Source organism: Amphiura filiformis, chromosome 2 (genome assembly GCF_039555335.1).
Source record: "Amphiura filiformis chromosome 2, Afil_fr2py, whole genome shotgun sequence".
In the NCBI taxonomy this organism is placed as follows: Eukaryota; Metazoa; Echinodermata; class Ophiuroidea; order Amphilepidida; family Amphiuridae; genus Amphiura; species Amphiura filiformis.
In genome coordinates, this window is record NC_092629.1 from 351,562 (window position 1) to 423,650 (window position 72,089).

Genomic DNA, 72,089 nt, shown 5'->3' on the forward strand with positions numbered 1-72,089 from the left:
ACATGAAGGACATCAGCCATACCGTAGTCCAACAGCTTAAAGAACACACCCAGAAAGTGCCTGATTCAGTACCTCTACGCTTAAAGGAAGACATGAAGGACATCAGCCATACCGTAGTCCAACAGCTTAAAGAACACACCCAGAAAGTGCCTGATTCAGTATCTCTACGCTTAAAGGAAGACATGAAGGACATCAGCCATACCGTAGTCCAACAGCTTAAAGAACACACCCAGAAAGTGTCTGATTCAGTACCTCTACGCTTAAAGGAAGACATGAAGGACATCAGCCATACCGTAAACCAACAGCTCAGAGAACACACCCAGAAAGTGTCTGATTCAGTATCTCTACGCGGAAAGGAAGACATGAAGGACATCAGCCATGCCGTAGTCCAACAGTTTAAAGGACGCACCCAGAAAGTGCCTGATTCAGTACCTCTACGCTTAAAGGAAGACATGAAGGACATCAACCATGCCGTAGTCCAACAGTTTAAAGAACACACCCAGAAAGTGTCTGATTCAGTATCTCTACGCTTAAAGGAAGACATGAAGGACATCAGCCATACCGTAGTCCAACAGCTTAAAGAACACACCCAGAAAGTGCCTGATTCAGTATCTCTACGCTTAAAGGAAGACATGAAGGACATCAGCCATGAAGACATGAAGGACATCAGCCATACTGTAGACCAACAGCTTAAAGAACACACCCAGAAAGTGTCTGATTCAGTACCTCTACGCATAAAGGAAGACATGAAGGACATCAGCCATACCGTAGTCCAACAGCTTAAAGAACACACCCAGAAAGTGCCTGATTCAGTATCTCTACGCTTAAAGGAAGACATGAAGGACATCAGCCATACCGTAGTCCAACAGCTTAAAGAACACACCCAGAAAGTGTCTGATTCAGTACCTCTACGCTTAAAGGAAGACATGAAGGACATCAGCCATACCGTAAACCAACAGCTCAGAGAACACACCCAGAAAGTGTCTGATTCAGTATCTCTACGCGGAAAGGAAGACATGAAGGACATCAGCCATGCCGTAGTCCAACAGTTTAAAGGACGCACCCAGAAAGTGCCTGATTCAGTACCTCTACGCTTAAAGGAAGACATGAAGGACATCAACCATGCCGTAGTCCAACAGTTTAAAGAACACACCCAGAAAGTGTCTGATTCAGTATCTCTACGCTTAAAGGAAGACATGAAGGACATCAGCCATACCGTAGTCCAACAGCTTAAAGAACACACCCAGAAAGTGCCTGATTCAGTATCTCTACGCTTAAAGGAAGACATGAAGGACATCAGCCATACCGTAGTCCAACAGCTTAAAGAACACACCCAGAAAGTGCCTGATTCAGTACCTCTACGCTTAAAGGAAGACATGAAGGACATCAGCCATACCGTAGACCAACAGTTTAAAGAACGCACCCAGAAAGTGTCTGATTCAGTACCTCTACGCTTAAAGGAAGACATGAAGGACATCAACCATACTGTAGACCAACAGCTTAAAGAACGCACCCAGAAAGTGCCTGATTCAGTATCTCTACACGTAAAGGAAGACATGAAGGACATCAGCCATACTGTAGACCAACAGCTTAAAGAACACACCCAGAAAGTGTCTGATTCAGTACCTCTACGCATAAAGGAAGACATGAAGGACATCAGCCATACCGTAGACCAACAGCTTAAAGAACACACCCAGAAAGTGTCTGATTCAGTAGCTCTACACGTAAAGGAAGACATGAAGGACATCAGCCATACCGTAAACCAACAGCTTAAAGAACACACCCAGAAAGTGTCTGATTCAGTATCTCTACGCTTAAAGGAAGACATGAAGGACATCAGCCATACCGTAAACCAACAGCTTAAAGAACGCACCCAGAAAGTGTCTGATTCAGTACCTCTACGCTTAAAGGAAGACATGAAGGACATCAGCCATACCGTACACCAACAGCTTAAAGAACACACCCAGAAAGTGTCTGATTCAGTACCTCTACGCTTAAAGGAAGACACGAAGGACATCAACCATACTGTAGACCAACAGCTTAAAGAACACACCCAGAAAGTGCCTGATTCAATATCTCTACACGTAAAGGAAGACATGAAGGACATCAGCCATACTGTAGACCAACAGCTTAAAGAACACACCCAGAAAGTGTCTGATTCAGTACCTCTACGCTTAAAGGAAGACATGAAGGACATCAGCCATACCGTAAACCAACAGCTTAAAGAACACACCCAGAAAGTGTCTGATTCAGTACCTCTACGCTTAAAGGAAGACATGAAGGACATCAGCCATACCGTAAACCAACAGCTTAAAGAACACACCCAGAAAGTGTCTGATTCAGTATCTCTACGCTTAAAGGAAGACATGAAGGACATCAGCCATACCGTAAACCAACAGCTTAAAGAACGCACCCAGAAAGTGTCTGATTCAGTACCTCTACGCTTAAAGGAAGACATGAAGGACATCAGCCATACCGTAGACCAACAGCTTAAAGAACACACCCAGAAAGTGTCTGATTCAGTACCTCTACGCTTAAAGGAAGACATGAAGGACATCAGCCATACCGTAGACCAACAGTTTAAAGAACGCACCCAGAAAGTGCCTGATTCAGTATCTCTACACGTAAAGGAAGACATGAAGGACATCAGCCATACTGTAGACCAACAGCTTAAAGAACGCACCCAGAAAGTGCCTGATTCAGTACCTCTACACGTAAAGGAAGACACGAAGGACATCAACCATACTGTAGACCAACAGCTTAAAGAACGCACCCAGAAAGTGCCTGATTCAATATCTCTACACGTAAAGGAAGACATGAAGGACATCAGCCATACTGTAGACCAACAGCTTAAAGAACGCACCCAGAAAGTGCCTGATTCAGTACCTCTACACGTAAAGGAAGACACGAAGGACATCAACCATACTGTAGACCAACAGCTTAAAGAACGCACCCAGAAAGTGCCTGATTCAATATCTCTACACGTAAAGGAAGACCTGAAGGACATCAGCCATACTGTAGACCAACAGTTTAAAGAACGCACCCAGAAAGTGTCTGATTCAGTACCTCTACGCTTAAAGGAAGACACGAAGGACATCAGCCATACTGTAGACCAACAGCTTAAAGAACACACCCAGAAAGTGCCTGATTCAGTATCTCTACGCGTAAAGGAAGACATGAAGGACATCAGCCATACCGTAGTCCAACAGCTTAAAGAACACACCCAGAAAGTGCCTGATTCAGTACCTCTACGCTTAAAGGAAGACATGAAGGACATCAGCCATACCGTAGTCCAACAGCTTAAAGAACACACCCAGAAAGTGCCTGATTCAGTATCTCTACGCTTAAAGGAAGACATGAAGGACATCAGCCATACCGTAGTCCAACAGCTTAAAAAACACACCCAGAAAGTGTCTGATTCAGTACCTCTACGCTTAAAGGAAGACATGAAGGACATCAGCCATACCGTAAACCAACAGCTCAGAGAACACACCCAGAAAGTGTCTGATTCAGTATCTCTACGCGGAAAGGAAGACATGAAGGACATCAGCCATGCCGTAGTCCAACAGTTTAAAGGACGCACCCAGAAAGTGCCTGATTCAGTACCTCTACGCTTAAAGGAAGACATGAAGGACATCAACCATGCCGTAGTCCAACAGTTTAAAGAACACACCCAGAAAGTGTCTGATTCAGTATCTCTACGCTTAAAGGAAGACATGAAGGACATCAGCCATACCGTAGTCCAACAGCTTAAAGAACACACCCAGAAAGTGCCTGATTCAGTATCTCTACGCTTAAAGGAAGACATGAAGGACATCAGCCATACCGTAGTCCAACAGCTTAAAGAACACACCCAGAAAGTGCCTGATTCAGTACCTCTACGCTTAAAGGAAGACATGAAGGACATCAGCCATACCGTAGACCAACAGTTTAAAGAACGCACCCAGAAAGTGTCTGATTCAGTACCTCTACGCTTAAAGGAAGACATGAAGGACATCAACCATACTGTAGACCAACAGCTTAAAGAACGCACCCAGAAAGTGCCTGATTCAGTATCTCTACACGTAAAGGAAGACATGAAGGACATCAGCCATACTGTAGACCAACAGCTTAAAGAACACACCCAGAAAGTGTCTGATTCAGTACCTCTACGCATAAAGGAAGACATGAAGGACATCAGCCATACCGTAGACCAACAGCTTAAAGAACACACCCAGAAAGTGTCTGATTCAGTAGCTCTACACGTAAAGGAAGACATGAAGGACATCAGCCATACCGTAAACCAACAGCTTAAAGAACACACCCAGAAAGTGTCTGATTCAGTATCTCTACGCTTAAAGGAAGACATGAAGGACATCAGCCATACCGTAAACCAACAGCTTAAAGAACGCACCCAGAAAGTGTCTGATTCAGTACCTCTACGCTTAAAGGAAGACATGAAGGACATCAGCCATACCGTACACCAACAGCTTAAAGAACACACCCAGAAAGTGTCTGATTCAGTACCTCTACGCTTAAAGGAAGACACGAAGGACATCAACCATACTGTAGACCAACAGCTTAAAGAACACACCCAGAAAGTGCCTGATTCAATATCTCTACACGTAAAGGAAGACATGAAGGACATCAGCCATACTGTAGACCAACAGCTTAAAGAACACACCCAGAAAGTGTCTGATTCAGTACCTCTACGCTTAAAGGAAGACATGAAGGACATCAGCCATACCGTAAACCAACAGCTTAAAGAACACACCCAGAAAGTGTCTGATTCAGTACCTCTACGCTTAAAGGAAGACATGAAGGACATCAGCCATACCGTAAACCAACAGCTTAAAGAACACACCCAGAAAGTGTCTGATTCAGTATCTCTACGCTTAAAGGAAGACATGAAGGACATCAGCCATACCGTAAACCAACAGCTTAAAGAACGCACCCAGAAAGTGTCTGATTCAGTACCTCTACGCTTAAAGGAAGACATGAAGGACATCAGCCATACCGTAGACCAACAGCTTAAAGAACACACCCAGAAAGTGTCTGATTCAGTACCTCTACGCTTAAAGGAAGACATGAAGGACATCAGCCATACCGTAGACCAACAGTTTAAAGAACGCACCCAGAAAGTGCCTGATTCAGTATCTCTACACGTAAAGGAAGACATGAAGGACATCAGCCATACTGTAGACCAACAGCTTAAAGAACGCACCCAGAAAGTGCCTGATTCAGTACCTCTACACGTAAAGGAAGACACGAAGGACATCAACCATACTGTAGACCAACAGCTTAAAGAACGCACCCAGAAAGTGCCTGATTCAATATCTCTACACGTAAAGGAAGACATGAAGGACATCAGCCATACTGTAGACCAACAGCTTAAAGAACGCACCCAGAAAGTGCCTGATTCAGTACCTCTACACGTAAAGGAAGACACGAAGGACATCAACCATACTGTAGACCAACAGCTTAAAGAACGCACCCAGAAAGTGCCTGATTCAATATCTCTACACGTAAAGGAAGACATGAAGGACATCAGCCATACTGTAGACCAACAGTTTAAAGAACGCACCCAGAAAGTGTCTGATTCAGTACCTCTACGCTTAAAGGAAGACACGAAGGACATCAGCCATACTGTAGACCAACAGCTTAAAGAACACACCCAGAAAGTGCCTGATTCAGTATCTCTACGCGTAAAGGAAGACATGAAGGACATCAGCCATACCGTAGTCCAACAGCTTAAAGAACACACCCAGAAAGTGCCTGATTCAGTATCTCTACGCTTAAAGGAAGACATGAAGGACATCAGCCATACCGTAGTCCAACAGCTTAAAGAACACACCCAGAAAGTGCCTGATTCAGTACCTCTACGCTTAAAGGAAGACATGAAGGACATCAGCCATACCGTAGACCAACAGTTTAAAGAACGCACCCAGAAAGTGTCTGATTCAGTACCTCTACGCTTAAAGGAAGACATGAAGGACATCAGCCATACCGTACACCAACAGCTTAAAGAACACACCCAGAAAGTGTCTGATTCAGTACCTCTACGCTTAAAGGAAGACAAGAAGGACATCAACCATACTGTAGACCAACAGCTTAAAGAACACACCCAGAAAGTGTCTGATTCAGTACCTCTACGCTTAAAGGAAGACATGAAGGACATCAGCCATACCGTAGACCAACAGTTTAAAGAACGCACCCAGAAAGTGCCTGATTCAGTATCTCTACACGTAAAGGAAGACATGAAGGACATCAGCCATACTGTAGACCAACAGCTTAAAGAACGCACCCAGAAAGTGCCTGATTCAGTACCTCTACACGTAAAGGAAGACACGAAGGACATCAACCATACTGTAGACCAACAGCTTAAAGAACGCACCCAGAAAGTGCCTGATTCAATATCTCTACACGTAAAGGAAGACATGAAGGACATCAGCCATACTGTAGACCAACAGTTTAAAGAACGCACCCAGAAAGTGTCTGATTCAGTACCTCTACGCTTAAAGGAAGACACGAAGGACATCAGCCATACTGTAGACCAACAGCTTAAAGAACACACCCAGAAAGTGCCTGATTCAGTACCTCTACACGTAAAGGAAGACATGAAGGACATCAGCCATGCCGTAGACCAACAGCTTAAAGAACACACCCAGAAAGTGTCTGATTCAGTACCTCTACGCTTAAAGGAAGACATGAAGGTCATCAGCCATACCGTAGTCCAACAGCTTAAAGAACGCACCCAGAAAGTGCCTGATTCAGTATCTCTACGCGGAAAGGAAGACATGAAGGACATCAGCCATACCGTAGTCCAACAGTTTAAAGAACACACCCAGAAAGTGTCTGATTCAGTATCTCTACGCGGAAAGGAAGACATGAAGGACATCAGCCATACCGTAGTCCAACAGCTTAAAGAACGCACCCAGAAAGTTCCCGATTCAGTACCTCTACGCTTAAAGGAAGACATGAAGGACATCAGCCATACCGTAAACCAACAGCTCAGAGAACACACCCAGAAAGTGTCTGATTCAGTATCTCTACGCGGAAAGGAAGACATGAAGGACATCAGCCATGCCGTAGTCCAACAGTTTAAAGGACGCACCCAGAAAGTGCCTGATTCAGTACCTCTACGCTTAAAGGAAGACATGAAGGACATCAGCCATACCGTAAACCAACAGCTTAAAGAACGCACCCAGAAAGTGTCTGATTCAGTATCTCTACGCGGAAAGGAAGACATGAAGGACATCAGCCATGCCGTAGACCAACAGCTTAAAGAACGCACCCAGAAAGTGTCTGATTCAGTACCTCTACGCTTAAAGGAAGACATGAAGGACATCAGCCATACCGTAAACCAACAGCTTAAAGAACGCACCCAGAAAGTGTCTGATTCAGTATCTCTACGCGGAAAGGAAGACATGAAGGACATCAGCCATGCCGTAGACCAACAGCTTAAAGAACGCACCCAGAAAGTGTCTGATTCAGTATCTCTACGCGGAAAGGAAGATACGAAGGACATCAGCCATACCGTAGACCAACAGCTTAAAGAACACACCCAGAAAGTGTCTGATTCAGTACCTCTACGCATAAAGGAAGACATGAAGGACATCAGCCATACCGTAAACCAACAGCTTAAAGAACACACCCAGAAAGTGTCTGATTCAGTATCTCTACGCATAAAGGAAGACATGAAGGACATCAGCCATACCGTAGACCAACAGCTTAAAGAACACACCCAGAAAGTGCCTGATTCAGTATCTCTACACGTAAAGGAAGACATGAAGGACATCAGCCATACCGTACACCAACAGCTTAAAGAACACACCCAGAAAGTGCCTGATTCAGTACCTCTACGCTTAAAGGGAGACATGAAGGACATCAGCCATACCGTAGACCAATAGCTTAAAGAACACACCCAGAAAGTGCCTGATTCAGTACCTCTACGCTTAAAGGAAGACACGAAGGACATCAACCATACCGTAAACCAACAGCTCAGAGAACACACCCAGAAAGTGCCTGATTCAGTATCTCTACACGTAAAGGAAGACATGAAGGACATCAGCCATACTGTAGACCAACAGCTTAAAGAACGCACCCAGAAAGTGTCTGATTCAGTACCTCTACGCTTAAAGGAAGACACGAAGGACATCAACCATACTGTAGACCAACAGCTTAAAGAACGCACCCAGAAAGTGCCTGATTCAGTATCTCTACACGTAAAGAAAGACATGAAGGACATCAGCCATACTGTAGACCAACAGCTTAAAGAACGCACCCAGAAAGTGCCTGATTCAATATCTCTACACGTAAAGGAAGACATGAAGGACATCAGCCATGCCGTAGTCCAACAGCTTAAAGAACACACCCAGAAAGTGCCTGATTCAGTACCTCTACGCTTAAAGGAAGACATGAAGGACATCAACCATACTGTAGACCAACAGCTTAAAGAACGCACCCAGAAAGTGTCTGATTCAGTACCTCTACGCTTAAAGAAAGACATGAAGGACATCAGCCATACCGTAGACCAACAGCTCAAAGAACACACCCAGAAAGTGCCTGATTCAATATCTCTACACGTAAAGGAAGACATGAAGGACATCAGCCATACCGTAGACCAACAGCTTAAAGAACGCACCCAGAAAGTGTCTGATTCAGTACCTCTACGCTTAAAGGAAGACACGAAGGACATCAACCATACTGTAGACCAACAGCTTAAAGAACGCACCCAGAAAGTGCCTGATTCAGTATCTCTACACGTAAAGGAAGACATGAAGGACATCAGCCATACTGTAGACCAACAGCTTAAAGAACGCACCCAGAAAGTGCCTGATTCAATATCTCTACACGTAAAGGAAGACATGAAGGACATCAGCCATGTCGTAGACCAATAGTTTAAAGAACACACCCAGAAAGTGCCCGATTCAGTATCTCTACACGTAAAGGAAGACATGAAGGACATCAGCCATACCGTAGACCAACAGCTCAGAGAACACACCCAGAAAGTGCCTTGTTCAGTAGCTCTATGCATAAAAGACACGAAGGACATCAGCCATGTCGTAGACCAATAGTTTAAAGAACACACCCAAAAAGTGTCTGATTCAGTATCTCTTAATGTAAAATTTGTGTTCTAGTGATTGCAATGATCTTGCAGAACACAATGTTCTCGAGTTGAAAAGAATATTAAATGCTATTGTTGTTGTAATATTAAACATGTTGAAGAAAAACAAAAACGCTTGCTTGTGTCATCATTTAGTGTTGTCAATGCGTGTAAATTAAAATTATTATTAATATAAATATGGGTCCCCTCACGTAATAATAACGTTCAACGATTCCAAAAACGTCATGCAGCAATCCCACGTTTCACGCTAAATTTAGACAAGGATTGCCTATATATAAAGATTGATTAGTGTTTTGTTAGGTGACAAAAATAGCAAGTGGGATTTCTTTCACTTTACCTTGTTATTGCAGCTTAAACCGGACAGAACCCTTCCCTAACAGTTATTACTAAATATTTCATCATTTTGGGTAAAAAAATAAGGAACATAGTGACGGAAATCGTACATTATGGCTTTAACCGATCAAATGCGGCAGTGGTTCTCAGGGGACGGGTTGATAAAATCATGATCACTTTTCAAATAAACAATAACCATGTTATGTCTAAGTGAATACATGTACATACAATTCCACTCCTGAACCATAAGACTATATAATAAAGGTCAAAATAAGGCAAACATTTCTTCAATTTGTTCTTTTTATTTCTATAAAACCATCAAAGTTGTGCAATATATAACCAGACTAATTGTTACGTTTAATCAACTCGCAATCGGCGGGAATTGTTAGGCTTTTACCACTACACCCACACTAAGAGTGCCATATGTAGCTGACTTGTCTGGTCTATATTTTTTGTGTTAAAGAAAGTAGACAATAGCATTAAGCCACTTGCAGTTCATACATTATGCACTATATGCGGGGAGAGCCTCGAACTGGCAGCATACATGAAAGGAAGAATTACGTAACCTTACACAGAATGTTTATGACTGGTTCAATTCCCATTCATGTATGCTGCCAGTTCGAGGCTCTCCCCGCACATAGTGCATAATGGCGGAACCGTGCAAGTGGCGAATAGGACTCAAATCAACAATTTGTGATGTTTCTTGCGAGATGTCACAAACAATTTTTGCAATAAAATATATTGATATTATAATCCGCAATGTTGTAAGGCTTGCCGATTACGAGTTGATCTAACTATAGTGCTTTTGAGTCTCATTCCAACCAAAAATAACAAAACTAAACTTTTAAGTGTGTCTGATAGAACCAAATAGCCCGAGGAAAGGAAGTTAAAACTTCTTGTCCTCGATATCTTCAAATCTGTTTCTCACTTCTCTTTCCATCAGAATCAAGCATCCCACTCCCAGTAAACACAAAAATGGTACAAAATATTTTAATACTGTTTTAATTGTCAGGTTATATATATAGGTCAGGAAAAAAACATTTTTAACACGTTTTACATGAACAAACACTACAAGAACATTTTTTTAAATGTTGCTGAAATGTTAGTGTAAAATATGTTAGTGTAAAATACGTTGGGGTAAACATTTTTGCCAAAATAATTTTAGCACTTAATAACATTATGAGAGAATGTATTACACCACCTTTTCTGAATGTTATTAAAACATTTTATACATATATTTTTATGTACCCTTTATATAACCCGACGATTTTCTGTAAAATGTTTTGTGTTTCCTGGTATGTTTACATACTTCTTTTGCCTGCTTGAGCATTTTGTTTGAATCGTGAACAAGTAATTGTTCAAAATTCAATTATTGTGTTCCCAAGTGGGTATTTTTTTCATTTTGGGATTCAGATATAAATACATGACCAATTTGGATTCACACACATTTACACCCATAATATACAATTTCAACGCATGTAAACTGGATAACGCCAAAGCTTAAAATAGGCACTGGTTTACAGGAAACAATTATGAAGACAGTAGTACCCATGGGGTTAAAAGCCAAATCAATATGTGATCAAAATTGGTCCAATTCTTATCACCTAATTTTTTGGTTTTGGTGCCATCTTTTCTTTATATTTTCATTAGCATTCAAAAGGAGATGATCCCTCATACTATCAAAGCTCATGCACATGTTCACCTGTATGTCATCTTGCGGGCTTGCAGGGCCCATGTAATTTTGCCACAAGGTCAGTATGATGGCCTCAATGTCCTGGCTCAATGTTCACTTAAGCACCAATTCATGGCACACTTGTTTTGTTGGATTGTAAAGTCCAATCCCGACTCCACTTCGCAGAGCGATGCAATGCTGTGATGCTTTTCAAACATCGCAGCATCGCGCGAAGAAATTAAAATTAAAATGTACATTTTAATTTCATCAGGCGATATTGCGATGTTTGAAAAGCATGCGAGGTCTGCATCTCCTTTTAAGGTCATTCTACCGACCTTGATTTCCAGCAGTCAATCACAAGCGTGCACGGCTGCGACATCGCAGCGCGATGCGAAAAAGTTGAACATTTTCCAATTCCATCTCGAACAAAATTTCCAACGCGCGATGAAACCACAGTTAAATCCAAAAATTTAAAATTTAAGTTTGAACCCGTGAAAATTGATGAGGGCTGGACGATTTCACAACCCGACACTTGAATATTTTGCAAAATGGTTTTGATCATAATGTTGATGGCTTTGATTTAAAACAATTGTGGTGCATTTTGATTGGTTACTCAGATGATTACATCATGTCATTAGCCAATCAGTGCCACTATAAGAAAAGGCAATAGTGCTTTAGTAATTGGCAATAAATTTTGATCAACATTTTAACTCAGTTTGCTTGGTCGCTTGACATAAAATAAAATGACCATTAAGCGACAAAAACCAACCCTGTTCTACGGGCGGACTGACGTTTCAAGTGGAGTCAGACTGTCAGGGTTTGTTTTTACATTTTTTTACATGCATACAGCAAGTTTTTTTTTAAATACAGTCTGAAAAATGTAAAATCTGGGTCGGTCAGGCCCGTAGAAGAGGATAATTTTTTGTCACCTTAAACCCCAAAACAGAACCTATTGCACAAACTAAAATGTTACATACTACAAGGGTTTGGTTACAAAAGATTATAATACTTAACCCCATGAGAACTACCTGCCGATTGGCCAGAAAGAAATTCTCATTATCAATTGGACCAATCAGCAACATTGTTAGAATAATTTCACCAGAGAAAAAATTGGGGTGAATTATTTGCAAAGCTCCATTCTGATTGGTGATTAAAGTGAAGATATCATGTAGTTGACCAACCAGAGGCAATGTTAAATCGGCAGGTAGTGCTCAGGGGCTTGAAATTTAGTTTCAAATAGGTATATCTTAAGCATTACATAGCACTTTACAAAAGATAAAATATCTCTTATTTAAATTAAATGATATCTATATAATATACAATAAAGTACAGAATACTGTTTTCAGCAAAGAGGTAAGATCCAAGGAGTGACAACTTCAAATTGCCATGTGACTAACAGAAATGTAAATGGTCTATTCCATGTAAAATCCACACTCCCACTGTGGAAGGTTTTGGAAATATCTTCAGTTTCAGTTTTATTTCATCCATTCAAATATAAACATAATACAGAAAAATAATTTCCACAAGGAGAGTATGAATTTCTCATGGAATGAACACATTAGGCAGCTCATTTGCATTTCACACACCCTTTGAGAAAGATTCAACCTGGATCATTCACTGAGGGAGGGTGAGTTTCAAATGGAGCTGCCTAATGTGTTAATTCCATTTGAAATTCATACTCCCTATGTGGAAGATATTTCCAAAATCTTCCACAGGGATAGTGTGGAGTTTTATTTTTAAAAAAGCGCAGTGATTTATAGTGTGCTGGGCACAGGCACAACGCCTAGACGATGATCCACAAGCCTCAGCACACTTTACAGGTTGTCGCTGACCACTACGGCCCCACATCATACCATAAACCATTAAACAACAATTCAGGGACTTTGTTGCTTCAAGAGCGCACACCCTAGACATTCCACAAATAACCTTCGCAACCAGGATCAGCTCCCCAGGTTTCGTACGGGTTACAACGAGACAAATTAGCAGTAAATTCCTTGTCCAGGGGAATTTCAAGCTAACTCAATTTTTTCACATGAGCATACTGGGCACCACCAGGGTTCGAACTCGCAACCTCTCACACCATAGTCGAATGCCTTAAAGATTGAGCAAACTTGACCGCTTTAAATGGAATAGCCCAATCCACCATTTTGGTTTGGCAATTTTGTTTTAAACATGTTCAGGGGCCACAAGCACAGAGGAGGTTTTCCTGCCCAACGACAATGTGTTATCAGCACAACATAAACAAGCACAGAGTTTAAATCAAAGTTGATAGTACTAAAATAATCCGGACAGGAGGTACAGTAAAAGTGGAAATTTTCGCGATACATTAATTTTCGCACACAACACAGATACAGTGAAAATAATCATGCGAATATGTTCTTTTAATGTATAGGTCTTTGTTAGAAAACTCGAAATCACAAAATTATAGTAGGTTCAGTCTAGATAAACATACTCTTATATTTGCCTTATCAATAGAGGTGAGAATCCGGTTGTGAATGCCCAACCACAAATCCACAAGCACCCCCCCCCCTGGAGGCTCTTGCCAATTAACAGTTCCCATTTGACATACAAGGCAATAGTTAACTGTGCAGAGCATACCTGCCTTCCCATGCAAAGAGCTAGCAATCGCTAGTCCTAGCAACTACTCTAGAGGGGGGCGTCTCACTTGTCATGAGACAGAGTTGGTTTTCTTTGGATCTTATCTCTTTGGTTTTCCCAAGATATCAGTGGATATTATTTTGTTAAAAGAAATACAATAAATGCAATTAGTTATATTTTGGTATTGAATGTTTCCTACTTCAAAATAATATACGTACAAGCCAATTCAGAATGAATGAGGACAGTGGCAGCGGAAGTATCACAATTTAGGAGGGACAAGCATATTTTGATCCACTTTCACTGCCAATTTGCATGCAAAGTATGAGAAACGTTTAAATTTCAGGCTATTTTAGCCCAAAATGATCATGGACTTTGGTATTTAATGGCCTAGTGTGTGTGAAGCGCAACAAATTTTGCAATTTACCATACTTTGGCCCCAAACACAGCACTTATTACTTTATTTTTTCTTCTCGTATGGTTTTTAGGGGAAAAAAGTCCCTACATGGATACATTAAGGGGGGTGTGTCCCCCATCCCTACACCGCTTCCGCCACCAATGAATATTAAAAACTTAAACAGACCATCACAATAAAAAATCGGCGGGATGCTCACCCTACCCAAGCATCCCGCCAAAAACTGCTTTTGTTGCAAAACCCCCAAATATCAGTACTTTTTTTGATGATTTTTTTATATTTTCTCAAAATTGCTCAAGTGGATGTAAGGGGTTTTGCAACAAAGCTCTTCGTATGTAGAATAATATGTGCTTGATGGTGTGACAAATATTACTGCATGTCAACCCATTACAATTTTCATAATTAATGCAGAAACTTAATGATATGGAAGGACTTAAAGGATAAATAAGTATAATATGGATGGATAATTATATATTCAGCTGCTAAAATAAAGTAACCTACAAGGGTTTTCTTTAACACACAAATACCATGTATGTATGCGTTCACGCCTATGCGTACCCCTTGAAATCCAGAGTGCAAAGTCCAACATACAAAATCTTGAAGCCGTAGGCGCATTCAAATACACATCCTTGAAATCATACGCATTCAAATTTTCCATAAGTTGAAATTAATACCCGATATTTTCATTTGGGTGATGTGGGTCTACATTTGCCTTGAAGCATTGAATCATTTGAATGTCGCGAAAAAGACAAATTGCTAGAGTGGGGATATAAACATCTACCAAAATATCATTTCCCCCATTTATTATGTGATAATACATGTAACTCAAAATCTATGCATTTGTTTTGCAAATTTTGATGCCTCATTTGTGTTAATGAAAAAGACCCCCATTCAAAAGTTGCACCTAAACCCATTGAAAATGTTGCTTTTGTTGCTAGAATTCCTAGTCATCACTGGTCACCACATGTCATCCTTGACCAGTCATGTAGAGTATGTAATGGTACACTGACTTGAGAAGCTTTTCAGTGTAACTTTTTAAAATGCATCTTTTTCATTCAAAGAGTCACCATGGCTACAAACTTTGAGTTATCCAGACATTAACCTGGGTTTATTTTTGCTATTTCTGTTTTTTGATGCAAAGATTTCAAGTTTCACATTGTAACAAAGTGGGGTAATTACTTTTTTGGTTAAGTTACTAATAATAGTAGTTACTAATAATTTTTTGATGAAGAAAATTTGCGGTCTCTGGAGTGCCCTGGCAAAAGAAAAGCAACAATGTAGTGAAATTGAGACACACAATTGTAAAAAATTACCCACTAGGCTATTTTTCATACTCTTTCAGAGGAAAAATTTACAATTGAAAGGGTACTAAAATTGAATATACCTCTTCAGCAAAATGCTTAAAGAAAACCCTGTTACCTACAACAATAAAAAAATATATATTGTGAACAAAAGGGACAAACCAAAAGTTTGATGACAACCTATCAACAAAAGTGCTTTCATTGTCTCCTTCCTCCTCCTTACCTGTTCAGGTTTACGAGAATCAAAATCCATCATAGTCACTGCACTTACTGTATGATACAATGAGAGAAGTTGATTCTCGCAACCGAATCTTACGAGAATCATTACAAGAATCTGTGATTCTCATCAAAATCTAGGCCCTCCTTGTAACATAAGTGTGAAGTATTCCAACCCAAAAAGGTCAACTGCACGATCAGAATTTTGGCGAGAATCCGAGAATCGATTATAGCAAAGATTCTCATAAACAGATTTGCATGAATCAAAGTTGATTCTTGCAAACTTTTGTATTGTACACAAAAGTTGATTTGCAAGAATCAAATGATTCCTGCTAATTTATTTTGCAGGAATCAAGACTGACTCTTGCACTGCAAAACAAAATTCTGACCCTGAACTTCCCAGCAACCACAAAATGCTTTACACAAAATGTTTTAAAGTCTGGTCATATAAAGGCTATAAAACATTTTAATAACATTCAGAAAAGTATTCCAACACCAAAAGGTCAACTTCACGATCAGAATTTTGGCGAAAATCCGAGAATCGATTCTAGCAAAGATTCTCAAACAGATTTGCATGAATCAAAGTTGATTCTAGCAAACTTTTGTATTGTACACAGAAGTTGATTTGCAAGAATCAAATGATTCCCGTAAATTTATTTTGCAAGAATCAAGATTGACTCTCGCACTGCAAAACCAAATTCTAAACCTGAACTTCCCAGCAACCACAAAATGTTTCACAGAAAATGTTTAAAAGTCGGGTCATAGGCCTATGAAGGGTATAAAACGTTTAAATAATATTCGGAAAATATTTTTGAAAACTTTCTGCAAAACATTCCAACTTATGTTTTTAAATGTTGACAAAATATTTGCAAATATGCTTGCCAAAATATATATTTTATAAAATCATTTTGACATTTTAAAAATGTTATTGTGTTTTTCATATAAAACGTTTTTAATGTTTTATTCATGACCTTTATTAACCTGTCATTTAAATGTTATTAAAACATTTTGACTGAAACCAAAACATGTTTATGACCTGGTTATAACATTTTGACCAAAACCAAAACATTTTGACCAAAACCAAAACATGTTTATAACCTGGTTATAACATTTTGACCAAAACCAAAACATGTTTATAACCTGGTTATAACATTTTGACCAAAACCAAAACATGTTTATAACCTGGTTATAACATTTTGACCAAAACCAAAACATGTTTATAACCTGGTTATAACATTTTGACCAAAACCAAAACATGTTTTTAACCTGGTTATAACATTTTGACCAAAACCAAAACATGTTTATAACCTGGTTATTCGCCCTTTGCACCGCCATCTTGCTCTCCAAAATGAGGTTCTCCCTGCAAACGCATGCACAAAATGTGCCTTTTTGTTTATCACACTTTTCAACAATAGGCTTTTGCAAGGCGTATGGGGTAATTAAAGCATGTGCTTGACAGGCGCAGGCCGCAGGCACACTCTTTGCAGGTTGAACCTCATTTTGAGATAACCGTGCGATCGGTGAATAACGTTTCAGAAACATTTTTATGTTTGCTGGGTTTGACAGATATTTTTCCTAGTTTCTTCACAAATGTATTATCAGATTTTGGACACCCCCCCCCCCACAAAAGGACCTTCGTTGATAGGATATCAATGAACTTTTGGTTTGAAAAGTGGACAGTTAAAATATTCACAACATGGAAGCACAATTTTGCAGAAAATCTTTGGAATCAAAAAAGATACCGTACCCTCCTTTAGTTTATTGTAAACTAAGGAATCAAAAAAGATACCGTACCCTCCTTTAGTTTATTGTAAACTAAGGAATAAAAAAAGATACCGTACCCTCCTTTAGTTTATTGTAAACTAAAAAGATACCGTGCCTCCTTTAGTTTATTGTAAACTAAGGAATAAAAAAGATACCGTGCCCTCCTTTAGTTTATTGTAAACTAAAAAGATACCGTGCCTCCTTTAGTTTATTGTAAACTAAAAAGATACCGTACCCTCCTTTAGTTTATTGTAAACTAAAAAGATACCGTGCCCTCCTTTAGTTTATTGTAAACTAAAAAGATACCGTACCCTCCTTTAGTTTATTGTAAACTAAAAAGATACCGTGCCTCTCCTTTAGTTTATTGTAAACTAAAAAGATACCGTACTCTCCTTTAGTTTATTGTAAACTAAAAAGATACCGTACCCTCCTTTAGTTTATTGTAAACTAAAAAAGATACCGTACCCTCCTTTAGTTTATTGTAAACTAAAAAAGATACCGTACCCTCCTTTAGTTTATTGTAAACTAAAAAAGATACCGTACCCTCCTTTAGTTTATTGTAAACTAAGGAAGTTTATTGTAAACTAAAAAAGATACCGTACCCTCCTTTAGTTTATTGTAAACTAAGGAATCAAAAAAGATACCGTACCCTCCTTTAGTTTATTGTAAACTAAAAAGATACCGTGCATTCTCCTTTAGTTTATTGTAAACTAAAAAAGATACCGTATTCCCTCCTTTAGTTTATTGTAAACTAAAAAGATACCGTACCTCCTTTAGTTTATTGTAAACTAAAAAGATACCGTACCCTCCTTTAGTTTATTGTAAACTAAAAAGATACCGTGCCCTCCTTTAGTTTATTGTAAACTAAAAAAGATACCGCACCCTCCTTTAGTTTATTGTAAACTAAAAAAGATACTGCACCCTCCTTTAGTTTATTGTAAACTAAAAAGATACCGTGCATCTCCTTTAGTTTATTGTAAACTAAAAAAGAAACTAAAAAGATACTGCACCTCCTTTAGTTTATTGTAAACTAAAAAGATACCGTACCCTCCTTTAGTTTATTGTAAACTAAGGAAACGTATACATTTCATATGACAATAATGTGATTATTACAGACACAAATATTGCCATGACAAATGCCCATATCTATGTACTCCTCCAGTCACCTTTGACCTCATTCCAGTCACCTTTGACCTGTCATCAACTGCTCTGTGAATTTTTCTCGCCACCATTCTGTGCTCCTTGAGGCTTTGGTTGTTTCTTCTCTACAAAGGTATAATAGGAGTAGAATAAACTACCAACCACACTGAAAGAAAATGAACAACAGATTAGCAGTTAGTGTAGGTGTTATCGACACATGATTTCTATTTCAACACTTTGTGGGGGAAAATGTGACAATTAACATGTGTCGACACTCGTAATGAGACCTAATAAATGCTGAAAAAATGAAAGATAAGCTTAAAATCATGCTGATATGAGTTACGATCACTGACTTCCGGTGTAAACATACTTCCTGGTTCATTCTACTTCCAGGATGCGTTCAACTTCAGGAGGTAATTTTCGATTTTCCGGCAAAAACATGATTGTATGGTAAGCTTATTTGGACAAAATAGCATGGAAATTTCGTTTTCTCTTTTGATATGTGTCGTAAAGTGTCGAAAAGGGAGTTTAATTTGACATGTCGGATTTAGGGTCATGTCAACGATAATACGACACATACGACATTTGATAACACCCTTAGCAGTTGGCCACAGAATTAAAACCAAAGAACCAGGACTAGACCGTTATCTTGATACATGCATGGGGCAAAAATTGGGGGTATTCGGTTTAGCTTGGAATATGGTCGAGACAATCATTGTCATATGAGATGCAATTCACCCGGTACAACCTGCACACGCCATACCTAAACACTTCAGATGAGACGCATTATTGTTTTCACCCGTTTACGCCCACCATCGGCAAGGACCTGAATACCCCCATTTTTTTCCACATAGCTGACGGAGCTTATGTGGTTGTATAGGGAGTCCGGGTTCTCTGGTTTTAATTCTGTGCAGTCAGCCCAAGTCCAGTTATTCCTTTAATTTTACACGAAATTAGTGTTAGGTTTAGGGTTAGGATTAGGGCTAGGATTAGCTTAACCATTGGTTTCTATGAGAGTGAACTACCAAAAGTCGCAGGATTATGTGTGTGAGGAAACTACCGATAATCGCAGGAGCCAATGTTGAAAAGTTGCCCATTAAAATACAATCAGCATGTTAATTTAGCCCATCCCTGTTTGCAAATTCTGACAGTGAGCATGTACTCCCATCTTCAGAGCGGCAATGTCGTCTACATCACATACTGTCAGATCTCAAAAGACAGCCGTTTGTGGTTTTTATTATCATTGTTGTATTTTCATATCATTTTATATTTCAGCATACCTCTTTTATTAATGGACATGAGACTGCAATACTGTGATACATCAAAATTAATATATATAATCTTTATTTTACAGTGTAGTGTACCACATCACAATAAGCCAAATCGGCATTAGAAGTTTGCAATGCATTGTGGGACAGTTTTTGCATTTTTAGGACACTTTGTCCTTTGACCTATCGCGAAAATTCAGAAATATTTGTTTTTGTGCATACACAAATTATTTTAAAAAGTTTTACTAGAATAAAAACAAATCCAAAAAATATATTTGTTATATAAATTAATTATTTAAATATTTTTAATGATAACATTTTTACAATAATAGATAAATAAATAATAATTAGAGCAATTTCCCCGAAATGTCAGAGGTCAAAGTGTCCTAAAAGTGCTCTCAAAAACCGGAAGTCACAATGGCGACAATAACAACAAAAAATCACACAAGGCAGCCTTTTGAGATACAGCAGTAAGAGATGCAGAAAATAATGTGGCATACCTTATATTTAATCCAATAAAGTTTGTCCAGGAGAATATATAATCACCTCCAAACACCATGCCTACATAGGTTGTGAGTAGATTCTGTAGGAGAAAGAAATACATGCAGAAATAAATAAGAAATAAATTTTGAATTTATATACTGCAAAAGTGGATATTTTCGCACTCAATGCAGCTATCGTGAAAATAAAAACACACAAATATGTTCTTTTTATGTATAGGTCTATGTAAGAAAACTCACAATCACAAATTTAAAAATAAGTGAAATGGTTAAAAATCGACAAAGCACGAAAATTTACACACAAAAAAATAACCACTTTTACGGATGATTCAAACCGCTCTAATTTTGCCGCAACTGGCAAATCATCAGAATCAGATCGCATCAACTAGGCTGATTGCAGCTGAACACGGCCCACACCTATCCGCACTTAGATTGTAATATCCACCAATTATCTGTGCAGCTCCCAAAATTCCATTGGGTGGAGGAAGTTTTTGATAACGAAACAACTAATCACCGGACTTTGAAAGCAGGAGGAAAAACCGGAGATCCCGGAGTTAAAACACTTCATGGGAATTTCAACACATATAGATAGGTCACACCTGTTATGTATTATTGCCTACCACATCACTCATGTACTGAACCACACACATTTAAACATCACCCATGCTATATGATTCAGTATAGGGACATCTATTACGTTCCTTTGGCAGTGGTGTGTGTCTAAACACACAGCTGAAACATGAAAGTCCACTTATAACAAAAAGCCTGAATAAGCCTGAAAAATAGTGTGAAAATGACCAGAATGGCCCTAAAACAGGCTGATAATAAAAGAAATTTCATAAAGCTGGACTACGCAAAAGCCTGAATTCAGGCAAAAGCATGAAAACTTGCAACCCTGGTCTCACCTTTTGAAAATCAAAAACCAATTTGCTCAGATGTAAATGTTTGAGAAAATCATCATTAGAATCATCTGTGCATCATTAGTGTAACCACATCACACCCTTACTGATGAACCACTAATAGAAACACCAGCCATTCTGTATGTCAAATTTGATTCAGTATATTGTCGTTGGGCAGGAAAAACCTCATGTGTGTGTTTGTGGCCCCTGAACATGTTTGAAACAAAACTGCCAGCCAGTTACATAAAAGGTTTTGCTTTAAGCATGTTCAGAGGCCAATGACACACATGAGATTTTCCTGCCCAATGACAACAATGTGGGCAATAAAAAACTCTGATGACACTTATCTTACCTTTAGACAGCCGACAATTGTTGTAGTTAGCGCTGAGTTATAAGCTGTACATAACATAATTGAATACATCAATATAAACCTGCAAGAGAAAAATAATCATGTTATGAACTGAGAAAAGATGAACATGAAAATACTAGAAATAGTTGCATACAACATCACTACATGATTCCTATTGGGGCTGCCTGCACAGGTACACCGTTCCCAAGGTGTGTCGACTGGTACACACAGAGTACCTACGTCACAGTACCAATGCTGCTACTGCACAGGACCCACCAGCAGTGGTATTGCAGTGGTACTGATACTTCCCTGCTATTGTACAGTACCATTCAAGTACCTTGGCCACATTGTACCTGTATGCAGGCTGCCCCAATAGGAATGTTGTAGAGATACTAGGGAAATGAGAATTGATTTGATTTTAATGACTTGTCTGGCTGCATCACTCTTTTGCTCTGCACTTTGAATCCTCCGGTAAAGACGCATTATAAGTGTCAGGTATTTTTTTATCGTTGTTGGGCAGGAAAATCCTCCTATGAGTCATTGGCCCCTTAAAGCAAAACTACCTATGTAACCTGTACTGCAGTTAAACATGTTCAGGGGCCATAAGCACATAGGAGATTTTTCCTGCCCAACAACGTTATCTATTTTACAAATGGATTTAAGGAAACCATTTGCAGCTTGGGGATTAGAGGATGCGGGGTAGAACAGTCAATCATGACATAGCTACACTTATCATTAAAAAGAATTGTGAAACCTGGGGACATCAGGGTTAATCATCCCCATTATATGCTCAAAACATAAGAAAGTTTGGCCACAAAAACACAACTGAATGTATGCACAAGGTTTATGTGCCATTTAGCCCCAGTGCAATGATCCCAAAGGTATGTCATGGTTGGGGAGCTGCCATCCCTTTAAATCTAATGACTTTCAGCAGTTCAAGATGGTTACAAATGGATTCATAGAAACCATTTGCTGTTTTGCAGCTTCAGAAAGTTTGCCGATTAGGGATGGGGGGTAGAGCAGTCAATCATGATATAGCTATACTTCTCATCACACAATTATATATCCAAAGCCCACTGCTTAAAAAGAACCATGCAAAATGGGGAGATCACCACCATGATATGCTCAAAGATTGACAAAGAGGAGTTTGGCCACAAAACACCACTATGGGCCATTTTTTTTATGTCGAGCATATCTAGGCATTTAAGTGGATAGGCTTTCACGACGGGATTCCATAACAATTGATTTTTATTCGGATATCACATTACCGGTGCAGCCGGTCAATGTGTGAAAACTACAGGTGCAGCCAGTCACTGTGTGAAGTTGGTCAAGCTTTCGTCAGATGTGGCTCTGACTTCACGTTAATAGTATAAAACTTAATACTCACCCCATAATACATGCCAGTATAAATTGCACAAGGAATGCTGGATTACCCCATCCATCATACTCTATGGCTAAATCCAAGTCCCCTGTCATATAGGTGATAGCCATAGCCAGTAGCACCATGAATAAAGCATTATAATACTCACCCCATAATACATGCCAGTATAAATTGCACAAGGAATGCTGGATTACCCCATCCATCATACTCTATGGCTAAATCCAAGTCACCTGTCATATAGGTGATAGCCATAGCTGGTAGCACCATGAATAAAGCATTATAATACTCACCCCATAATACATGCCAGTATAAATTGCACAAGGAATGCTGGATTACCCCATCCATCATACTCTATGGCTAAATCCAAGTCCCCTGTCATATAGGTGATAGCCATAGCCAGTAGCACCATGAATAAAGCATTATAATACTCACCCCATAATACATGCCAGTATAAATTGCACAAGGAATGCTGGATTACCCCAGCCATCATACTCTATGGCTAAATCCAAGTCCCCTGTCATATAGGTGATAGCCATAGCCAGTAGCACCATGAATAAAGCATTATAATACTCACCCCATAATACATGCCAGTATAAATTGCACAAGGAATGCTGGATTACCCCAGCCATCATACTCTATGGCTAAATCCAAGTCACCCATCATATAGGTGATAGCCATAGCCTGTAGCACCATGAATAAAGCATTATAATACTCACCCCATAATACATGCCAGTATAAATTGCACAAGGAATGCTGGATTACCCCAGCCATCATACTCTATGGCTAAATCCAAGCCACCCGTCATATAGGTGATAGCCATAGCTGGTAGCACCATGAATAAAGCATTATAATACTCACCCCATAATACATGCCAGTATAAATTGCACAAGGAATGCTGGATTACCCCAGCCATCATACTCTATGGCTAAATCCAAGTCACCCGTCATATAGGTGATAGCCATAGCCAGTAGCACCATGAATAAAGTATTATAATACTCACCCCATAATACATGCCAGTATAAATTGCACAAGGAATGCTGGATTACCCCAGCCATCATACTCTATGGCTAAATCCAAGTCACCCGTCATATAGGTGATAGCCATAGCTGGTAGCACCATGAATAAAGCATTATAATACTCACCCCATAATACATGCCAGTATAAATTGCACAAGGAATGCTGGATTACCCCAGCCATCATACTCTATGGCTAAATCCAAGTCACCTGTCATATAGGTGATAGCCATAGCCAGTAGCACCATGAATAAAGCATTATAATACTCACCCCATAATACATGCCAGTATAAATTGCACAAGGAATGCTGGATTACCCCAGCCATCATACTCTATGGCTAAATCCAAGTCACCCGTCATATAGGTGATAGCCATAGCCAGTAGCACCATGAATAAAGCATTATAATACTCACCCCATAATACATGCCAGTATAAATTGCACAAGGAATGCTGGATTACCCCAGCCATCATACTCTATGGCTAAATCCAAGTCCCCTGTCATATAGGTGATAGCCATAGCTGGTAGCACCATGAATAAAGCATTATAATACTCACCCCATAATACATGCCAGTATAAATTGCACAAGGAATGCTGGATTACCCCAGCCATCATACTCTATGGCTAAATCCAAGCCACACCTAATATAGGTGATAGCCATAGCCAGTAGCACCATGAATAAAGCATTATAATACTCACCCCATAATACATGCCAGTATAAATTGCACAAGGAATGCTGGATTACCCCAGCCATCATACTCTATGGCTAAATTCAAGTCACCTGTCATATAGGTGATAGCCATAGCCAGTAGCACCATGAATAAAGCATTATAATACTCACCCCATAACACATGCCAGTATAAATTGCACAAGGAATGCTGGATTACCCCAGCCATCATACTCTATGGCTAAATCCAAGTCACCCGTCATATAGGTGATAGCCATAGCTGGTAGCACCATGAATAAAGCATTATAATACTCACCCCATAATACATGCCAGTATAAATTGCACAAGGAATGCTGGATTACCCCAGCCATCATACTCTATGGCTAAATCCAAGTCACCCGTCATATAGGTGATAGCCATAGCTGGTAGCACCATGAATAAAGCATTATAATACTCACCCCATAATACATGCCAGTATAAATTGCACAAGGAATGCTGGATTACCCCAGCCATCATACTCTATGGCTAAATCCAAGTCACCCATCATATAGGTGATAGCCATAGCCAGTAGCACCATGAATAAAGCATTATAATACTCACCCCATAATACATGCCAGTATAAATTGCACAAGGAATGCTGGATTACCCCAGCCATCATACTCTATGGCTAAATCCAAGTCACCCGTCATATAGGTGATAGCCATAGCCGGTAGCACCATGAATAAAGCATTATAATACTCACCCCATAATACATGCCAGTATAAATTGCACAAGGAATGCTGGATTACCCCAGCCATCATACTCTATGGCTAAATCCAAGTCACCCGTCATATAGGTGATAGCCATAGCCAGTAGCACCATGAATAAAGCATTATAATACTCACCCCATAATACATGCCAGTATAAATTGCACAAGGAATGCTGGATTACCCCATCCATCATACTCTATGGCTAAATCCAAGTCCCCTGTCATATAGGTGATAGCCATAGCCAGTAGCACCATGAATAAAGCATTATAATACTCACCCCATAATACATGCCAGTATAAATTGCACAAGGAATGCTGGATTACCCCAGCCATCATACTCTATGGCTAAATCCAAGTCACCCGTCATATAGGTGATAGCCATAGCTGGTAGCACCATGAATAAAGCATTATAATACTCACCCCATAATACATGCCAGTATAAATTGCACAAGGAATGCTGGATTACCCCAGCCATCATACTCTATGGCTAAATCCAAGTCCCCTGTCATATAGGTGATAGCCATAGCCAGTAGCACCATGAATAAAGCATTATAATACTCACCCCATAATACATGCCAGTATAAATTGCACAAGGAATGCTGGATTACCCCAGCCATCATACTCTATGGCTAAATCCAAGTCCCCTGTCATATAGGTGATAGCCATAGCCAGTAGCACCATGAATAAAGCATTATAATACTCACCCCATAATACATGCCAGTATAAATTGCACAAGGAATGCTGGATTACCCCAGCCATCATACTCTATGGCTAAATCCAAGTCACCCGTCATATAGGTGATAGCCATAGCCAGTAGCACCATGAATAAAGCATTATAATACTCACCCCATAATACATGCCAGTATAAATTGCACAAGGAATGCTGGATTACCCCAGCCATCATACTCTATGGCTAAATCCAAGTCCCCTGTCATATAGGTGATAGCCATAGCTGGTAGCACCATGAATAAAGCATTATAAAATAGCAGACCCCATTTACCTAGATCCTGGGGGAAAAAGAGAGCAAAATTATAAAATGTTGGAGGGAAAGAATATCACAATGTGTGATAAAATGTCACAGAATTAGAGACGGAGAACCGGGACTCCCTATACCGCCACGTTCAACCGCGATGTCAGCTATGGGAAGGAAATTGGGGGTATTCAGTTGCGGAGATGAACGAAAACAATTATGCGTCTCATCTGAAGCGCGCCTTGGTACTCGTGTGCAGGTCGCAACATGTGCGTCTCTCAAATGTGGCCATCATCAATGTCATGCTTAGGCTACATGACAACGAATGCCTTACGCGGATTCCGAGGAAAACTGAATACCCCCAATTCGTGCTCCATGCCTGTATCAAGATGGCAGTCGAGTCCCGGTTCTCCTTCTGTGGGCAATGTAAAGCTGACAAAACAATTGAAAAGAAAGGAAACCCAACAGACTCTTGCTCATGGGTGTAGTTTAGAATAAATACATCACTTGTCTGCACTGAGCATGTACTTGTGTTATGGTTCAGTGGACTTACAAACACATTCTTATGTGACTTTGGTTGTGCGCCATAGCGCGACTGACTAGCGGCACCTGTGTACCATGCCGTTGTGAGAAGATAACACTCTTAAAACAACACACTCGGTCAAAATTAAAAGGTCAATTTGACAACTGCACATACTCTATGCCATAAGAATCCTGTTGCAAAGTCTGCCACTTTTCCTGCAAATTTGTATCAGTTGAGATATACGGTTTAGATTGTAAGCACTAAATTTCATTACAGCTCAAAATGTCATCTACGAGGCAATAAGATGACATGTACAGTGGCCACTTCATTGCAGAACATGCTTGTTGAGGCGCTCGTACGTAGCTTGTTGTAGATGTATACCAAGTCTTCCAATTATTTTTTTTACCTTGAGGCACACTTTTGCACCCTATTTTGAAAGTTGTGGTGCAATTTCATCTGACGCAGAGCAATTTGAAGTGCAGTCTCAGACAATCAACACAAAGTCAGTACAATGTGGCACCACACTTTTAAAGTTGTATCGTAACTGGCAAATTTTGGGGGGCAAATGCCCTGTGATAGGGCTTATTTCGAACACTGCGTATACCTAGTGTGTACCATGCGCACACCTTCACAACACATGCAACTGAAGTGCAAAACAACTTTCCCTCATTTTTCCCAGATGGTAACATAATTGAAATAATATTTAAGAATGAAATGTGCATCGGCATGCATTACTCATGGACCTGCCTATCCTCTATGACATGATTAATAGATGATATTAAAAGCAAAAATTGCTATCACTTATTCTCTAATAAATGAACATTTTGCTGGAAGTGCATTTCAATTTAGGAATAGCTCACTAGGATCATTAGTCCAAAAAGGGTTAAAGACCCATTCAGTGATCCCAGTGTACAACAAAAAATTGTTTATAAATTGCCTAAATGTGAAGGATTTGTCATTCACATAATCATTAAAGCCATATTATAACATTAGCTGAGGAGGACGCCCTCACTGAATTTTTCAAATTCTTATTTTTACACGATTAATTGTACTTTATTAAACCAATATACCCTGCAAAAATCAAGACTCTAGGTGCTGTAGTTTTGTCAAAATCTGAGATTTTGAATAAAACGACGGAACCAGCGCTTTATTATTATGATGGAATTATTAGTCGAATGCATAAACGATGTTCATAACACACAGTACGTACACGGTGTGCGGGACGGCGATATACACAACAAAGGGTTGTACCATAACATGACCGAAGGAGTGGTACGTATTGGCGACATGTGCGCTGGTAGTAAATTCCAATTTTCTTTGCTTTACCGGGCCGTAGTTGTTCGGCTCAAAAATAAAAGGGGATATATCTGACAGTAAAAGCTAACATTTTATGGCAAAGAAATGCTAATCTATTTTGTTTGAAAATGTTATAATATGGCTTTAAGTGTTTATGAAATGAATAATTTGGCAAATTTGAACCAAACAGAGAACCAATCAGAAAATCTGGTGAGAACAGTCAGTAGGGCTAAATGGACTTAAGCTTAAAAGTGCTAAAAATAAGAGATCTATAAGGTTCATTTTGATTGGTTACTCAGATGATTTTTTTCATGTCATTAACCAATCAGGGGTACTGTAAGACAGGCATGATCCATCTATTAACATACCTTAGAATCCAGTTTTTTCTTGGTAAAGACACCATTGATAGCAGTACAAAAGTTATTCATCATAATAAAAAAATACCCTGATACATCAAATGCCAAATCACCCCTGCAAATAAAAAGGAAAGTTAAACAAAAAAAGACAAGTTTTTATTATATTTTCTCAAAATATCAAGGCTTGTTTGTACTAATTTTAATGCATTTTTCATGCTGATTCCAAATATGGTCATGACAATTTACAATTTTAAAATTTCTGAACTTATTTTTTGTAACTTGTCGTGTGCACTTACAATTTTTATAACAAAATATGCAAATAAGGTCATCAAATAATTGTGACCCCTCGGCACAACTGAGCCCTGAAGTCGCCAATCATCATTTTTGAGATATTCAACCAAAATATTCTGCTTAAAATTAGCTTTAAAATGATGTATATCATGTCTATAGTACTTGACATTTAAGTAGTGAAAAATCAATAAAACAGTCAATAAATCCTTTGTTTCCTATTGTTTATTGTTAAGTTCGATGGAGCATATCTCAATAGTGGCACTGGCGACATCCGGGCTCAGTTGTGCCGAGGGGTCACAATTGATGTCACTACAAAAAATAGTATGCCTATCCCAAGGGAAATAGATACATACACTCCATCCCCCACCAACACCCAACCTCCCCCATCCCACCCCAAGGCCACCGGCCCGACTGATGGCCACACAAAGCCAAAGGATACAGCTAAAAGGTTCATATCAAACTGTTGACCCAAGTTTGCTTCTTTAGACTTTAAACATGACTTGATATTAGAATATAGGCCCATAACATCAGTCCAGCATCATCTCAAATATCATCGTTCATTAAAACACATTACATACTTCTTACTATGCTAATATTCATTGAGGAAAAAGAGATGAGTTTTTCAATGCAAAACCGACACGATCAGTATAACATGCTGGTCCGATAACGGACCAAAATTCATCAATTTTGGGCATGAAAAGGTGTTCTCAATAATATAAAAGATTTGACCACATGCATGTTATTATATGAGTACCATTATCTAGCAGAGTCATCCAGCCAGGGTTCTAAGGAATTTTCATTTTAAAATTGGAAATATATGAGTCCAGACAGAGTTAAGGGAACTGGAATGAGCGTTTTGAGCGTTTCGACAGCATTTTTTGTGCCACATGAGAGCACATCATCAGACCTATCGAATTGCATTCTGAATACGAAGAATGTCTTTCTGATATCAAATAATTTTCATTTTATGAAATTCATGATATAATACAAATTTTATGACAAATTATTAAAATTTGATATTTTTCACATTTTGGAGATATAACAGTCCTCGAAGTAAATTTTATAAATTTAATGATATAGTCTTAAAGTGTATGTAGCTGGGAGGAAAAGCCGACATTCAATTGAAAATTTTGACCTTTCATATTGAAGATATGGATTTTTTTCTCAAAAAGACCTTATTTTTTTTGGTGTTTTTTGTGAAAAAATCCATATCTTCAATACGAAAAGGTTAAAATTTTCAATTGATCATCGGCTTTTCATCCCACCTACATACACTTTAGGTAGAAATCATCAGATTTATAAAGTTTACTTCGAGTACTGTTAAATATCAAAAATATAAATTTTTAATGATTTGCCATAAATGAGTATTACATTGCAAATTTCAAAAAATCAAAATTATTTGATATCAGAATGCCATTCTTCGTATTCAGAATGCAATTGATATGTCTGATGTGCTCTAATGTCCCACAATAAAAACTGTCCAAACGTTCATACCCCTTCCCTTAATGTGTATATACAGCCTACATAAAATGAAAAATATATAGGCCTACATGTACACAACAGATTTATTTCTGAACTTGTTTTCTTACTTATTTGTAAAATAAATTGTTATTGTTTCAGCACATTTTTTCTTCAAGGACTTTCCATAAATTTTAAGGACTTTTCAACAAAATTCCAGGACTTTCAAGGCCTTGTAAAGGCAATTTGATTTTCAAGTACTTTCAAGCACTTTTTTGGCTTTTCAAGGTTCTGCACGCACCCTGTATTTAACATGAACAGGCCCATAGCCAGGATTTTTTGTGGCAGGGTGCTGATTTTCAAAAGAGGACTTTTTTCTAAGGGGGGCAATTTTGTTACTTTCTCTTTTAAAATCTGATTTTTTGGCTTGCTACACTCGCAAATTCTTAAATTTTGGGACCCTCTGGTAACGGCTCTGAACATGAAACCTGTTAGTCTGTGTAGAAAATTTGAAATTACCAATATTACAATCAAGCATTTTGTTTTCTGGAAATTGCAGCATGAAAAATTGATGGAATCAATTCTACCACGTCTACTGTAAAAGTTGAAATTTTGCGGTACATTAATTTTTGCACTTTTCACAGTGCAACACAGCTACAAACAATAACAAAAAAAATATGTGTACATCCATATCAAAAGCGATGCACTTGTCGAAACTGCTACATGTGTCTCATTTCACGTAATAGCTAGGAAGAAATACCAGCCTTATCTCAAGCGGAGGTAGCTTCAAATCATCCCAAATCACATGGTTTAGGAATACAGAGAACATTCCCTAACCCAATGACTTGCGGATATTTGGAAGTTACCTCCACTTGAGATGAGTCTGGTATTTATTCCTAGCTATTACGTGAAATGAGACACATGTAGCAGCCGACAAGTGCATTGTTTTGATATGGATGTACACATATGTTCTTTTAATGTATAGGTCTATGTAAGAAAACTCAAAAAGAAATGTAGTTCAAAATTGGCAAACCCCAAAAAAATTACACCCTTGAAGACCACTGGTATTACTTCCATTTCCAGAAAAAACTACTAATTTATCTAAATCAAAAAAACAATCTACTCTTTTGCTAAATGAGACACCTGCCTTCTGTTTAATTAATAAAATTTTTCATAAAAAATATATTTATATTTGATATTTTCAGAATGTTGTAACTCGTTGTTGCTTGAATGGATAATAATGAGGATTTGACTGATTGATTGATTGATTGATTGATTGATTGATTGATTGATTGATTTATCGATCTAACTGGGGATAAAAGTCAAATTCTAATATTGATCAAATTGTGGCAAAGAAGGAGCAAAAATCCTTATTTTGCATCTTTTCTTTGCAATAAAATCAAACATTCCACACAGACTCTTGGTTTTAAGTCCAAACATCCGAAATTTGGCTTTTATTTATAACCTCAAGAATAGATGCCACGTGTGTTTAATCCAGTCACAGAGAATAAATATTAAATATGCGGTCACAAATTACAGGTTATTGAAAAAGTATAATGACCGCGTCTCCTGACGTAGCTAAAAGTACGCTTTTTAGTTACAATAACCGTGCTGCATGACGTGTTATGCATTCAAACAATTTACGCGGGTGCTGGTCACCGTATTTGGACATCACATGATTGCAGTGGCGGCGCCAGAAAAAAATTTGTGGGGGGATGCATTGAGGGGGCAAAGTGAATTTCAGGGGGCAAAATCACCAAATTTTGTGCAAAATTGCAGCAAAAAGTAGAAATGTTCGTAATTTTGGGTTTTTACTACAACGGGAGAAAGTGTTCTGACTGGGGGGAATTTGCCCCTCATGCCCCCTGTGGTGCCGCCACTGCATGATTGCGTGATTGGTTGCTATACCATTTCATTGTGCGCAGCCTCAAAGTGCTAGCGTTCGTTCAAAGCACTGGTGTACACATGCACACACTTAAAGACGGCGGATAGATGCGCCTGTGAAACAGCTGCCTCAACGAGTTGATGTCACTGACACATCAGTGTGAAAAGTGGTATAGCTGTATTTCCCTAATCGGATATTTGATTTTTTTATAGGGAAAACGATAGTTAAAATTGTATTTTGTTTTTAAATTTAAAAGAAACTGTGACGTAAATTGAATTAAAAAAATGAAAGGTGACGATTATGAATGAGGTTAACCCCCTGAGCACTACCTGCCGATCTAACATTGCCACTGATTGGTCAATTACATGATATCTTCACTTTAATCACCAATCAGAATTCAGCTTTGCAAATAATTCACCCCAATTTTTTTTGTGTGGTGAAATTATTCTAACAATGTTGCTGATTGGTCCAATTGATAATGAAAACTTCTTTTGGCCAATCGGCAGGTAGTTCTCATGTGGTTAAGGACTTTAATTTGCTTTACTTATTTTTCGTGTATTGTGAAGTACCTAAACATTGTGTTTTGGATCCAGAATATCCCTCGGCTGTGCTCCTTGGGATATTCCTCGGTTCCAAAGCACGGCCAGCACTGATGCCAGTATTAAGCTTACTTGCATGATAAATAAATATAAAATAAATATAACATGGACATTTTTTCATATCGGTCACCTTTTCATTGAAAGATCACAAGAGGCGTAAATTAATTGGGAGCACAATATTGCAGACAATACGGTATTACTTACAGTAAATTAATTGGGAGCACAATATTGCAGACAATACGGTATTACTTACAGTAAATTAATTGGGAGCACAATATTGCAGACAATACGGTATTACTTACAGTAAATTAATTGGGAGCACAATATTGCAGACAATACGGTATTACTTACAGTAAATTAATTGGGAGCACAATATTGCAGACAATACGGTATTACTTACAGTAAATTAATTGGGAGCACAATATTGCAGACAATACGGTATTACTTACAGTAAATTAATTGGGAGCACAATATTGCAGACAATACGGTATTACTTACAGTAAATTAATTGGGAGCACAGTAAATTAATTGGGGGAGCACAATATTGCAGACAATACGGTATTACTTACAGTAAATTAATTGGGAGCACAATATTGCAGACAATACGGTATTACTTACAGTAAATTAATTGGGAGCACAATATTGCAGACAATACGGTATTACTTACAGTAAATTAATTGGGAGCACAATATTGCAGACAATACGGTATTACTTACAGTAAATTAATTGGGAGCACAATATTGCAGACAATACGGTATTACTTACAGTAAATTAATTGGGAGCACAATATTGCAGACAATACGGTATTACTTACAGTAAATTAATTGGGAGCACAATATTGCAGACAATACGGTATTACTTACAGTAAATTAATTGGGAGCACAATATTGCAGACAATACGGTATTACTTACAGTAAATTAATTGGGAGCACAATATTGCAGACAATACGGTATTACTTACAGTAAATTAATTGGGAGCACAATATTGCAGACAATACTTACAGTAAATTATTGGGAGCACTTAGACAGTAAAAATTAATTGGGAGCACAATATTGCAGACAATACGGTATTACTTACAGTAAATTAATTGGGAGCACAATATTGCAGACAATACGGTATTACTTACAGTAAATTAATTGGGAGCACAATATTGCAGACAATACGGTATTACTTACAGTAAATTAATTGGGAGCACAATATTGCAGACAATACGGTATTACTTACAGTAAATTAATTGGGAGCACAATATTGCAGACAATACTGTATTACTTACAATGCAGCAACAACAGCACCAAATACCATTGACATCACTACTACTTGTATTCTTAAGGAAGCTTTATGTCTGTGGGTGGGAATAGAGATGGAAAAACATTTCAATTATACACACACAAATCAATCTATAAACAACATTGGGCTATTCCATTTAAAATCCACACTACCCCTGTGGAAGTGGAAAGTCTTCCACAGAGGGAGTAGGAGTTTTGAATAGAATAGGCAGTTGAGTAACTTCCATTTGAAATACTCACTCCAGTTGTGGAAGATATACATGTAGGTAAAGCCATAATACAGAGGGAGTATGGGTTTCAAAATAAGTAGCCCTTGCTAGCCAATTACATTGGAAAAACATACTCCCCCTGTCGAAGATATTTACAAAATCTTCCACAGGGGTAGTGTGGATTTCAACTGAAATAGCCCATTGATACACACATAAATCAAAACCAGTAGAGAGCAGGAACCCGGGAAGCATCCAGAGGCCAGCCAGTCGCATCCCTGAGGATGACCACGACTCCATACCACTACTGCGCCATCGCAGAGCAGTGAGAATTTCCACTCTTTTTAATCGTATGTTTTAGAGCGAAGTACAAGATCTCTTATACAGTTGAGGTAGGAAATACATTTTTTTAATCAACACTATGATAACACCATTTTTTGCCATGACAAACTGAACATTTTGGGGTCCTCCTCCAGGGTTGCCGCTTACAGGTAGGATACTTGTTTTTAATTCAAATCTTATAGTATTATTTATTTATTTATTTATTTTAATCATATTTATCCAGGGTAGCCCAATTCAGCCAAATAGCTGGTCTAACATGGGGCCCTGCTACACATATATACAATAATTTAAAAGCAACAATTTACAACATACAATTTATATAGTATATACAACTCTTAGACAAATTTAAAATACAAAAATACATACAATTTTCAAAGTAAATAAAAACACATCATTTACAAGTATATGCACAAAATTTTAGGACTTGAATCTTTGCTTGAAAGTCTGCATATTTGTTGAGCTTCTTAATTCATTACTCAGCTTGTTCCAAACTTCAACCCCACTGTATGAAAAAGATGATTTAAAATATACAGTATCATAACCATTCATGCAAGGCGGAAGAGCCAATACATTTGTCGCAGCTTGTCTGGTGTTAACATTATGCTTTTCGTGTATATACGAAAACCTGTTGATTAGGTACTGTGGAGCCATATCGTTTAGACATTTAAACATTAACAAAGATTTGAAATACATTGCACGATTTGGAAGTGATTCCCATCCTAATATAGGAAACATTATATCAGAAGACGTAAGGTAATTGGCACGTAATATGATTCTTGCACATCGCTTCTGTAACACACTTAATTTACGCATATCTTCATTGAAGCGACCAAACCACACTACACTACAATAGTCGAACTGCGGTTGAATAAGAGCTTTGTATAAAACATTAAGAGTCGTGCGTCAAGATATGTTTTAAGACGCCTTAAGAGTCCTATTTTACAAAAAAGCTTCTGTATAACAGAGTTAACATGATTGTGCCAGAGTAATTTAGAATCTATCTTTACACCAAGACATTTGGCACTATGAACTCTTTCAAGTTGACGATCATCAATGGTAACTGAAAAAGCAGAACATTTATCATTACGTAACTTAGGCTCACTACCAATGAGCATAACGTTTGTCTTTTCAGCATTAAGAAACAACTTGTTAACATTTAACCATGCCTTAATTGCAGAAAGATCTTCAGTGAGCTTTTTAGAAATAATATCAGTATCAGTACCATTTACAGACAGCGTGGTATCATCTGCGTACATGGATATTTTCCCATGTGATACTACATTTGGCATATCATTGATAAAAATGAGAAATAATAATGGGCCCAATATACTGCCTTGGGGAACACCAACTTTCATTTCAAGTGAATCAGAAACAATACCCTTAAAAGTAACTCTTTGCTTTCTACATGACAAATATGAAGCAAACCATTTAACTGTATCTTCAGATGCTCCAATATCGTGGAGCTTTCTTAGCAAAATATCATGATTTACGGTGTCGAACGCTTTTCTAAGGTCGATAAAGGCAACACCGGTCATTTTACCATTGTTGATGCCCGCAAGCCAATCGTCAACCATATCAACAAGAGCAGTTTCGGTAGAATGACCAGGACGAAAGCCTGATTGATGAACATTCAAAATACCATTTCGATTTAAAAAAAAAGAGTAAACATGGTTATGCATAGCCCTTTCAATGATCTTACTTATTACAGGCAGGATGGAAATAGGCCTGTAATTATTGGTGTTATCAAGATCACCTCCTTTATGCAAAGGGATTACTTTGGCTTCTTTCCACAAAGTAGGAAAAATACCCTTTGACAAAGAGAGATTCATAATATAAACTAAACTTTTTACAATGACTGGGCGAGCCAGTTTTAGTATCTTACAACTGACATCATCCAGACCTGTAGCCTTTTTATTGCTCATGGAGCGAATTTCTCTGTCAACAAAATCATATGAAATACATGGCATATTAAGAACAGGTTTAACTTGAAGATCTTCGCATGTAGGTAACACATTAACATCAGCAATATTATTAACATTGTTTACATCATTAATTCTTTCATCACTTTCATTAAGTAAATTAGTTGCAACACTAGCAAAATGGCTGTTGAACACATTTGATATATCAATGTCAGATGTAACTACATTATCTCCAAACCCAACAGATGATGGAGTTGGGGAAACTTTGGATGGAATAACCTTTTTGGTTCATTGGTTCTTTTAAGATAGCTATTGATCATAGGGAGCACGGTGGCCTAGCGGAACGGGCACTGACTCATAATCGGAAGGTTGCAGGTTCGAGCCCCGGCGACGTCATCGTGCTGTGCCCTTGAGTAAGGCACTTTATCTCGATTACTCCTCTCCACCCAGGTGTTTAAATGGGTACCGGCATTCTTAAATGCTGGGAAGGTAACAGACTCGCTGTAGAGGAGGTGTAGCGATCCCCCTATAGCAACATTACATGGAGGAGTCTGGCCCAATCGCCAATGAAAGAGAGATGGGCATTCCGATCACTGTTTATACAGGACCGTCTCCTTTACCTTTACCTTATTGATCATGTTGATATTTTGAGAAAATTCTCAGAACTTGGACTTTTAATGTTGAAGCCTATGGTCAGCACACAGAGCGTTAAACGCAAGCATTGTGGCATGTAAAACCTGCCATTATCTATGCGAGGAATTCAAATCAATACAATTTACTGCAACTTTTAAATTCAGGGTTTTTCTTGTGTTGTTAATACTAGCATGAATTTGGATTGATTTTGCCCATATTTATTGGTCGAGCTATGAGAATATTTTCACACACTTAAATTCATCAAAATATAATCATGATAATAAAGAACAAAATTTGGCGAATTGGGTATCAAAATGTGCGTATATCAACCACCTTTCTTTGTATGATAAAATATTGTAAATATGATCAATAGTTCTGAAGCTATAAAGTGTATTTGTAATGGCTATATGCTACTTTTTGGGAAATAAAAACAAAAATAATGATACTTACGATAATACTACATATTCAGCTATCATTGTCATCAGTATGCTAAACCTTCTTAGTACTGTGAACATTGGTAAACTGAAAACAAAAATAAAGTGACAAGAACAAGAATTAAAACAACAAAACAAAAAAGGATTTATATAGCGCCTTTTTCCAGATCTCGGAGGATTCAAAGCACTGTAATTTCGCTGCCATGTTGAATCATCAGAGTCAGGTCTCATCAATTAGGTTGCAGCCGAACCTGGCGCAAACCTATCCGCACTTGGATTGTGACATCCACAAATTATCTGTGCAGCTCCGATTTGTTCCGATTTTACTAGGACATTTTCGCACAAAGAAATTTCAATGTTAAAGTATTTTAACCCAAAATGAAGGTGAATTTTAAGCATTCAAAATTGCCCTTTTTTGGCTAAAAAGGAAGATGCACAGTATAAATTTGGGGGCCCAATGGTAAAAATCCAGCCCTGATCCACAAGCCCCCGCTCACTTACTGTAAAGATTTGTCTAATGGAGCGCATGGGGTCCTTTATCTTGGGGTAAATTTCATGTGCAAAGAGAGAGTTCCCGTAAATCCCAACAAGAATTAAGGTTCCGTGCCCTTATTTGCTGGTAGGAATTCTACAAGAGGACACTTTTTGATTGTGCCTAAAATTCCACTTAGGCTTAGAAAAAAAATAGTTGACTTGCCCTTTAGGTGCCAACACCTGGGTCGGTCGGTCAATTTAATTTTTTTTCTTTTTAATTTCTGCAAAATAGGACATGATGCATAATGCTGTAACTTATTGTCCGTTTTCTTAAACTAACTGCACAGTGTGTCTGTTGAAGCATGACCTCAGTGCATGACTCTGTGTTGTAGGCAGTGTTCAAATTTAGGAAAAATAAATGGTTGTCCCGCGGACAACCAGATTACAATTTCTGGTTGTCCGTCTAAGTTTTTGGTTGTCCGTTGGCCTACAAATGTGACTTTTGGCTAGATTTATGGTTGTCCGGCGGACAACCGAATCAGTATTTTTGGTTGTCCGGCGACTTTTTTAGTTGTCCCGGGCAACCGGACAACCAAAATTTCGAACGCTGGTTGTAGGTATAGCACACTTACTTATAACATCGTGGTGGTGTTATTTTTCATTCAATGCCTTAATACTCAGATCATCATTTGCAGAAATTTGTTGTGATTACTAATATCTTTTCAAAAAATAAAATAGAGCATGTTTTCAACGTAGTCACAGGGTTTAAACGCAAATGCAGAAATTGAGTCAGAATTTGTTTATACCGCAATTAAACATAAATAAAACAAATATTTTGAAATTATAAACCAAAATATCAAAATCTGACATTTAAAAAAAAAAAGGAAAAAAAGGCCACCTATTTTTGTCAGATTTTTGGGTCAGTCGATATGGGCAAGACAACATTTTTTTAAAGTCTTGTGTCAAGGGAGCCCATAGCGCCATTAGGCAAATCATTGAGGTATTGATGTATTGGGCTATTCCAGTTGAAATCCATACAATATGGCAAACATGGCCTATAATCTTCTATTAAGGGAAATCTACACCCCTGCCTGTGAGGGAGATCATCAGATGTTTATTTTATTTTATTTTATTTTATTAAGTCATATTTTACCAGGGTAGCCCAGTCAGTGCATAGCACATGATATACATAGGGGCCCTGGAGAACATATACACAATATAAAATTAGATTGTTTAAATTACACAATTATAATTATACAAAGCTCAATTTAAATACATAAAAACTACATAACAATTTAAAACACAACAATAATATTATTATATACAATTATTGTTATATGAGTATTGATAAAAACTAAAATGACAAAAGAATAATAAAATATTATCATAGCACACACGAAGGAGATACATAAAACATAAAATACATTAATAATAAAAGACATATAATCTGAATTGCCATTATTAACTGAGATGTTCAAATATTGTTGATTTAAATGAATATAACTTATTTATTGCACTTGCGAATATGATGTGGTAATTTGTTCCATTCTATTGCACCTTGGTATTGAAACGAGCGCACGTGACTTTCATTGACGGCAAGAAGTTTATCTGCACTTGACCTAGTATTTACATGATGCGTATTATTTACAAACTTGAATTTACTGCTTAGATAAGAAGGAACAAGATCATTTAAACATTTAAACACAATAATGCACTTGTGAATTAACCATCGATTTTTAATGTTAATCCATCCAAGTTTATGACTGAAGCTCTGTAGCACTATGCCAGGGGGATAACCTGTTATTGCCCTGGCAGCCCTATTCTGAAGTTTTTCTAGTCGATCAAGATTTAGGCCACTGCAGCTACTAAAAACAACATCACAATAATCAAAAACTGGTAAAATCATGCATTTGTACAAAATATTCAAAGTATTGATGTTGAGGCAAGACCGGAGTCTGCGGACAATTCCAATTCTTTTACTAATCTTATTACATAACTTTTCAGTGTTACAGTTCCAATTCATATGTTCATCAATAATTACACCCAGATATTTGCAATGGGAAACTCTGCATAATTCTTCATTATTAACAATTGCACGAACATGTTTAAAATTTACCAGTCTCTGGGGTGTGCCAATAAGCATAAGATTTGTCTTTTTTACATTTAATGTGAGTTTGTTTTGGCACAACCATTTACCAACATTGTCTAGCTGAACATTTAAAACAGACTGCAGATTATCAGAATCATTAGAGGCATAAAACAGAGCTGTATCATCGGCATATAAAACAACTTTACATTTATCATCAATTACACTTGTCATATCATTAATATATAAAATGAATAAAAGTGGCCCCAGTATTGAGCCCTGTGGTACGCCGGTATCAATTTTCAAAAAATCAGATAAAACACTATTAATAACAACGGACTGATACCGGGAAGTTAAGTAATTTGTGAACCATTTATGCTCAGTACCTTTAATTCCTAAATTGCACAATTTGGATAAAAGAATTTCATGATTGACAGTGTCGAACGCTTTTTTTAAGTCTAAAAATATTGCACCAGTTATAAGACCATTTTTCATGTTATTCAAAATGAAGTCATTTACATCAAGCAATGTACTAGATGTTGAATGTTTGGCACGAAAGCCTGACTGCTGCTCAACAAGAATATTATTTTCTGCTAAGAAATCTCGTAGCTGACTATTTACGGCACACTCAAAAATTTTCATGACTACTGGCAAAACAGAAATAGGGCGATAGTTATTTGTATCATCTCTATTGCCCTCTTTGAATAACGGAGAAACCTTAGCATGCTTCCACTCAGTGGGTACAGAACCTGATTTTAACGACATATTAAATACAAAAGCAAGTGAATGAGCAATTTCAGTAGCTCCTAACTTGAGAAGCTTTGCATTTATCCCATCTAATCCTGTAGCTTTCTTAGGATCTAACGATGACAACTGTTTCAAAACAAAATCAACATCAATATCATGAAAGGAAAACTGTACATTGGCATCTGAATGAATATTATTATCATGATTAACATGGTCATAATTCTTGGCAAGTTGTTTACCAATACCAACAAAAAATCTATTAAAGCTGTCAGCTATGTCTTTTGGTTCAGTACAATGCTCACCATGTTCATCTTGAACTGAATTGATGGAACAAGCCAATTTATTATTTGGCAAAAGCTCCTTCAAAGTTTTCCACAGTTTTGCAGAATCACCTTTACAGTTATTGATCTTACCACAGTAATGCTTCCTCTTCAGTGATTTAGCTAGATTATTCACTTTATTTCTGGTTTCTTTATACAACAACCATGCTTCATCAGTTTTTTCTTTCTCAGCTTTACCTCTGTAATAGTCTCTTTTCTTAGACATTTGTAAACAGTTTTCCACAGGGGTGTATGGATTGTAACTGGAATAGCTCACTTCATAATGATAATGCCATCTTAATTTAATAGTTCATCTCAAAGCCCTTCCCAAGCTGAGAACCTAATGCGGATTGCAGTTTATTTAGGGTTTTTTTTTATTTTAATTTTTTTTATCTGTGGGACGAACCTTCTCATCTGTCAAGGAGGTATCGCTGGTGAAAATGAAGAAATTTATTGAGATTAACGATTTAGGCCATTTTGACGTCTGACGATGTCAAACATGATATTTTTGTGTAGTGGATTTGGGAAAAAAACAGCGAAAAAAACTGAAATTTACTCAATCCAGTGGGAGTAACGGGTAAAAAAAAAGCTGGCAATTTTACTAATGCCCATGGGGTTTGGAGATGATCTATTAAATTAAGATGGCCTAAGGTGAGCTTCATTAATTGCACTACCGTGGTTTTGCTCTCTTATTTCAGACAAGCAACTTACCTTAATTTTTGTGTACTACCTAACCCAAATACCATATTTCCAATATAAATGACTGGTAACGGCCATATCTAGGAAGGAAAGAACAGCAATGCGAGTGATCAATTACATAGTGGGGAAAAAACAATATAGGCTAGGTTTTACAGGTATGCCCCCAACGAGCTGCACTGTAATCTGTGAGTATGCACCGTTTTCTAAATCCGAGCTTGCATGACAGAAGTGGCGTACGGTATATAGAGTTGCACCAAAATATATTGTGAAAAATATAAAAAAAATTGGGCCACATTTTCGGAGGAAGAAAAAGTCATGACTGAGTAATAATTATAAGTTGCAGCACCACGTAAATACCTTTTTTGGTAATACCCTTACCTTTTATGGCAGTACCTTTATTTTTTTGGTTCACCTTTCTTGATAATATCTTTTAACGTTTTTGGTAATATCTTTTCCATGTCTTGCAAATATCTGTACATTTTTATATCTTGACCTTTTCTGGTAATATCTTCACTTTTTGATAATATCTTGACCTTTTTTGGTCATATAGAATTGAATTGTCTGTAATAAATGCTCTCCCTCTAAAAAAATGCACCCCTCCAATTTTTAAATGAAAAATTGACAAAAATGCAAAAATTCCATGCCATATCATGTGAGTAAGCTTCAAATTGCACTAATTTCATCAGATTCTTGCTTGATGATGCACTTACGGGTGTAATTTTGTTGTATTTCCCACGAAAATGTCATTTTCCACACAATTCTGTGGGCGCCGCCTTCAGTAGTAGTATTAGTATAGTCGTATATCCCTCCTTTCTACAGGAGCATCATCAAGTAATTGAATCAGATTTTTATTTTTTTTTCACTGAAAATTCACTTCTAATACACCTATTGGAAAATGCAACATCCCCCAGGGCGTTTATTACAGAAAATTATATGGGATTTTCACCTTTTTTTTTGGTAATATCTTTACTTTTTTGGTAATATCTTTACCTTTTTTGATAATATATTTACCTTTTTTGGTATTTGTCTGCTGAGGTCTGGATATGAAATGATTCCTAGTTCTTTGGCAATACCAAGTATGACTACTGTTGCAACCATCTAGATAAATAAAAATATCAATAATCAGACAAGAATTCACAGCTTAAAACGATGAGTTGAGATGAGAGAAGATGAGATGAGAGAGGAGAGGTAGACTGCTGCCCTCAGTCGTCAACCATCTGGATTGACGACGTGGAAAAAAAGTGACGGATCTTGCAACAGGATTCCTGTGGCATAGAGCATGCGCAGTTGTGTCTAAATTGACCTTTTGACCGAGTTTGTTGTTTTTAGAACTTCAGAGTGTGATCTTGTCACAGTCGTGCGGTATAGCGACGCGGTACACGGGCGTTGCTAGTCAGTCGCGCTACGGCGCACAACCAAAGTCGCATTGAATAGTTTTCAGAAGTCCGTCACGATATGGACTGTAAGATAATCAGTCGTCACTACGAAGCATACAGTACATGCGAAGTGTAGACAGCTGATTGGAATTAGTCTAGAGGAGAGGGGTGGGAACGAGAGGAGAGATTAGATCACAGGAAAGTAAGTATTTCTAGGCCAAGCTGGAACATGTGTGTTGTGTCCATGTAGCGTACTAAGCGTGTACGCAATGTAAGGCAAAGGCATGTACATGTAGGTCCCGCGCTATCTGCATGTGTGTTTATCGTGGAACCACTAGTATTCATAATGTTCTCGAGTTTGGCCAAGAATTACTTAATTTACCTGTAGTAGGGGAAAATTAACAGTTATTTGTCTATTAGTTTAAACGGACCACAATCCGGTCAGTTAACAGTGCCAACAGTAAAAAGGTAATTTAAGTAAAAAAAAGTTTTAAATATTTTTTTTTTTTTCAAACAAAACAAGTCAACAATGACCAGTTGATACTGGACCTAAATACCAAACAATATGAAATTTAAGAATTTAAGAAAAGTGCACACAGGATTTGAAAAATGCATTTTCACTGGACTGTCCATACTTTTTAGATTTAAGACGTTCAATACGCATTAATTTACCATAGGATATGAATGACACCATTCATTACAATATTTAACCTATCAAAGGACAGTCCGGTGAAAATATACGGTGTGCACTTTTCAAAATTTGTGTGTACTTCTCTTAAATCATTTTAAAAGGGTCCAACATTTGCTGTTAACCATTGTACTTGTTTTGGAACTCCAATAATTTCTTTTTTTTCAGGGCCAAAATTTTTTTTCAATGAATAAATTTTGTTGAAATGGTTACTTTCCTAAGCAGTTAAACATGTAAACGTTGTAAACGTTGTAAACGTTGCCACCGCTATACAGATGAAACATTTTATTTTTTATTGGCCTGAAACAACCTCTGATACTCACTTGACCAACCCCTAACACTTGGAATGATGGAAATCTGAAAAGAAAAAGGCACAAAGAATATTGTAAGTCAAATATCTAAAAAAAATTTACGGTACTTATATCATCATTCACATCTAATACATATAATTCCATCTTCCAATTTCTCCAGCTTCCCTCTATGGCGTAAGGGTAGATGCGGTATTTGAAGCAGCCAAAAAATTGATTTGCATTATTTAAATCAATATAATAAATTATTTAAAAATAACACTTTGATGTTTTGCAAAAGTTCATTCTACAAATCATATACTTTGAAAACTTGCTTGATTTATTGTTGTTAATAGTTATGTCCATGTACATTGCTTGATTTATTGAGTTATGTACGTTTTACAAATGTGTTGTTGTTTCAGCCCTCTTATAACATAACTGAAGAACCACAGGACCTACAACTTATCTGTGATATTTGAATTCTTCTACACACTCGCTATGAAATGATCAATGTAATTTTTGCCAAAGCTCACTATCACTCACTACCATTCGCAACACTACCAAATTGCAACAGTTTAAAATAGCTAACCAATCAGGGACTTTGTCTCCGGGGGTACTCAGTACAAATGACCATACGGGGGCGTGCAAAACATGGGTAGCATTTTCAGCCTTCTGGTATATCAATGACCCCTTTTTCAAAGCCTATTTTGGTATATGAATGGGTCCTTTTTCAAAATTTTCTCAATTTTTTCGAAAACAGCCCAATTTTTCCTTAATCTAGCCAAAATTTTCAAAATTTTCCCAAAATTTTGGGAAAATTTGTAAAAACTAAGATAATTTTGGGTAAATTCGGCCGAAAATTTTGACTTTTGGTATATCAATGGGTCCAAATTTCTTGAAAAATTGGTATATTTATGGGTCTACTTCCAAAATCTCAGCGCACGTCCCTACCAAAACCAAACTTGAGTACCCCCTCCCCCCCGGGCTTTGTCTTGATGAGATCACATGATTCACATCACAAAATTATTCAGACAGGTCTGTACTAATTACTAACACCTGTTTGTAGTACTAATTATAAACACCTGTTTTATAAAATGCTCTGAAATCAATTTTATTTTAGCAAAATTAATCTGGGAAATTATCTGCTAGACAATGTAGAGGTGTTATATTGTTTATTCCCAGGGATGACAAAGATGAGTTGTTGTTTACAAATTGGAGGCCTACATGTATGACCCTCCTAAATGTAGATAGATTGCCGCCAACTTAAAGGGGTACTACACCCCTTGATAAATTTGTGATTATTTTTGCATTTTCTCAAAAAATAATAATATGCTGGTAACAAAAGTTATGTATATTATAGGGGCAGGGAATCCAGTTACTACACTGGAATTTCAGTGAGTCAAGACATGCAGCACATTATTTACATTACCTCTTTTCTTATCATAAATTGTTGGTCTATTACACAACACAAATCATCTCCGCTTAATGGCTCACCCTGTATTCTCAATAATAGCTTACCAAACCCACATCATAAATATAAAGAAATTAAAAGTATTAAAACTCTGTTTATTTGTTACAAAGAAATGCCAGATTAATTTAAAATCTAAGACTATAAGGAGGAATTATGGTGGAGTAAAGATGATTCACATTTTATTGATGCTTTAAAGATTATGGATTTTAAGGTATTTGGATGACAAGGCCAAATGGAAAATCTAAAGAGATTTATAAACAAACATTGGTGGTGAATGGATCCACAACATGCTCATCTATCAGGGCACAGTAATTTAACCCCAATTACATAAATGTACATTCATTGAATGACCTATCAAAATATGGGTACAAAAACTCATACTCTGCAACTTGAGGTCAAATTTTGGAGCATAATTGTTTGATTGAGGTTATTAAACTAGGCCATTGGGATGAGGCCATTGTGGTTCACAGTGCATACATGTATGTAGACAAAGGAAATATGTTGATATTTGCTACATTGTATGATAAAATATGTTTCTAATATTTTCTTCAAGGCACAAGAATGACCTGAAAAAAGTGTTGCGAAATTGGTCCAAGATTGGGGCTTTCTGGTCATGCAATGCTACGCGGCTTGGCCAGTAAACGAGCATGAGGTGCCGATGTGATGATGACGCGATTCAAATAACCAATCAGAACCCCACTTCCGTATACACCATAAACTGCGCCAAATTGGCAGACCGCTAATCAAAGAATATTACTGAAAACTTAGTATAGGCCTAGTTATTTATTTACTCCCCATTCCAGAAAAATACAGAACTAATTTTTTGGATTAAAAAGATATTATCCTGTTTAGGCTTAATCCTAATCCTTTAGTTAGTCCTAACTGGCAAAATTAAATATTTGGTCAATTTTTGGAATTAAGGGCCAAAATCATGCATTTTTAGGATGTTTTTCGACCTTTTCCATAATCTGTGACAATCAAGCCCAAAGACTTGAAGACCATCTACTCCGACAGTTTTTTCCTTGGACCGTAAAGCACTGGAACGAACTACCTAACCACATCTTCGATGCCCCAAACTCAAAAATCTTTAAACCAAGGCTCTATGACCTTTTTGACAACACCGCGACTTTAAGTTAACTTCAGGTCACCTCACCTGACGTTGATGCGGGATCCCGCTTTCTTAGATTCCTCAACCAGAACCAGAACCAGACTAATTTCAAGTAAATGCATTCTATTTTTTGGAAAACACATTTTCCGATCTTTTTCATTTAGCAAAAATAACATAAAAATATTAAAATTATGAGCTAACTCTTACCCTATACTCAAGATTTTGAATGCTTAAGACTTGTGCCAAGTCTTACAATTTTGTAAATTTGTAAGAAAACATGCAAAATTGCATGTTTTTGGCCCTTATTTCCAAAAATTGACCAAATATTAAAATTTTACTTGCCAGTTAGGACGAAGTAAAGGATTAGGATTTAGGTCTATTATTTGGCAAAACAGGATATTATTTTTTAATCCAAAAAAATTAGTTCTGTATTTTTCTGGAATAGGGAGTAGTACCGGTACAACAAGTTATACATTGTACCTAAAAATTTTTTCTCAATTTGAATTTTATCCTTTCTAGGCATGACTGATTATTTATGATTGTACCATAAACTTTGCGTAAATTCCCAATGTCATGATGGACCACATTTTGTAGGCTCTGATTGCTCCGACTACCGTATTACATCTAGACTAGTCCGAGGTGCTTGACGATAACACTCTGATCGGCATGCAATCTACTTTTTAGTAGGCCAGTGGGACAACGGAACAGCTACGTGAACGAGCTACATCTACACGAGAACTACAACTGGTAGCCAGCTAAACTTTCTGATCAGTTTTTTGTAATCGTTGTATTGCAATTTGCATGTTCGGCCGAGTGAATATGTGACACAATCTGGTCCATGGGGGCCAAAGGCGGCAAATTTGAAACTGAGATAATGGTAAAAATATTCATGTGAATCCAACGGACGAGGACACAAAACACATCAAGGATCAATAAATGATACAAGAGGATACCTTGAATATGAACAACAGGAAAGAAAAAAAGAAAAATCTGCATTTTGATACCTAGGGTAAAGTTGGGGATGAGGCTGTCAATCAGGTCATCCACCTTTAATGTGTCAAAAAAGTTGGTGACCTGTGGACTTGCGCAACTGCTATTCAATTGCGTGGTGCATTGGGTAACATACATTATGTATTTTCAACGTCATTTGCCTAGATACGATGATACACACCCCAAAAAAATCATCGTATAGAGTCTGTCAGTCGGCATGACATCAATCGCAATAGATCGCTGCATCAGCACCCTTGGTTGTTTTTGCCGAGATTTAGCTGTTCCATCTTGTGCACTCAGACAAAAAGGGGAACCTTACCATTGTGGAATCACAAAACATGCCTTAAAAATAAATTACCGTATGCCTCTTGATGAAGCAATTCCAAAGTTTGATTTCTTATCAAGGCAATAAACTTCCGGTTAGCTACCAATACTTACTACACTCAGGAAAAGCAAATTGATATTTTCTAAGCGGGTCATGCGTCATGAATTGGGGTAGAACATGTAGAACATGTGTTTATACATGTTTATAAATAGGAGAGGAACAAAATTGTATACTTTTTAAACCAAAATTTAACTTTTCCACCCTATGACATTTGTGGCACCCTGTATATTGACCAATTATTTGTATGTGTGTCTTCCTGGTACCAGTACTCTAACCTTTACAGTGATATATAATTTTATAGGGTTTTGATGAACAGTTTATGAATTAGATCAATTAAAGTACAAAAACATGTAAATTGTTCAATTTTTTAGATGTAAATACCGCATTTGGCCCCCAATTCATGGCACACGAGTAACACAACCTGCAGCGAAAATTGACTGGAACTGAAAGGCCCTGTACAATTACAAACCAATAGGTGTTTCGCAAGGGTGTCCCTTTTCATAATCGTGAGAAATGTGTAAGTGCACGGAACAACCCAGACCGAGAGAATCCCTGTACTAGTGCCTGACATAGCGTGACGTTTTTTACGCCAGTGTGTGCGACTGTGCGTTAGTTACGCCGAAGTGAATCCACTTGTGAACGCACTTATGATTGGTTAGTATTGTATCCAAATGTCCAAGGTTGTGTGTTCGCGTTGTAGTAAAATGAAATACGCGATATCAGATATACCATCTTACTCGAGAACTCTAGCTTCGAATTTGCAACCGGTACGCATTCCAAGCTAGAGTGCTTTGCTATAGATGGTTTTTCAGTCGGACAGCGGTGCAATTTTTTGCATCAGAGGTTAATTCTGTTAATGTTGAACAGGGTTGGCGCGATTTAAATCAATTGATTTAAATCATGATTTAAATCATGATTTAAATCGAATGCTTTTTTTTTTTAATCACTGATTTAAATCAACTTTTTCAGTTTTAATGTTTTTGATAAATTTAAGTTACCGGTAATTTCTATCTTGAATTGCCTGTTTTACTTCATTTGTAATGTTTCTACACCTTTTGGATACAATTAAATACCTCTATGATGTCATGTCATTTTATCTATTGATAAAAAAATAATTTTTAAGATGCAGAATTTTTTTCCCATGATTTTACCCAATTTTTTCTTTGAAATTTTCACATCTGAAAACATGTTTTGATTTTTTGTAAATACCTGATAGGATTGTGCATATATGTCTAGCATTCTACTGGTCTCTTTAGACCTTATCATGGGGTATAGCAGTTCTTGGGATAAAAAAAATCAAAAAAATCCGATTTAAAGGGGCATTTCGTGATCCACAGCCTCATCCCCCCACTTTTCCAAAAAAAAGTCAAGATTTTTACACCACTGGATACCTCTGGCTACATAATGTTTATGTACCAAATATTTCTTGCAGATTAATTCGTTTAGCAAAAATATCGCCAAATTTGAATTTCGTTCTGGTGCACCAGAACGAAATTACAACACATTGTCTATGGAGCAGTGTAATACACATAATCATGCATAACTCGCAAACGCAAAATCGGAATCAACTGAAATTTTGGAAATAAGCTTTTTTCGTGGATATCTACTGAAAAATGTCATAAAAGAGGATGCTAGGATCACGAAATCCTCCTTTAAATCAAATAAATCGACTTTTTTATAATTTTTTTTTTAAAAATCAAAAAAATCAAATAAACCGCCAACCCTGATGTTGAACTTTGGATGAAAGTTATTTCGATGAGTCAACTGTACGTATCTTTTGATCAAGATTTGCCTATTTTGGGTAGTCAAAATTTTAGCATCATTTTTGATGCAATCGCTTGTCGTGATCGGCTGTGTACTTCTGAACTTCCATTGCTTTACATAGGTATGCTAGGTGAATTCAAATTTGCCATCAAACTGCATCATTTTATATATCAAATTAAAGCCCTTTCAGAGTAAACAAAGCCAAAACTGAAAACCTTTTTTTCATAGCACTTTCCGTAGCAAAGTTACATCTTGTCAAAGATTGACTTTCATCAAAAAGATTCAGCTAGCAAAATTCCACATAACCGCATTTCAGGAGGTGTTTCTAGATCTTTCTTAGTCTCATTATGATAGCAGCTTTTTTTAATGGAACTGCTATCAAAATCCCTCTAAAATTCCATGTGCGATTATCTTATCACCATAAAAAATCATATAATTGGGTCAAGTGAAGTATAGAAAACATATTTATTTAGGTTTCCTTCTTCGGCCAGTTGTTTTAAATTTCAATGTAAATATGCATTGTATCTGCGAATTTGGCTGACTAGCAAATGTGTTAACTAAGGTTTGCCTGGCATACCTCCTTTACACGATGTCATGCTTCAGCGAATCCGACTACATTTTGAATGCTACGGTCTCTAGCCTAGAATGTGAAGCTATCAGTGAGCAAATTCTTGGCTAGACTTCTCGAGCAAATACATGAATACGATCAAGACGATCGCAGTTGGATCGAGTCAAGCTGCGACGTCATTCACTCACTCTTGCACCGCTCATGGACAAAGTCTTTAAGAAGTCCCTCGGCTATACATTCACATGTGTAATCATACCGAGTACAGAAGTAGAAGAAGTTCAATTGGAATTCCCTGTAGTTATTCACTAGACTGAGTCAATGGTGTCAAATTCGACAGCTATGCAAAAAAAACTGATCAAACACAACGTAAACAAATGAAAGTTTAAATCAATTAATACTGACCTATAACTAGTAAGAACACTCTTATTAATGATGACAATAACAAAAGAAGCAACTGCATAAAACAAAGCAGCAGCAATTCTTAGCGCACGACTCGGTCCTGTGTTGGCAGAATGAATTCCCATTTCCGCAGAAACGATTCGTGGCTGTACCTCGGCCATTTCTGTAGTAGAATCAATATTTATCATCAACAATGCGTACGGAAGTCTTTAGAGAAATAGAATGAATCGATAAAATGGCAGTGTTTCTGTGACTTAGGCTATCTAATAATATCCATAGGGATTTTCCCGGGAATTTCATTTTTGTCATTGGGAATCCCTTTTATTTTTCGATTGAAGCCAGTAGCGTAGTAAGTAGCGTAGCCAGCGGGTGGGGGGTGGGGTTAGGGGTGGGGGTGGGGGTGGGGGGGGGGCAGTGCCCCTCTGACAAAAAATAAAAGGGAAATTCAGGAGGGCAAAGGAAAAGAAAAGGGGCAAGGAGCCCTTTTCTACCGAAATGCAGCCCAAAAATACCGTAGGCCTACACAATTTTTTCGCGCTACGCGCGCATATTGCACAGATTAAGCCCTTTCCATCCTGATAATGCCGACAAAAATAGTGTAAAATACCAATTTTTTGCGCGCTACGCGCGCACATCGTCCCAATAAAGCCTTTTGTGTCTATGTATTGTATGATACAACTGTAATTTTTTTCGTCTGTGCCCCAAAAATTTTATTTTGCCCCCCCTGACCAAAAAAGCTGGCTACGCCCCTGATTGAAGCTAGGCCTAAAGCATTAAGCAATAATTAGGGGCTGGCATTTCCCCCAGGGGGTTCGGGGGAGGCACTCAACTTTACGGTAGGCCTATGTGCCATGCCTGTCAATAGGTCCCCCCTTTCGGAAGTCAACTATCATGACCCCCTTTTTTAAAAATCATACCTGTACCCGATGACCCCCCTCCACCCTTTTTTAGGTGGGGCTACCCAGTGGCGTAGCGTCGTAGGGCACGGGGCACGTGCCCACCCCAATCGATCTGAAATTTTTTTTTTTTTAATCCCATAGGAAAATTGCCGGACTGACGGCTTGTGCCCCCCATCAGACCCGGTGTCCCCAATCATGGTCGGTGCCCCCCCCCCCATATGATGACCCACGCTACGCCACTGCGGCTACCCAATGACCCCCTTTTTTTAATTGCATCACAGTGCCACAAAATAATGCGAACTGACTTTCAAATTCTCTTTCATTAGCAAATTTGTGTTGGAAATTTGGAACAAGAAATAGAATTTTGCTCCATTTTTTAAAATTGAATACCTGAGTGGAAGAAGGGCCCAACTCCAATTTTTTACAAAAATGAGTTAGACCCAGCATTTTATTGCCAGCAGATTGTTCTTCCTTGTGTGTGAAAGATGAGCCAAAATCCACTCTCTAAATAGTCTTCCATGTACACTTAATCATGGTTTTCATGGAAGAAAGGCCCAACTCCATGGAGTTGGGCCCTTCTTCCACAAATATTGGGTTAAAGAGGAATTTTGCTCATCCATGAAATCTGCTTTTCACTACAATAAACTTTCTTGTTAACATATTACATGCTTCAATTTGTGTAATTAATGGATAATTACCAAATTTCCGTAGCTATTTATAACACATCTGCTTACGGAACTAGTACTTGCAGTATATTAGTGGAAGAAGGGCCCAACTCCAGCTCGTATTAAGACCTGTACCGTTGCCATGGAAACATCTTTTATAATTTCGAATGTATGTAATATTGTATGTTCATGTATTAAATGTCCCCTGAAGATGAAAACATTCTGCCTATAAAACTTTTCCAAATATTAAGTTTTTTCTTAATATCTCGAAAACAGTTTTGATGGAGTTGGGCCCTTCTTCCACTCAGGTATTCAATTGTATGCCTATACCCAATGACCCCCAAAATGTTCTACCCAATGAACCCTTTTTTGAAATTTTCTACCCAATGACCCCGTTTTTTCAAAATGTTATACCCAGTGAGTTTGACCCCCTTTTTCATTTTGTTTGTACCCAATGACCCCCCCTTTTTTTAACAACGTTTTGTATACCGATATGCCCCTACTTCGCAACAACGCCGGTAGGCCCGGGCGGTACTCCCATACCCGTCACTTCTAATGTTGATTGCCCAGTCAGGGGCATTTTCTTCGGAAAGAGGGGGGTCCCAAATTTACAAAAAGTCGGCACGGCGTCATTAAAATGGACCCCCAATTTAGGCAACAAAAAATTATGACCCCACTCCCAACACCGGTACACCTTTGATAATACCGTACCCCTCTAAACAGGCTAAAATTGTATTCCAATTGAATAAAATAAAGAATCTTAATTCAATGCATTGAAATCGAATTTAATTGAAATTAAATTTGGGCGATTTTCTTCAGCCCCCCCCGGTGTAGGAGCGGCCACGGTACGCCACTGGTTTAAATGACAACCCAGGAAAGAAGAAATAGTCTAAACAGTCCAAACACAATGTGTTCTTCTTTCCTACATAAATAAGGCCAAAAAAATTGTTTGTTTGTCCATAGAGGCTTATGAAAAAGTTGGGTCGGTAGGTCGGATTTTTTTTTAATATTTTTTTTTTTACAGATATTGCACTTGAAACTGACAATTTGAAGACTGGTAAATAAGTCAAAACACACAGCACTTTTACTGGTTTAACTCTTGAGATGTTCTGCATGTTATACTGTTCATTTTCTTTACATTTTCTTTCTTTAAATTTATACTAACCACTGTTTTAACATGTTTTGTTACTGTTGAGATACATGCTTTACCGAAGCTACCAGCTGATGAGTGCTTAGTACTTCTGCAGTACTGAAATGTCATTAGAATTAACAGTCAGGAATCAGTAATGTCATGTGACAAAGTATTCTCTTTTTCGCCAGCCCATAGGGCTGGTACCTGTTTCTGAGATGGGGTTTGTGTACACTAAAGATTAGCTAAGATTATAGCCTTCTTCTATTGGTATGAATTATTTTTTTACTTCTCGTGGTGGAAATGTTTTTGATATCTGCTAATTCGATTTGCAAGGAAAAGAAAGTATGTTTTGCCGTTTCAACGAACGAAAACGATTGAGTATTGCCAAAGTTATGTTTGAAATAATTATGACTTAGAAAGTTATCATAGGTTAGGCCTACACATATAAACATAAACTTGTTCAGCAATCAGCATATCAAAAAAATGTAATGGTCAAAGCGGGGGAATGATCACGAGGTCATATCAGTGGACTACTGAGCATAGCATGATGTTTGGTTGCCTGTGAGTGCATAATTGATATGTTGATAACAGATCTACTAATGTTGTAGAATCAAAATCTTCATTGGACCACATTGAAGTCAAAGTAATTGTCTATCCTATCCTGTATCGTTTTATGGATAAAATTGACTCAAAATGTTATTGATGATATTATTGCTATCTTTAACATCAGTTTTGTCTTTTCAACGGGAAAAATCCGATTGAAAATAAAGTTTTTAGGGCTAGCTATAATATTGAACAATATATCCCATATTTTGACATGCACTTATAGAAAATAAATAAATTATTGTCTTACTTTATAAATTATAAATACTGTAAAATGACACATAACTAAAGTGAGGCCAATTTCTATCTTTTTATTTGATTCATAAAATTACATTCAACAAAATGATTGAAGACTGAGAAAACACACAATGCAGACTATTACAGAATGGAGTAGGTTAGATGCCATGTCCATAGCTTTGCAGGAGTTTCGGACTAACAATCAACACATTCAAAAATACAGTTTAAAAGTGAAGATTGTAGTGAATGATCAGTCCTTAATATCATGTGCTTGCCACTATCTACTTTATAGTAAACTATATACATTGCGAAATAATATAAAATTATTTTAAAATAAAATGTGCATGTAAGTTGAGTTAACATAGCGAATTAACTAACAACTGCAGTGTATTTCTTGATTTTAATAATAAGCATGGGTAAAAAGCAGTAAAGACAAAAATACAGAACAATTTGGAGTAATGAATTAAAGAGTTGACAGGAGTTATAGGAGTTAATGTTTTTTTTTTTTTTTTTGTGCATGTTCTCACCATTGATGGTTTGGTGAACTGTCATGTAACATGGATGTAAGCGTGATCCTAAAAATGCCTTTCACGGTGACCCAAACTATTTACAAGACCTCTTCTGCATTGAGGCTGGCCTTCCCTTTTAAAGGGAATTTTTATTATTAAACAATGGCAGACTGACAATTTTCCCCGGGGGCAATTTTCATTTTCCAAATGTTTATAGAGCACGAATGTATTTAACTTAAACATTCCTGACATTTATTTGATGGTTTGCAGAAGATCCCTGTTTCAACAAAGCAGTCTCAAATAACACTAAAAGGGATCGAAACAGTTATTGAATGTAACATAAAATCAGCCTAAATCTGAGGCTATATATCAGAGCATGTCAACTGCAAGATCAAACATTCAATGGCTGTCATGGTTTTATTTTAAATGGTTAAATAGCATGGGAAATATCCAATTAAACGAGAATGTATGTTTCCTATGAATGACAAACTATGACTGAGGAGGCCCTTGAAGAACAACGCAGATATGGACAGCAATATGGCAAGGTAGGTGACATTGGATTTTCCATTTGAGAACTCTTTCTCTTCCCTTCACTAACAAAACATGTGCATATTTTCACAACACAAAGTTAAAAAGAACCCAATATCAGTTTGATTGACGCAAGCTCGGCCAATATGTGTGAATATAAACAATCTGCAACCATCTGACAGCACTGAGTTTTTAGGGAATTTTATTGTGTCCCTGGACGTGGTCGTTTACAGATCTGGTTTTTTACCATTGTCCAAGCATGTTTTGCAGATAGGCAGAACCGTTTTATATTTGTGCACCAATTCTGGACTCCTAAGTACACCTTCTTCCACACAATAGCAACATAGGTCTTGTCTGCCAACACCAGCATAATAGTATGGCAACTCAATATGGTTTCCACAAGTCAACCCCATGCGTACAAACACCTGTCAAGAAAGTAAAATCATATTATTTAATACTGATACAGTTACACTTATAACACATTTTAGCAATATATGTAATATTTACACTATCAATGTATATTTTGAAGTTTTAATACCAAACTATAAATTTGTTTTCTTTCATTCACCTTTCCAGAAAGACGATGACCAACTGGAAGAAGTGGAGACCCACATGTATACTAGTAGTCGTATTCCAATGCCGCAGCATCGATATCGAGGGGGTCCATTTTCTTGAGCTTCTTGCCTTCACTGCTGTATTACCACTCTAGGTTTTTGGCACTCTCCACAGTAGACTACTCTTTTTGCCCTCTGTGCAGTCAGCAAAGAAGTGTTACAGCCCTGGGGATTGAGACAATAGAATATTAATGTTGCTATAAACAGGTTACTATTGCAGTAAATATTAAAGTGGGCAGTTTGTTCCAATAGCTATACATATACCTGTTGTTCCTCTGAGACTCTCTCATCATTAGGCAAAAGAGATGGGCGATGTTCACCAGTGGGAGCTGTCCCCGGAGCTGTCCCAATCAGTTCTTCAAAAGTCTTGTAATGGCCTTCTTGCTCTCCTTCTGCAGGGATAGGAAGTGGAAGCCAATCCAGGGGGTCATCAGATTTTTTGGGAAGACAGCATTCTTGGTCATCACACTTTCGAACCTGCAGATCAAAAATATTTAACCGTATGCTTTTAGCATTTCAAATGCACGATATTAAAAATATATATGTTTTTGTTCATCAACACTTCCAACTAAATATGGTATTCCTTGTACATACCTGGAAAGTGTAATGATCAGACAAGCAGTGCCGTGTTATCCAGTCTTGGTAGTTGTGTTTTGATGTCAGAAATCGCTTCTGCAGCTTATCAAATTCAATATCTTCATCTATAGTAGATAAGAAGGTCTGCAAGCTCTCGACCTGATCATCAGCAGGTTAAACATCAACACCAGACTAGACATACAAAAATTACTAAGACCAAAGCAGAGCAGCATCAACCTAGAGAAGTTGCAGGAAAAGAGAATAGAATTCCAACTATGCAGCTGCAAAACCAGTTCCAACTTTTGGCAGATGAATGTCCAGAAGAGAGGATTCTAGAATTATGGAATGAACAGATATAGTGGAAACAACGCAAAAACTGGCTATGGATATTGCAGGAAAGAAACCAAAGACTCGAGAGACCAAGATATCAGACTCATGGAGAAGAGAAGATCAATCAGGAAAAAGCTACGAGAAGATATACGGAGCTATAATACCAAGATGGTCAAATCCACAATTGAGGAAAACAAAAGTCTGAAGAAAACCTATAAGAAACTAGCGCAGGGGAAACAGAAAATTATAAGCTTCCTCGATAGTAATGGCAAGAAATCACAGACCAAGATGAAATTCTGAAAAGGATAGAAGAATTCTATAAACAATTATATGCCAGTGACACAGAAACAGAGGAACCAGGAGAACCACAAGAAGAAATACCCAATGTCACAAATTGGGAGGTACAGCATGCTGTAAACCAAATGAAGAGAGGAAAGTCTCCTGGACCTGACAATGTGCTCATCGGCACAATCAAAGAAAGAGTGGACATCATAACCAAAGAACTAGCAAATCTGTATACAACATGTATGCAGAGGATGATTTAAGCACTTCCCAGCAAGTCTTGCGGTTAGCACAGCTGTGTGAGTGAACATGACACCACTGCCCGCCCACTGCATACACACGTGCATGGTGAAATTTGAATTTTGACAGATATATTTACAATAAAAACACCTTCAAAAGGTTGGTCGATTTCACATTTTATGTTATCTACAGAAGGTGTGAATTATCCTTCATGCATACATCACTTTAGATCTGAAATCGACCAAGTAATAATGACACACGGGCAATTCTAAAACAACATCTTTTGCACAGAGTTCAATGGGATTTGAAAAGTAAAGTGGCAGTTGAAACTCTAGTGATAACACTTTTACAGTGCATGATGGGGCTTCCTTAAATCATCCTCTGACATGTATGCAAAAAGGAGAGTGTCACATCAGTGGAAAGAAGCCACTATGATTATTTTGCACAAAAAGGGTGACAAGCGAGACCTAAAGAACTATAGACCCATCAGTCTCCTCTCAAAACTTGTACAAGCTGTACACAAGGTTACTAACAAACCGACTTGAAATCATCCTAGACGAAAATCAACCAAGGGAACACGCAAGCTTCATTCAGGAAAGGCTTTTCAACCATGGATCACCATGGATCACATCCACACCATCAACCAACTAAAGGAGAAATGCCAGGAGTATAACATTCCGCTCTGCGTAGCTTTTATTACGAGAAGGCATTCGACTCTGTCGAAACCAGTTCAGTTCTGAACGCACTTAAAGAACAATGAATCGATAATGCATACCTGAAAATCTTCAAAGACATCTACTCAGATTGCTACAACACAGTCAAAATGCACAAAGACAGTGACAGAATTATGATAATGATGGGCGTGTGTCAGGGAGACACTATCTCACCGAAGCTTTTTATAGCCACCCTAGAAGGAATTTTCAAAAAACTCGACTGGAGCAAAAAAGGAATCAACATAAATGGAGAGCACATGAGTCACTTACGCTTTGCAGATGACATTGTCACAATATCAAGCAATCTAAATGAACTTGAGACAATGCTGCAAGAGTTGGATGAGGCAAGCAGGGTAACCGGACTAAAAATGAATAAACAAAGGTCATGATAGGATTAGAAACAGTCCCAAAGATAGTGAAAGTCTTGACCAACGCTTCTCTCTTCGAGACAAAAACCAAGACTCTGAAATTCGAAGGGGAATTAAAGCCGGGTGGCAAGCCTTTGGAAGATACAGCACCATCATGATAGGCAATCTTCCAATATGCCTTGAACGAAAGGTCTACAACCAATACATCCTCCCAGCTATTTCATATGGGGCAGAATCATGGACTTTAACATCAAAAATGGAAAGAAAACTAGCAGCAGCCCAGCACAACATGGAAAGAAGCATATTAAACATCACCTACAAGGACAGGAAAACCAACAAATGGACCAGGGAGCAGACCCAAGTTAAAGACATCTTGGAAACCATCAAAAGTAGAAAATGGGCCTGCGCCGGCCATATCAGCAGGGCTGACAACTTTTTGGAATTACTTGGCGTGAGACAGGGGTACCGGGATTTTGAACCCGTGATTATTTGAGCCACGGCCATCGTGAATATGAAAAGCGGCGGGGGGGGGGTAATGACAACAATTTATTTTGACAATGCGTGAGATTTAACTCATTTTAAAGCTTTTTTTTTGATATTTACTACCTAGGCGTGAGATTATCATAACCTTGGCGTGAGACCGTGAGAAACTGACCCAATGCGTGAGAGTTGACAGCCCTGCATATCAGCCGCAGACAAGACAATCGTTGGAGCTCATCACTCACATGCTGGACACCTTATGGGCGGAAGCAAATAGAGAACGCCAACGGAAGCGATGGAGGGACGAGCTTCAAAACTACTGGGGAGAAGAAAACTGGTACCAACAAGCATAAAACAGAGACACATGGAGACATCATGCTGAGGCCTTCTTCCTGCAGTGGATTGATAATGGCTGGAAAAGTAAAAGTAAAATGAAAAAGAAAATGATGAGAAACCAAAATTATTATGGTTGGGACAAATTGCCAGAAACCTCAGCAAATCTGCAAGCCATTATCGCTGCAATATAGTGCGAGCGCGCTGCTTCCAGATAATATTTGAGCCAATGCCTGCGCTAATGCTGAGGTATCTAGCGATCGCCTTACACCGCCTATTTGAAAAGCCAATGATTTACATACATACATACATACATACATATAACATAAATAGTCACTCGATAGTCGTTTCACAGTGCTCAATACCAATTTTTAACAAGGTAGAGCTAATTTAATAAAACAATTTTGGCTAAATAATATTCAGCATTTAGTAACTAGTAGTTTCACGCCTCACGGCGATCGTCAGACTATCGCCGTGAGGCGTGAAACTACTAGTTACTAAATGCTGAATATTATTTAGCCAAAATTGTTTTACATACATACATACATATTCATATCTTTTATTGCATATAAACCACAGTTATACAATATAATACAAGCGGAGCATAGTAATGCAATAAATACGCAACAATGAAAAAGACGAATAAAATGATGAGAAACCAATATTATTATGGTTGGGACAATTGCCAGATACCTCAGCAAATCGGCAAGCCATTATCGCTGCAAAATAGTGCGAGCGCGCTGCTTCCAGATAATATTTGAGCCAATGGCTGCGCTAATGCTGAGGTATCTAGCGATCGCCTTACTTACACCGCCTATTTGAAAAGCCAAGGATTTTTAGTCCGGAGGTGACTTTGTTGTGAACACTTCCGAGACTACCTATAATAATGACAATTGTTTTGCATGAATACGGTGTGTCCAGGGTGATGTGCTCATTGAGCGGTTGGTATTCAGTATCGAAGTTACGTAATGTTACTATGTCAACGGGATCACGCGCTTGAGTTATGAACCACGATCGAAACAATCACCACACAAAGTATATGGCACTTGAAGGCATATCAAAATAGCGTGATTCGGTAACCAAGAGAATTACGTAACCACTTCGATGCTGAATACATTGAATTTGGTGTTATAACATGTGTTAACAAAAGCATCAAATGGGCAAGATATTTCAACAATAAAAGCTTGCATGGTCTGACGATCACAAATAAGGAGGTCGGGTTTTCTGTGATGGATGTATTGGAAATCAGATTGAGTACCAAGAAAGTCGCCTGTTATGGGTTGGTCACTGAAAATATCAAACTGGGGGTGTACAGCTCAACTAATCATACTTTTCCTACATTCGACCTTGCATGATTTTTGAGTTGACACAGTCATGAAAATAACTATAGATACTTGACAGACCATTAGTAGCCCAGTTCTGAATCTTTTCATTGATCATTCATAACAATAGGTATCTGATGGATCAGTGAAGATAAGAAGGGATTATAATATATCCGTAACCTTGATATTATAGTACATCTCGAGGAAAAAGTGCAATGGACATGTTTTCATTTTATGTTTCAAATATCCCGCGCATGATGAAAATTGAGTATTTAACCCAAAATGGAAAATGGAACAATTTATTGGAAATCTGTTTTAACAGATTTTTTGACATCTTTTTCTGCACTGTATTATACCTAAATTAAGAAATTTGATAAATATTCAAAGAAAATATAGGTCATCCAAAAATGTTGATTTTTACACATTTTGGGGCAAAAAAGGAAAAATAAGCAAAAATATCAAAATCTGTTTTAACAGCTTCATTCATCAAGTCATAACAAACGGCCTACATGCTTAATTTCTAATAAAATATTGAAATTGTGAAAAATATAGGTATTTATTGATTTTCATGTTTTTTCTTGCAAATATGCTAATAATATGCAAATTATGAAATTGCAAAATAAAGTTTCTACATAGCATACATCTTTCAAGTGTGATGTTCAAAATGACAGACATCAAAAAGAGATTCGATGATATGTAAAGGTGTAGTAACAATTTTGGCATGGACTGTCTGGTTAGGCAAAGTACGGTAAGTTGAGCTGTAGTTTCATAATTTCCTCCCTAATAAGAGCCACAATACGGTCGTGTCTAGCAACATAAATGTTTCTGAAATGCATACAACCATTCATGATGTGGGATACAGTATCAGCCGGGTTATTACAAATGCGACATGTTTTTGGGTACGTTCGTGTTGGGGTAGTATTTGTGCAGGAGAGAATTACATATACGAATTTTTTATTCAATAATGAACAAATACATTTGGGCCACCAAAGCGGCATTATAAATCATTACATGGATAAATTACAAACAACATGAAAATGAACAGGAAGAATTAATTGATTTTGGTGAGCCTATTTCGCAGTCTCCAAATGATGTTGGTTCCAATCATGGAACTGACAGAAGCATACTTGGCAATAGCCTTGGAAACACGTTTAGGGAAGCCAAGTTTCTTCAACCCACTCCGGAAACGGTGATGAATATGACCGAGTGACCCAATCACGAAGACAAGGATTTTGCAGTCAAATCCGCACAATGTGAGCAAGTCACAAAGAGGAGTATACTTTTGGAACTTTGTGTTGTAACTTTCCTCAATGAAAGCATCGAAAGGACAAGTTACTTCCAAAATGAAACACTTCATGTTTTCGTGATCAATGAGAAATAAGTCTGGTTTTCTTGCTTGAATGTCCTGAAAGATGTTTGCGAATTCAATTTCATCATCGTCATTCGTGATCAGGGCACCCGAGATGATCTTTTCACGGTAGATATCACACCTGTTGTATTTTTTAATTTCCTTTTCAATGATATTGATGATCCGGTTGTGTCTTGAAATATAATTGTAACGAAATTGCATGCAGCCGTTTGCTACATGTGAAATTGTATCATATGGATTTCTGCAAAGAGGGCACGACTTGCTGACATGAGGAAACATTACATGGAGCAATGAATTTGATTCAGCGATTTGGAGTCTAGCTTTGGTGATAAACTTAATCAGGTCGACACTTAAGTCACCATTCTTTAAATGCTCCATCGAACATGCATAATCTGCTTTCTCGAGGTCCGCAAGTCTTCCCTGTGATTCAAGATTTTTCCAGTTGCTTAGTTCAGTTTCAGTCAGTTTCTTTATGATAAAATGATAAATTACTTTGTGACAAACCATTATAGTTTCACCTGCCTTTATGGCATACGCAAAGTTTTCGTTGTTTGATTTAACCAACTCGATGGCTAGTTTTGAGCAGATCTCGTTTAACTCAACCCAGGCTGACTTGCTCAAGCAAGTCTGAATATTTTTTGTGATGATACCATTTTCACCAGTTTCATACCCAGCAAAGTTTTTACCTTCATTATTAGTTTCTTTAACTTTTCTTTTTTGCATGTGCAGTTTCAGGGACTTTTCAGCAGTCTTCCGGACCACATCATCATCTGAATTCAACATCTGTACATATGACGCCACCTTTTTAGCGAAATAAATACTAAAAGGTTTTCGGATTCCAAGGCCTCCAGATGATTTGGGGACAAAAACATACTTGCGGTTAGAATTAGTATGTTGGCCTAACCATGATCTGGCATACTTGATTATTAAATCCTCCATTGCCGTCAAAGTTTTAAATGGTATAGGCAGAATGCTGAAAAATTCTTCAACTGTTGGAATGCATAATGTATTGATTGCTTCAAGTTTAAAGCAGATTGCAAGCGGAGCAATGTCGAGTTTTTGCAATAAATTTTTGAATTTTTTGGAATAATTCTGACACTTGATGAGTCCAATCACCCGTCATATTGATTGAATAACCAAGGTACTCATATGACTTATCACGTTGATATTTTTCCACAGGGTTGCCTTGCAAATTAATGATGATTTGATCAGCTTGACCACGCTTATACCAATTGTTGCCTGATCTACGTTCGTACAAAAGAGCTGATTTTTGAGCCTTGATGTCAAGTTTGGCCCAATTGCAAAATGTTTCAACTTTCATTCCCATATCAACAATTTGCCGATGATCACGTGTACATACGGCAATATCGTCAACATAGGCCTGGACGGGGATTGGCAAATGTTGCTCATCAAATGGATCTTTTAACCATCTCAAAAGCATGTCTATGTATGAAGTTCAAAGGCAAAAACAGACCACGGGCAACCTTGTATGATACCACGACCGCGCTTGATGGTGGCCGTAGGTCCATCCTTGCATTGAACAGCAAAACACGAATCTGTATAAACATCCTGGAAAATGTTTGAATATATATCTGGCATGCCGGTGTCAGTAAGAGCACGTTCCACGTTGCATAACCGGGTGCTCAATACTTCCAAATGCATCAGCAAAATCTATGTATAACATGAACATTTTACTGCTTTCATGACGGAATTCTTCTAGAGTTTGTTTTTGACAAAATGCATGTTCTAATAACCCTGGTCTTGGCATTGCGCCTTTTTGATTTGGACACATTCTCCCTTCTTAAACCAACCATGGAACTAAGCGTTCCTTCAGTAACATCATGTAAACTTAATACTAATACATAACGCAAGTCAGTGAAATGGGTCGCCAGTTATCAATTTGGTCCAGATCACGTCCTTTTTTGGGAATCATACATATACGAATTTTTTATTCAATAATGAACAAATACATTTGGGCCACCAAAGCGGCATTATAAATCATTACATGAATAAATTACAAACAACATGAAATTGAACAGGAAGAATTAATTGATTTTGGTGAGCCTGTATCGCAGTCTCCAAATGATGTTGGTTCCAATCATGGAACTGACAGAAGCATACTTGGCAACAGCCTTGGCAACACGTTTGGGGAAGCCAAGTTTATTCAACCCACTTCGGAAACGGTGATGAATATGGCCGAGTGACCCAATCACGAAGACAAGGATTTTGCAATCAAATCCGCACAATGTGAGCAAGTTACAAAGAGGAGTATACTTTTGGAACTTTGTGTTGTAACTTTCCTCAATGAAAGCATCGAAAGGACAAGTTACTTCCAAGATGAAACACTTCATGTTTTCGTGATCAATGAGAAATAAGTCTGGTTTTCTTGCTTGAATGTCCTGAAAGATGTTTGCGAATTCAATTTCATCATCGTCATTCGTGATCAGTGCACCCGAGATGATCTTTTCACGGTAGATATCACACCTGTTATATTTTTTAATTTCCTTTATAAAGTTTACTTCGAGTACTGTTAAATATCAAAAACACCAATTTTCAATCATTTGCCATAAAATGTATATTACATTGCGAATTCCAAAAAGTCAAAATTATTTGATATCAGAAGGACATTATTCGTATTCAGAATGCAATTCGATAAGTCTGATGTGCTCTAATGTCCCACAATAAATACTGTCCAAACGTTCATACCCCATCCCTTAAGAAATATTAAAACAACTTACAAACATTTTACATGTGTAATACAATAGTAGTGCTTGCAAACATGTACAAATTCTATGAGTTAATTCCAACTAAAATTCACATTTATGAAAATTCAATCATTTTAAAGTAATACAAAATTACACAATTGACAAAATCAAATATTAAAACACTAAAAGTGATTAAAAACATGTGAAGCATAATTTTGGAATGGTTTATTGGGAAAATTGTGCACAAAAAATCATCAATTTTACACTAAAATTTGGTTCATTGGTCCAATTTGCAATTTTACACCATTTTATATTAGCCCCCAAATCAAGGTGTTTACCGGGCTAAAACAATATTTCTCAGGGCAATTCTGATTTATTGGTGCCCAGCAGACATGGTAGATGGAGCTGGCAAGCCTCGTCGAAGCCATCTTGTGGGGGTGACTCTGCCTCCCCTGACTCCCCTCCTGACCCGTTGGACTGGTCACGTGATAGACGACCAGTCCAACGGATCAGTTGCCTGATGAAGTCTAGTGGTTCCAGACGCAACGTCGCAATCGTTGCAAAAAGTATGTTCCAGTATTAGATTTAATTCCAAAACTCTGTTTGTACATATTATACTGTCAGAATCTTTGAGTTTTTACTCCGGTTTTCAATTTTGCTATGAAACATGCTCACATTGTATTATGAGTAGAATGGTCAATTCACATAGCAAATGATTTGTTTGCATACACAAGCATCCTGTCTTCGTAGAATGTCAATTCACATAGCAAATGATTTGTTTGCATACCCAAGCATCCTGTCTTCGTAGAATGTCAATTCACATAGCAAATGATTTGTTTGCATACACAAGCATCCTGTCTTCGTAGAATGGTCAATTCACATAGCAAATGATTTGTTTGCATACACAAGCATCCTGTCTTCGTAGAATGTCAATTCACATAGCAAATGATTTGTTTGCATACACAAGCATCCTGTCTTCGTAGAATGTCAATTCACATAGCAAATGATTTGTTTGCATACACAAGCATCCTGTCTTCGTAGAATGTCAATTCACATAGCAAATGATTTGTTTGCATACACAAGCATCCTGTCTTCGTAGAATGTCAATTCACATAGCAAATGATTTGTTTGCATACACAGGCATCCTGTCTTCGTAGAATGTCAATTCACATAGCAAATGATTTGTTTGCATACACAAGCATCCTGTCTTCGTAGAATGTCAATTCACATAGCAAATGATTTGTTTGCATACACAAGCATCCTGTCTTCGTAGAATGTCAATTCACATAGCAAATGATTTGTTTGCATACACAAGCATCCTGTCTTCGTAGAATGTCAATTCACATAGCAAATGATTTGTTTGCATACACAAGCATCCTGTCTTCGTAGAATGTCAATTCACATAGCAAATGATTTGTTTGCATACACAAGCATCCTGTCTTCGTAGAATGTCAATTCACATAGCAAATGATTTGTTTGCATACACAGGCATCCTGTCTTCGTAGAATGTCAATTCACATAGCAAATGATTTGTTTGCATACACATCCTGTCTTCATCCTGTCTTCGTAGAATGTCAATTCACATAGCAAATGATTTGTTTGCATACACAAGCATCCTGTCTTCGTAGAATGTCAATTCACATAGCAAATGATTTGTTTGCATACACAAGCATCCTGTCTTCGTAGAATGTCAATTCACATAGCAAATGATTTGTTTGCATACACAAGCATCCTGTCTTCGTAGAATGTCAATTCACATAGCAAATGATTTGTTTGCATACACAAGCATCCTGTCTTCGTAGAATGTCAATTCACATAGCAAATGATTTGTTTGCATACACAAGCATCCTGTCTTCGTAGAATGTCAATTCACATAGCAAATGATTTGTTTGCATACACAGGCATCCTGTCTTCGTAGAATGTCAATTCACATAGCAAATGATTTGTTTGCATACACAGGCATCCTGTCTTCGTAGAATGTCAATTCACATAGCAAATGATTTGTTTGCATACACAAGCATCCTGTCTTCGTAGAATGTCAATTCACATAGCAAATGATTTGTTTGCATACACAGGCATCCTGTCTTCGTAGAATGTCAATTCACATAGCAAATGATTTGTTTGCATACACAAGCATCCTGTCTTCGTAGAATGTCAATTCACATAGCAAATGATTTGTTTGCATACACAAGCATCCTGTCTTCGTAGAATGTCAATTCACATAGCAAATGATTTGTTTGCATACACAAGCATCCTGTCTTCGTAGAATGTCAATTCACATAGCAAATGATTTGTTTGCATACACAAGCATCCTGTCTTCGTAGAATGTCAATTCACATAGCAAATGATTTGTTTGCATACACAGGCATCCTGTCTTCGTAGAATGTCAATTCACATAGCAAATGATTTGTTTGCATACACAAGCATCCTGTCTTCGTAGAATGTCAATTCACATAGCAAATGATTTGTTTGCATACACAAGCATCCTGTCTTCGTAGAATGTCAATTCACATAGCAAATGATTTGTTTGCATACACAAGCATCCTGTCTTCGTAGAATGTCAATTCACATAGCAAATGATTTGTTTGCATACACAAGCATCCTGTCTTCGTAGAATGTCAATTCACATAGCAAATGATTTGTTTGCATACACAAGCATCCTGTCTTCGTAGAATGTCAATTCACATAGCAAATGATTTGTTTGCATACACAAGCATCCTGTCTTCGTAGAATGTCAATTCACATAGCAAATGATTTGTTTGCATACACAAGCATCCTGTCTTCGTAGAATGTCAATTCACATAGCAAATGATTTGTTTGCATACACAAGCATCCTGTCTTCGTAGAATGTCAATTCACATAGCAAATGATTTGTTTGCATACACAAGCATCCTGTCTTCGTAGAATGTCAATTCACATAGCAAATGATTTGTTTGCATACACAAGCATCCTGTCTTCGTAGAATGTCAATTCACATAGCAAATGATTTGTTTGCATACACAAGCATCCTGTCTTCGTAGAATGTCAATTCACATAGCAAATGATTTGTTTGCATACACAAGCATCCTGTCTTCGTAGAATGTCAATTCACATAGCAAATGATTTGTTTGCATACACAAGCATCCTGTCTTCGTAGAATGTCAATTCACATAGCAAATGATTTGTTTGCATACACAAGCATCCTGTCTTCGTAGAATGTCAATTCACATAGCAAATGATTTGTTTGCATACACAAGCATCCTGTCTTCGTAGAATGTCAATTCACATAGCAAATGATTTGTTTGCATACACAAGCATCCTGTCTTCGTAGAATGTCAATTCACATAGCAAATGATTTGTTTGCATACACAAGCATCCTGTCTTCGTAGAATGTCAATTCACATAGCAAATGATTTGTTTGCATACACAAGCATCCTGTCTTCGTAGAATGTCAATTCACATAGCAAATGATTTGTTTGCATACACAAGCATCCTGTCTTCGTAGAATGTCAATTCACATAGCAAATGATTTGTTTGCATACACAAGCATCCTGTCTTCGTAGAATGTCAATTCACATAGCAAATGATTTGTTTGCATACACAAGCATCCTGTCTTCGTAGAATGTCAATTCACATAGCAAATGATTTGTTTGCATACACAAGCATCCTGTCTTCGTAGAATGTCAATTCACATAGCAAATGATTTGTTTGCATACACAAGCATCCTGTCTTCGTAGAATGTCAATTCACATAGCAAATGATTTGTTTGCATACACAAGCATCCTGTCTTCGTAGAATGTCAATTCACATAGCAAATGATTTGTTTGCATACACAAGCATCCTGTCTTCGTAGAATGTCAATTCACATAGCAAATGATTTGTTTGCATACACAAGCATCCTGTCTTCGTAGAATGTCAATTCACATAGCAAATGATTTGTTTGCATACACAAGCATCCTGTCTTCGTAGAATGTCAATTCACATAGCAAATGATTTGTTTGCATACACAAGCATCCTGTCTTCGTAGAATGTCAATTCACATAGCAAATGATTTGTTTGCATACACAAGCATCCTGTCTTCGTAGAATGTCAATTCACATAGCAAATGATTTGTTTGCATACACAAGCATCCTGTCTTCGTAGAATGTCAATTCACATAGCAAATGATTTGTTTGCATACACAAGCATCCTGTCTTCGTAGAATGTCAATTCACATAGCAAATGATTTGTTTGCATACACAAGCATCCTGTCTTCGTAGAATGTCAATTCACATAGCAAATGATTTGTTTGCATACACAAGCATCCTGTCTTCGTAGAATGTCAATTCACATAGCAAATGATTTGTTTGCATACACAAGCATCCTGTCTTCGTAGAATGTCAATTCACATAGCAAATGATTTGTTTGCATACACAAGCATCCTGTCTTCGTAGAATGTCAATTCACATAGCAAATGATTTGTTTGCATACACAAGCATCCTGTCTTCGTAGAATGTCAATTCACATAGCAAATGATTTGTTTGCATACACAAGCATCCTGTCTTCGTAGAATGTCAATTCACATAGCAAATGATTTGTTTGCATACACAAGCATCCTGTCTTCGTAGAATGTCAATTCACATAGCAAATGATTTGTTTGCATACACAAGCATCCTGTCTTCGTAGAATGTCAATTCACATAGCAAATGATTTGTTTGCATACACAAGCATCCTGTCTTCGTAGAATGTCAATTCACATAGCAAATGATTTGTTTGCATACACAAGCATCCTGTCTTCGTAGAATGTCAATTCACATAGCAAATGATTTGTTTGCATACACAAGCATCCTGTCTTCGTAGAATGTCAATTCACATAGCAAATGATTTGTTTGCATACACAAGCATCCTGTCTTCGTAGAATGTCAATTCACATAGCAAATGATTTGTTTGCATACACAAGCATCCTGTCTTCGTAGAATGTCAATTCACATAGCAAATGATTTGTTTGCATACACAAGCATCCTGTCTTCGTAGAATGTCAATTCACATAGCAAATGATTTGTTTGCATACACAAGCATCCTGTCTTCGTAGAATGTCAATTCACATAGCAAATGATTTGTTTGCATACACAAGCATCCTGTCTTCGTAGAATGTCAATTCACATAGCAAATGATTTGTTTGCATACACAAGCATCCTGTCTTCGTAGAATGTCAATTCACATAGCAAATGATTTGTTTGCATACACAAGCATCCTGTCTTCGTAGAATGTCAATTCACATAGCAAATGATTTGTTTGCATACACAAGCATCCTGTCTTCGTAGAATGTCAATTCACATAGCAAATGATTTGTTTGCATACACAAGCATCCTGTCTTCGTAGAATGTCAATTCACATAGCAAATGATTTGTTTGCATACACAAGCATCCTGTCTTCGTAGAATGTCAATTCACATAGCAAATGATTTGTTTGCATACACAAGCATCCTGTCTTCGTAGAATGTCAATTCACATAGCAAATGATTTGTTTGCATACACAAGCATCCTGTCTTCGTAGAATGTCAATTCACATAGCAAATGATTTGTTTGCATACACAAGCATCCTGTCTTCGTAGAATGTCAATTCACATAGCAAATGATTTGTTTGCATACACAAGCATCCTGTCTTCGTAGAATGTCAATTCACATAGCAAATGATTTGTTTGCATACACAAGCATCCTGTCTTCGTAGAATGTCAATTCACATAGCAAATGATTTGTTTGCATACACAAGCATCCTGTCTTCGTAGAATGTCAATTCACATAGCAAATGATTTGTTTGCATACACAAGCATCCTGTCTTCGTAGAATGTCAATTCACATAGCAAATGATTTGTTTGCATACACAAGCATCCTGTCTTCGTAGAATGTCAATTCACATAGCAAATGATTTGTTTGCATACACAAGCATCCTGTCTTCGTAGAATGTCAATTCACATAGCAAATGATTTGTTTGCATACACAAGCATCCTGTCTTCGTAGAATGTCAATTCACATAGCAAATGATTTGTTTGCATACACAAGCATCCTGTCTTCGTAGAATGTCAATTCACATAGCAAATGATTTGTTTGCATACACAAGCATCCTGTCTTCGTAGAATGTCAATTCACATAGCAAATGATTTGTTTGCATACACAAGCATCCTGTCTTCGTAGAATGTCAATTCACATAGCAAATGATTTGTTTGCATACACAAGCATCCTGTCTTCGTAGAATGTCAATTCACATAGCAAATGATTTGTTTGCATACACAAGCATCCTGTCTTCGTAGAATGTCAATTCACATAGCAAATGATTTGTTTGCATACACAAGCATCCTGTCTTCGTAGAATGTCAATTCACATAGCAAATGATTTGTTTGCATACACAAGCATCCTGTCTTCGTAGAATGTCAATTCACATAGCAAATGATTTGTTTGCATACACAAGCATCCTGTCTTCGTAGAATGTCAATTCACATAGCAAATGATTTGTTTGCATACACAAGCATCCTGTCTTCGTAGAATGTCAATTCACATAGCAAATGATTTGTTTGCATACACAAGCATCCTGTCTTCGTAGAATGTCAATTCACATAGCAAATGATTTGTTTGCATACACAAGCATCCTGTCTTCGTAGAATGTCAATTCACATAGCAAATGATTTGTTTGCATACACAAGCATCCTGTCTTCGTAGAATGTCAATTCACATAGCAAATGATTTGTTTGCATACACAAGCATCCTGTCTTCGTAGAATGTCAATTCACATAGCAAATGATTTGTTTGCATACACAAGCATCCTGTCTTCGTAGAATGTCAATTCACATAGCAAATGATTTGTTTGCATACACAAGCATCCTGTCTTCGTAGAATGTCAATTCACATAGCAAATGATTTGTTTGCATACACAAGCATCCTGTCTTCGTAGAATGTCAATTCACATAGCAAATGATTTGTTTGCATACACAAGCATCCTGTCTTCGTAGAATGTCAATTCACATAGCAAATGATTTGTTTGCATACACAAGCATCCTGTCTTCGTAGAATGTCAATTCACATAGCAAATGATTTGTTTGCATACACAAGCATCCTGTCTTCGTAGAATGTCAATTCACATAGCAAATGATTTGTTTGCATACACAAGCATCCTGTCTTCGTAGAATGTCAATTCACATAGCAAATGATTTGTTTGCATACACAAGCATCCTGTCTTCGTAGAATGTCAATTCACATAGCAAATGATTTGTTTGCATACACAAGCATCCTGTCTTCGTAGAATG

General features: G+C 37.6%; 1 protein-coding gene and 1 long non-coding RNA gene across 2 annotated transcripts; both read right to left on the reverse strand.

Moving 5' to 3' along the window:
- Positions 1-18,440: 18,440 nt before the first annotated feature.
- Positions 18,441-51,086, reverse strand: LOC140145377 (nucleotide sugar transporter SLC35D2-like). Its single transcript, XM_072167125.1, has 11 exons — positions 50,930-51,086; positions 44,278-44,311; positions 42,902-42,988; positions 41,903-41,970; positions 37,581-37,652; positions 34,018-34,086; positions 28,523-28,625; positions 26,212-26,372; positions 21,562-21,640; positions 20,311-20,393; positions 18,441-18,708 (listed from the first exon to the last, which is right to left on the reverse strand). The coding sequence occupies exons 1-11, from the start codon at positions 51,049-51,051 to the stop codon at positions 18,603-18,605; spliced, it is 984 nt and encodes a 327-aa protein (XP_072023226.1). The 5' UTR covers positions 51,052-51,086; the 3' UTR covers positions 18,441-18,602.
- A 5,042-nt stretch (positions 51,087-56,128) lies between these two features.
- LOC140172540 (uncharacterized) lies at positions 56,129-56,853 on the reverse strand. Its single transcript, XR_011861736.1, has 3 exons — positions 56,708-56,853; positions 56,378-56,590; positions 56,129-56,278 (listed from the first exon to the last, which is right to left on the reverse strand). It is a non-coding gene; the product is annotated as an uncharacterized lncRNA (long non-coding RNA).
- Positions 56,854-72,089: the final 15,236 nt, after the last annotated feature.

Coding starts and splice junctions, on each gene's coding strand:
- LOC140145377 (XM_072167125.1), bottom strand. CDS start 51,051: ATGGGAATTCATTCTGCCAACACAGGACCGAGTCGTGCGCTAAGAATT. Junction 34,087..37,580: donor GCTGAATATGTAGTATTATC/GTAAGTATCATT, acceptor TCCCACCCACAG/ACATAAAGCTTCCTTAAGAA. Junction 18,709..20,310: donor TTTATTGGATTAAATATAAG/GTATGCCACATT, acceptor ATTTTCTTTCAG/TGTGGTTGGTAGTTTATTCT.